The sequence below is a fragment of the Cannabis sativa genome, chromosome 4 (assembly GCF_029168945.1).
Source record: "Cannabis sativa cultivar Pink pepper isolate KNU-18-1 chromosome 4, ASM2916894v1, whole genome shotgun sequence".
NCBI classification, from domain to species: Eukaryota; Viridiplantae; Streptophyta; class Magnoliopsida; order Rosales; family Cannabaceae; genus Cannabis; species Cannabis sativa.
In genome coordinates this window covers 45,976,358-46,037,305 of record NC_083604.1, presented here as the reverse complement: position 1 = coordinate 46,037,305, position 60,948 = coordinate 45,976,358, and the positions used below count along the sequence as shown (strand labels likewise).

The following is a 60,948-nucleotide window of genomic DNA, read 5'->3' as shown; positions in this document are numbered from 1 at the left end:
AAATGTTTGATTCTATTATCACATTATTAGACACTTGCTTATAATTTTTTTTATGGAATGCCTATGATTGGTTAGAATAATATTGTCTTCTTTGGCCTAAGCCCTCACGGTTTTATTTTCAGCCACCTTTCCAAAAGAACGCATATGAATGAAGAAGGTGAAACACTTATATTTAAGAGAACTCTCGTATTCTTCCAATCCTCCCCTCAAACCAAGGACTACAATACTTGACCATCACCTTTGTGAGGACGACTTTTGACACAGGTTCTAATACCGATTTTCATCTTGTACCGCCGTAATCATCAACGGGACACGTCACCTGACTACCTCAATATCAGATAGACTTTCGATACAAGACACCATTTATATCTTCAATTGCGAAGTCATCACATTGATGGTTTTTTCTACACATCGCAAATGCAGCCCACTATCCCAGTGCTCCTAATTAATCTTTGGCTTTGATACCATTTGTTGGGCCCCTCTCTTCCACCATGTTGAGCGACTACCTCAGTATGATATTGGCCGCTTGGGCTAAGCCCTCACGGTTTTGTTTTCAGACACCTTTCCAAAATGTCTCATACTAATGAAGAAAGTGGAACACTTATATCCAAGACAACTCTTGTATATTATTCCAATTTGGGACTTGGATTGATACCCAACATATTGGTTATTATTATTAACTCAATCTGACTTCATTAAAGAAAATCCTATATTCCATATTATTAGACTATGAAAATACGAATACGAATATTTACATTCATGAGCAATATACAAAATGTCTGTATGCAAAGCAACATGTATATTTTGCGTTAATACGAGTTACAGTTTTAGTAGCCATATAGATATGGAAAACCAAGATTCATGAAATTAAAACCTCAAGAAGCAACATGTCTTTTATTCTTTCAAGTGCTTCTAGGCCAATAGGAGGAGGTGTCTGTCTAGTCCAAGTCCACTATGCATGAATTTTATTCTGTCTAACCTTAGTGGAATGGAGCCAATATGAACATGTTTCTGTGTACTAAAGTCACATGAATAACCATCCAGTTTATCCAGCAAAATTGCTCATAATTCTAGATGTTTCTCTTCCAAAAATTTCCCACCGTCATTTTTCTATCAGAATCTCATGCATACAATTTTAGTCAAAAGAAGCATCAATATAGTAGATTGTGTACTAACCCAATAGTTTGAACTTGCATACACTAATTAGTAAAACTCAGCATCAAATGGTAGATTGTATAAAAATATTTTGAAACAATAGAAATATATAATAGTGTTTGCCAATACGTTCATTTCATAATAGTACGATAGAAAGTGCTCCCTGAATGTATGGTCACTAGTTTGTTTCAGTTTTGCTCCCACTAACAATTAATTTTGGCTAATTACCTGTCTCTCTATCAATATCTTGTGCCTAAAAGTTTTATGAATTAAGATTGCCTCGATCTGAATGCAGCAGCATTGAATGGTGCCTCTAGATTTGGTTGGTATAACACTTTATCACCCACATCTTACTATAACATTGCTCAATAATTGCTGAGTGTACGAATAACCTCCCACATTAACAAAAACATAGGATACAAATCTCGAAGAACTTTAACAGAAAAAATAATTTTCTTCGCGCTTGTTATAAAAATTATTATAAATAATATAAAATAGAGAAAAAAAATGAAAAGAGAAAAAAAAAAGTAAATAAAAATTTCTATGGATATACAAAAATATAAAAAATAGGAAATTAAATTAATTAAATAAAAAGAAATACAATAATATTTAGGAGAATTATCTCATATACTATTTTTTTAATTTATTTTTTCAAATTACGGTTTGAGTTTTTAAAGTAGTCGCAGCGCTAGTTGCAATAGGAGTTTCTATACGATTTTTTGTTGGGGTTTAGGTTGAAGCGCTAGTTGCAACAGGGGTTTCTATATAGAATTTTGTAAAACTGCAAAAAAAAAAAATGTTTAAAAGTGTAAAAATGAAAAAGTTTGGGGAATTACCCCATATACTGTTTTTTTAACATTTTTTTTTTCAAATTTACGATTTGGGTTTTGAAAGTATTTGCAGCGCTAGTTGCAATAGGAGTTTCTATACGATTTTTTGTTGCCATTTAGGTTGCAGCGCTAGTTGAAATAAGAGTTTTTATGTAAAATTCTGTAAAAATGCAAAAAAAAAAAAAAAACTGTTTTGAAGTGTAAAAATGAAAAAGCCTGTGAATTACACCATATACTTTTTTTTAACTTTTTTTTTTCAAATTTACAGGTTGGATTTCTAAAGTGGTTGCAGCGCTAGTTGTAATAGGGGTTTCTATACGATTTTTTGTTACAATTTACGTTGCAGCGCTAATTGCAATAGGGGTTTCTATGTAGAATTCCGTAAAAATAAAAAAAATAACGGTTTTGAAGTGTAAAAATAAAAAAGCTCCTTGAATTACCCCATTTATTGTTTTTTTAATTTTTTTTTTAAATTTACGGTTTGGATTTTTAAAGTGCTTACAACGTTAGTTGCAATAGGGGTTTCTATACGATTTTTTGTTGCAATTTAGGTTGCAGAGCTAGTTGCAATAGGGGTTTCTATGTAGAAAATGCAAAAAAAAACTGTTTTGAAGTGTAAAAATAAAAAATGGACTTATTTATTTTTACACATAAAAACTGTTTTTTATTTATTTATTATTTTATTTTTTTTGCATTTTTACAAAATTCTACATAGAAACCTCTATTGCAACTAGCGCTGCGACCTAAATCGCAAAAAAAAAATTGTATAGCAACCAATATAGAAACTATCGGAGATACCACTTTAGAAACCCAAACCGTAAATTTGAAAAAAAAAAAGGTTAAAAAAAATAATATATGAGGTAATTCCCTTTGGACACATCTATAATATTTCACAAAAAAAACTCTTTTTAGAGAAAAAATAAAGCTTATACCATATAAAGTTAGCTACCTAAGTAATGTATACATCAATTACTTGATTATTCTCTACCCAAATTCATCATTTTACTACTCAAATTTATAATTGTAATTATTTTGTTTATTACTTAATTAGAAATAGTATTTATTACTATAGATATGGTTTTTTTTTTTATATAAATTCTTGTTTTTGTAAACATTAAATTTTCTTAATTCTTATAATTTTAAGCAGCTTTTTTTTTTCTTTTTTTTGAAAAAATGTTGCTTTATTATTGCAAATCAGCTACAATAATAGCTTGCAAATCCGTAGGGACAAGCCCCCCACTATAACTACGACCTGCATAAGAACCGGCATTCCTAGCCAAAAAGTTGGCCGCCTTGTTCGCAGATCGTCTCACAAAATTAAGAGTCACACTCCTTAAAACATTCAGCAAAGAAACACAATCAACAACTATTAAACCAAAAGGAGAATACATAGTTACTTTGTTTTGAATGGCATTGATGAGCACTTGACAATCCGACTCCACCACCACTTGTGGGTAATCGGTAGTTTTAAGCCAACTCAGAACCTCTTTGAGTCCTATGGCTTCAGCCATAACAGGTTCGACAGCAACCTGATGAGCCACAGCTGAAGCAAACAAGACTCGGCCCTCGTGATCTCTGGCCAGCCACCCAAACCCAAACCGGTTTTCAGAAGCAAAAATTGAAGCATCTATATTGACTTTGATCGTATTTAAAAGAGGAGGAACCCAGCGCGGAGAACTGACCACACCAGCAGGCATGTCACTCTCAAAAGATTGAGATTTCACACTTTTCCATTGATCAAAATAAGCAAAAGCAGACTGCACCACAGTACTTGCAACCGGTTGTTTGTTGTTCCAAACTAACTCGATCCTTGCTTTCCAAATTGCCCACCTGATGACAGCAACACTGCCCAAACCAGAAGCAAAAAAAGCATCGGCCAGACCCAAAAACCAGTCGGCAAAGCACACACCAGCAGAACCCTAGATGGCTAAATTAAACTGCTGCTAACATTGACGAGCAAACAAACAATCAACAATCACATGCTCCACAGTCTCATCATGAAGATGACAAAAAGGGCATACCGAAGGTACATCAACATGCCTCACTAGCAGATTGATACGTGTTGGGCGATTATTTCGACAAGCTCGCCAAAGAAAAACAGAAATTTTTGCGGGGATCTTCAAATTCCATAATTTCCTCCAAAGACCTGAGTTATCCCCTCCAATCCATCTACCATTCACCACTTGAAGTCTCTTATAAGCACTTTTAACTGAGTATTGACCAGATGCTTCGAAAAACCAGTAACGATTATCAAACTCACGAGAGGAGCTGATCACAACCCCCTTCACAAGCTCGCGGTCTACATCAGAAAAAAGATCATTAAGGATATCCTCATCCCACCTTCTCTCATTCGGAGCCATTAACTGAAAAACTTTTGCATGCAATAAAGCAGGATGAGAGGAAGTGATATACGGATTATCTTTATCCATTAACCAAGGTTGGTTCAATACATCTACCAAAGAGCCATTAGCTATACTCCAACGAGCACCAGACTTGATTAAAGATTGACTCTCAAATATGCTACGCCAGACATAACTGGGGTTATTCCCAATGCTAGCATCAAGAAAAGAGCCAAGAGGGTAATACCTTGCCTTAAAAATTCGCCCAACCAAAGAAGATTCATAAGTGAGAAGACGCCATCCTTGCTTCCCCAACATGGCAATATTGTGATCATGAAGGCTCCGAAAGCCCATTCCACCCGAGTGCTTATGAACCACCATTCTATCCCAAGATTCCCAAGATATACCTTTACCATGAATAGGAGAAGAACGCCACCAACACGAACATAAAATTCTTTCCAACTCACGACAAACTTTCAAAGGTAAAAGGAAAACACTCATTGCATAACTAGGCAAAGCTTGAGTCACAGTTTTAATTAAAATTTCCTTACCGGCTCGAGACAACATTTTAGCATCCCAACTCTCCACCCTTTTTCGAACTCTATCCTTCAGGAAACCTAGAACAGCGGACTTATTTCTTCCCATAGTACTCGGAAGACCAAGATAAGTACTATTCTCATCTGCCTGAACCATACCAGTAATTCTCATAATACGATCTCTCATGCCATCATCTATATTGGCGCTGAAAAAAATGGAGGATTTGGCAACATTCACTTTCTGCCCAGAAGCTAACTCAAATTTCCTCAACTGTTCAATAATGTACAATGCTTCCACCTCAGAGGCTTGACAATACAAGTAGCTATCATCCGCGAAAAACATATGTGAGATAGTTGGAGCACTACGCGCAATCTTACACCCATGAATCCATCTATTGGTTTCGTACCGCTGAAGAAGAGTCGAGAACCCTTCAGCACAAAGGATAAACAAATATGGAGACAAAGGATCTCCTTGGCGAATACCCCGCGTAGCCAAAACCGGGCCTAACCGCTGCCCATCATGGACAATATGATACTGAACCGATCGAACACAAGCCATAATAAGATTAATCCACCTTTGATGAAAGCCCATTTTCAACAGAATCGCTTCTAAAAAAGGCCACTCAACTCTATCGTAAGCCTTGCTCATGTCCAATTTGAGAGCCATATATCATTTCTTCCCTTGACTTTTCCTTTTGAGATAGTGCAAAACCTCAAAGGAAACAAGAATATTATCCGATATTAACCGACTGGGAATAAAAGTGCTTTGGAAAGGCGAAATGATTTGATCAAGGAGCCCCTTCAATCTATTGGCAAGAACCTTAGAAACAATTTTATACAAGACATAGCAAAGCGCAATCGGACGGAGGTGCCCCATCACAATCGGATTCTTCTTCTTAGGAATGAGGACAAGATTCGTATCATTGAAACCAGGTAACATCTCACCCGAAGCAAAAAAATTCTACACAGTAGCCACCACATCTGCCCCAACAATGGCCCAACTTTTTTGGTAGAAAGCTGGAGTCATTCCATCCGGACCTAGGGATTTATCAGGATTCATATCAAACAACGCTGCTTTAACTTCTTCAGTAGAAACCGGGTTGAGATGTAACATTATTAAAATCACCAACTAGACACCAAGGCAGAGAATAACGATCTTTAATGCTCCTCATAAGGTTCCAAGTATTAGCTCTAAGACTCCTTTTGGGTTCACCATAAATACAAGTCAACCGCCATTCAAGCATGCCCGGAACACGAACAATAACATCAATATGATGAACAGAAAAACCCACCACTTCGGCTTCATTACTATCCCTCCAAAAAAACGCAAGACCCCCTCCCCTTCCCTAACAGTCCACCGTGAACACACCATCAAAGTTAATAGTTGAGCGGATACGTTCTACTCTCTCCTTACTACACATCGTTTCACAAAGGAATAAAAACTTGGGCTTCTTTTGAGATATCATCTCTTTAAGGAATTGAAGAGTCAATGGGTTCCCAAGCCCATGACAATTCCAGCTTAAACAACTCATAATGACTGGCGGGTCCTCAAAGTAAGGCCCGCCTGTGACAAGTTTTTTGAAGCTCCAACAGCACTTTCATTATCCTCTATAATCATAGCATTTCCCGCCAGGGATACATCTCCATATGCTTCTGAGCCCATTTTTAATCCAAGCCCATTAGTCAAATATATGTTATGGACTACTATGTAGCCCACGTGTTTGATCCACCATCACCTCATCTTCACTACTAATTGTCCCATCTTCATTAACACCCACCCGCCTCCTTTTTGAATCAATAATAACACATTCCTCATTATTAGGTGTGATACTCTTTTGATCCAAATCAGCCACCTCATCAATTAACCCCTCGCCAGCTTTTTGTCCACTAGCTGCAACATTTGAATACGGCTCCAAATCATGAGCAATATTCTTTCCTTTTGTCATTATAGCTCAATCATTCTCATGCAATAAAGTACCTTGATTTCCTCCACCAATACCATTAAAGGATCTTCTAAATTAGGAAACTTCGGAGTCAGCCCCTGAGCTTTCCAACCAGCGCCTGAGTTCATCAGAGACGACGAAGAAACTACCTCTGGCTTTCTCAGCCACTGCGAGCCATAGGGAAGATTCATCTTTCTAGGCACCGCTTTCATCCATTCTCCATAAGGCTTATCAATCTAAGCCATCGGAGTAATAAACAATTTGGAACAAAACCGATCAGTATGGCCTATTATTCCACAAATGAAACAAAATGGAGGAACACGTTCATATTTGAAACAAACCCAAACCCAATCACTATCTTTCTTTCTTAGTCCCCATTTTCGTTTAAGAGGGACTTCGATGTCCACTGACACTCTAACCCGGAGGTAATCCCTCCAAACACCAACAAAATTCTTCGGGTTTGTCTCCACAAAAGTACCAATATAATTTCCAACAGCTCTAAGAACAGCATACGACATAAGACCAGGCACTATATCATGAACCTGAACCCACATATCCAGTTTATTTAGCTTGATGGCTCGTGGATTATCTCTTTCCTTCAGCCTTTGAAAAATGAGTTGTTGTCGATTACACGTCCACGGACTGCCGTCGATCACACTTTGTATGTCCACCTCGTGATAAAATTGAAATAAAAATAGATTGCTTTCCAATTGCTTAACATACATACCCATTCACGGCTTCCATAGAAATGCTAGTTGATGTTGAACAAAATCAAGATCCATAACTCTGCCAGATAAGAATTTTCCAACAAGGCACCATCGACCATCAAAGGTACATTCAGTCACAACCTCCTCCCCTATCTCAAAACCACCTTGCTCTTCTTCATCCAACGTCAGATTAGCACAAACATCTTCAATCGATGGACTTACTGAACTACTGGCCTCCATATTTACCGCAAAAACAGAAAACACTAGATAGCAAAGATTAACCCAAAAGATCAAACACACATCACCATGTCAAAAGACAAGACGTAACTTTAAGTATTCTTATAATTTTAAGCAGTTTAAGTGGTTTAATTTTTCATTAATTCTTTTTACCATATGTAAATATATTAAATTTTATTTTAAAAATACATAATAATTATTTTTATAATTAACAAGAACACTATAAAAATATTTTAGAAGAATTTTGTTTATATTTTGTAATTTTTAAAATTTTTTTTAATACCGTAATCTATACTGTAGTTGTTTTGTGTTTTTTTATAGAGTTTTTTTTTTTTGAAATACAAATATCAGTAACCAAAGATTGACAAGAGAAAACAGTTACAAGTGATCTTCACGGTGAGGAACTGAGATTGTTCCAAACCATCTCTTCGTCTGTTCCAAGAGCTGCTCTTGCAAGATTGTGGGCAATGGTATTCTCTATTCTTGGGATAAAACCAATTGAGGCACCTGGAAAAGATGACAAAGAGGAAGCAATAGTGGCAATAAAACCTGATAGACCCGATCGATCAATGGAATGCTTTTGAATCGACGAACCAGAGTCTGGCAATCAGAGACAATAGAACTTAGGGGAAACCGAACTACCTGACACCAAAGCAAGGCACAGTTGAGAGCTTCGGCTTCAGGAAATTTTGGTGGGAGGCCTGAAGTCAATGGAACAGAAAAACCAGCAACAATTTGACCCTGAATATAAGTGACAACAGCTCCATATCCATGTTTTGTAGAGGTGGGAGAAAGAGCTGCCTCCACACTAAGCTGAAACTAGGGGTGTTCATAAAATAGCCGATCCAATCCAATCCAATCCGCAAAGTGTGGATATCCGCACTTGTGCGGATTGGATTGGATTGGAAAATTCAAAATCTGCACTTGTGCGGATTGGATGTTGATTGACATGTAAAAGTAACCGATCCAATCCAATCCCCACATATTTATAAAAAATTAAAAAAATTATATATACAAATAACATTTTAATATAAAGAAAATAATAATTTAAAAGTCTAATACATATAAAGCAATTATATTTCAAAACTTAATAGACTAAATGTATATTATATTCTTATATATAATTTTTTTCTACATACAATTCAAAATAAAATTAAACATTTTTTTATACATACAATTTTTTTTCTTCATTTGAATTTATTATTTGTTATTTTATTTATTTTGATATGTTGTTGGAGACATAAAATAATTATACTTTGTTTTATTTTGTTGCTATTTATGTAAAGAAAAATATTTTTTTCATATAAATATTAAATAATTTAATATTAAAAAGTAACCAATCCAAAATAACCGATCCAATCCGCACTTTTGCGGATTGAATTGGATTGGATTTGAACTATTGTGCGGATTGGATTGGATCCAAAATATGAAATTCTCACTTAGTGCGGATCGGATGCACTATGAGCAAAATAGTGCGGATTGGATTGGATGAACACCCCTACCTGAAACATATTGTTTGGGACCTGCAAATTTGTGGTGATCGGTTGAATGGGGGGACGGAGAACTGATTAGTGATTGAGCATCCCTGTATTCCTGCAAATAACTGCTGACAGAAACTTCCAAACTGAAATCAAGATCATGGGCAGGGTTGAAAATGGCTTTATTCCTGCTATTCCATATTGCCCATAGCAAACCTAGAAAACAAGCAAACTTATCCTTGTCAAAATGTTCAAAACCACGAAGCATGAATTCCTTAATGTCACAATTTTTGTTGGTAAAATAAAACTGAGAAAAAGAATAGTTTTTCCAAAACTTACCTGCTCTGAAACACGTAACTAGGGAATGAGTGTTAGTGTCATGATGAGAAAGACAAATAGAACAAAAGGGAGAAGACATTGATTTGTGATGGAAAAGGTTAAGGTTTGAAGGGAGGATATAATTAAAAGGTAGTTGTGCCATTTAAGGTAGTTGTGTTGTGTCATGAATGGTGAATAGTTGGGCTCATGGGCTTGGAAATTGATAGGTTGCATAATTATGAATGATGGTGAATTTCTTTACTATTGTAGGGGTGAAAGTGAAGTAACAAATTGTGTGTAATTTACTGTATTTTTACTAGATTGAATACTACATGAAGATTTAAGATTTTAATATGCTAGTTTGGATAAAAATTAATTATATGAAATTTTTGTTGGGTTTTATGCCCTAAATAAAACTCAATTCAATATAATCATATTTACTTATTAATATAGATCAGAAATAACATTTAATGTTGCATGGTTCACATGATTTATTTCATGATTATATGTACATAATGTATGAATTTATCTGAAACCCTTTTCACATACTTGATCCTGTTTATCGTGCTGTCAACACATTGGAAAGTAAACATGACTATGTGAATAAAGTTTCCTAGATTTATCAGACATAGAGTTTTACTGATATGATAATCTACAACAGAGTTTACTTGCATTTGGAGTGGTGCTATGTTCTTTCCAGAGCATTGGTTAAAGTAAAGCTCAGGTTGGATGCATGGAGTATGCATCGGAAGGGACCGATATTGAACTTTGAGTTAGATTTATTAAACTTACCGTAATATCTATTCAAGTTAATATCGCCTAGTTGATCCTAGATCAAATGATCTTAATCCTGTTATGATTAGGCTCAATCTCAAGAGGCTATTCGTGTTCTTTGATTTGTTAGTTAAGCCTACTTTTAGGTCAGGGTGATACGTACATTTTGGGAACACGGTAGTGCAATTGAGTGGGAGCGCTAACATAAACATGGAATCTATAGCTTCTACCTGGCGAATAGTAAGTAAAGGATGATCTCCTTCAAGCTTGACCAAACGAAAAATAAATGGTGGAGATCTCATTTCACATAAGCTGAAATATCATTTATACGGGGTTAAGTGTTTTAAGGATTAAATACATTGTAGGGTGTAACGGTAATCTAATCCCTTTACAGTGTAGATCATTCATATAGAGGATCATTGATCAAATTAGGATTATAACAATGGATAACTAATGATGTGTGTATATGGTGGAACATATAGAGCATTCTATATACTGAGAGTGCAATTCTAAGTTCTATGCGTGGATTCAACGAAGAATTAATAAGTTAGTGAATTTTAGTAATAAATTCTTGATCTACTTATTGGAAGCTCGGTTATATAGACCCATGGTCCCCGCACTAGTTGAGATAATATTGCTTGTAAGACTCATATAATTGTTTTTGATTAATCAATTATAATTCTCATATTAGACTATGTCTATTTGTGAATTTTTCACTAAGTAAGGGCGAAAATTGTAAAGAAAGAGTTTTAGGGGCATATTTGTTAATTATGATACTTTGTATGGTTCAATTAATAAATATGATAAATGACAATATTATTTAATAATTATTTATAGTTATTAAACAGTTAGAATTGACATTTAAATGGTTGAATTAGAAAATTGGCGTTTTTGAGAAAATCAGATGCACAAAAGATAAAACTGTAAAATTGTAAAAAGTGAGGCCCAAATCCACTTTGTATGGCCGGCCACTTTTGTAGGGTTTTCCCTCTTATATTTTCATTATTTTAAATGCCAAATAATTCAAACCTAACGCTATTGGAATGCTATAAATAGATAGTGAAGGCTTCAGGAAATTTACACTTAAATTTTCTACTTTTTCCTTCAGAGAAAAACCTGAGCCTTTCTCTCTCCCTATCTTTAGCCGCCACTTCTTCTCTCTCTTCCCTCTTAAATTTCGAAATTCTTAGTGTAAGAGTAGTGCCCACACACAGCAAGTGATACCTCAATCATAGTGAGGAAGATCGTGAAGAAAGACTTTCAGCAAGAAGGAGCTTCAGCACTAAAGAATCAGAGAAAGAGATCCAGGTTCAGATATTGATAATGCTCTGCTACAGAAAGAAATCAAGGTCTAGATATTTGAACGGAAGGAGTCATATTATTTCGCTGCACTCAATGTAAGGTTTCCTAAACTTTATATGTGTTTATTTCATCGTTTTAGAAAGTTCATATTTAGGGTGTTAATCAACATACTTGTGAGTAGATCTAAGATCCTGGTAAAATAATTTCCAACAACTGGCCTCAGAGCCATGGTAATTGATTTGCTTGCAAGAAATTTGGACTTTAAAACGATTGTTTGATGTTTTGGATGGTATCATGTTGTATTGAGTGTTATTTGATGATTGATTGATGTTTGTGAATATTCGTGAAAAATAATTGAATATCTGTTTCTGAAATTATTTTTATTGGATAGTATGGAAAAAATTAAGCAAGTTACTTTTTTACAGAACTCAATTTCGATTTAATTTGAATTAGTTATGATTTTTTGAAGTTTCGAAAAAAAATCGTGGTTGAGCATCAAAACCTACGCGCGCAGAAATCATGCATTCCTTCCCTGCGCCGAGTTTGCACGCCCAAATCACCCATGCACGCGCGCGGACGGGTATGCACAGCATCCCGTCCGTACATCTTGCAATTTTTTCGTTTTTCTTCGTTTTTTCATGCTTTTTCATGCAATTAACTTCTAATTTTTTGTGTAGTTCTGTATTTATACATTTACTATTCCTAATTCAATTGTAATTATCATAATTACTTTAATTAATATTTTTTAAATTTAATTCATGATATTAGTGTAATTTGAATTTGAAAATAGTAAATATCTATCTTTTTTGCTTAATTATCTATCTTATTTTTAAATTTGATTCTATCTTATCTTATTTTTAAATTTAAGGTCAGATTTTAAATTTTTAAATTAAATTTTTTTTAAAATAATTTGACCTTATTTAAATTTAAAATAAGATAACTATGATCATGTAATTTTAAATAGATGTAAGATATTTTGCTAACTTTTAAATTTTGTTATTTTATTTATTTAAATTACATTTAAAATCTGAAAAAGATATTCATTTATCTTTTTTAATTTTTTATTTAATTTTTATTTATAAAATAACATTAAATTTTTTAAAAAAAAAATAGTTAGCAAATTTTGAAATGATATTTAGGTTGGTTGAAACCTAATTTTTCAAAATTGTAGGTTTAATTTTAAATTTCGAAATTTTTTTTAAAATTTTTTTAAAATTTTTGAAAATAAATTTTTTTATTTATTTAATTAATTATTTTTCAAAATTATTAATTTAAAATTAAATAAATCTTACATCCAACTATCCAGCTAACCTTGTTGCAGGAGTATGTGTTTTAGCTTGTTTGTAAGTTTTTAAAACCTATTATTGCTTGATTGCAAATAGCCATGGTTAACTTTTGCAAGATCTAATGATCTGATGGCTCCCTTGGTCAAGTAAATAATTTGTAACATGTATATTTACAATCTTCTTTCATCTGTGTATGACCTAGCAACACTATAGGATCCATCCAAATTGTGTGTCTGTGTGAGCCTATGTGTTTAATTTCATTATAGATGCATATAGGTTGTTGTTGCTAAATAAAATGTCAAGTTCTTGATAGATTTTATTTAGGCCCATTTAGTTTTTGGGCTTATTCAATTAATAACAGTTGTTCATTTTAAGGTTAAATTCCTCTCTTTTGGGCCTTGTGTGAGAGTTGGGAGCCATAGTAGTGGGTACGACATACTGAACCCAGCACCCCCTCACATGAACTACCCCAATTGTGAAGGTCCATTTGCCTGATTTGAATAACTGTACTAGGTTAATTAAACTAGTTTAACCTAATAAAAATGATTAGCAACATAATTAATTTCATTTATTTTGAAATTAATTTAAGAAAATTATAGTTTAAAGAATTTTTTATTCTAAGCTAAATTATATGTATTTTCTTGTATTTAATTAAATATAGAATTATAACCATCTAGATTCTTTCTAAAGCTTAATTTAAATTTTTCATTAAATATTCCTATTTAAGTTGACATTTAGTTATCTATAACTAACCAGCTTAAATCTGAATATCTTTTGGATTTAAAATTTCAAAATTAAGTTGAGGAATTTTAGGCATTGGTTATTAAGATTCTTTAGATATTTTTTAAGTTAATATCTTTTCGAATATTAACCTAAAATGGAATATTTTAGATATTTTTTAAGTTGATATCTTTTTCGAATATTAACTTAAAATGGAATATTTTCAAATTAAGTAGTTACAACTTAATTTTTGATATTTAATTAAATTTAAATTTGAAAATATTTAACTTCTAGATTTTTTCTAATACAACTTAAATTAGATATTTTTTCAAATTTTGTGGAAAAGATACTTAGTCAAATAAGATATTTTCTAGATAGTTATTTCTAGACTACTTATTATTTCTAATATTAAATAGGAAAATATTATACATTGTGAAATTAATTATTTAAATAATTAATTTTGGTACAATTTATTTTAAGTATATTTTTTCCTAGTATTAAACTAGAGATTAATAATTAAGCCTTCTCTACACTTAATTATTTATTTCTTGAATTTAATACATTTAATTAATTTGAAAATTAAATATCTAAGTTGATTTTCATCATGATACTTAAATATTTCTTTTTCATGACACTTAATTAAATAGAAAATTATTTTTAGTTGAAATTTATTTTTTCAACTAAATTTAAATAATTTTCAAAATATATTTTTTCTTTATTTTATTAATCAAATTTCGAAATTGCATTTCTTAAATGCTGGAATTTTGAATTATTTGAAAAATAGATTAAAGTTGTAAATTATTTATTTTAATTTTGGATCAACTTAAATCAATAATTTTTTTATTTATTGATTAATTTAAAATAAATTGAATTAAAGTATATTATTAGAAATTGAATTAATTAGTCAAATGAAAATCTAGATAGATATTATCTGTTTTTGCTTGAAATATTTTTCTAGTGTATTTAATTAAATAGAAAATTAATATTTAGGTTGATTTTTATCATCATACTTAAATGTTTGCAATTTTTCTTATATATTTAATTAAATAGGAAAATTATATTGTTTGTTTTTATTAATTTTATTAATTAATTTTGGGCTAACATTAAATTAGAATAATTTTTTCCAGGATTTATTTTTTATTTTTTATTTTAACATGCATTTTTCGAAAATTGTATTCTTAAATACTTTAATTTTTCGAAATGCAATATATATTTATAGAAAATTAAATTTGAGTTGTAAATTAATTTAAATTAATTTTGTAACAACTTAAATTGAATATTTTTCTAAATATTTGTTGGAAATTATTACTAAGATGGAAATAATTCATGTTATTTTCATATCCATCTAAGTAAAATTTATAAATATTAAATTAAAATTTATATTTAGAATTTTTCATTCTAAATTGGAAATTTTAATTAAATAAATATATATTTAAAATAAATAAATTAAATAAAGAGAATCAAAGAAAATACAACTCTCTTTAAATAATGAGCTTTATTATTAAGATATTCGATCTCCATTGTTGGTTTTACATCGCGTTTGTTTTAGTGAGTAATCCTCCCTAATGGAGGAACGTTCATTAGTAATTTCGCACCGTTTAGTCTCGAAAGATAAGTAGTTTGTAAGTGTTTTATATGGTATGTATCACCCTAATGGTGGCGACCATATTTGACTTGGAAATTGCGAAACAATGGTGGAAGCTCATAAGATAGAATTGCCTTGACTCTCGCCTAAACGGGACAACGCTGAATTCCAATCTTGATCGAATAAAAGGTTGCTAGAATGTTTAACATTTTAGATGAGCTGACAACTCTATTCAATGGATGGTAGCTTTGACTCTCGCCTAAACGGGACACTGATATCAGTTTGTTGAAAACCTTGGAAATTATTTAGGATTGTATGTTTTAGTATTTTCACTGGTCATTCCTACTTGCTGTATGTTTAATAATTTTTGAAATTGTGTATGAATTTATATTGAACCATGTTATTTTCTGTTATTAAGTTGTAGTTTAATTTCGAATCTTTATTGTTGGTCTAACTTGGTTTGTTTATCTAATGAGATAAATCCCTAATGGATTTTCACTATTAGACATACATAATAGTGTTAGATCTCGAAAGATAAATATTGTATATGCAACATCTAGCTGTTCATCAATTGATGACACTTTAGACTAGTATTTTTACGATATGAAACAAAAAGATTATATAAATAAGATTACTTTGACTTTCGCTAATCGAAGCATCGTTGGATTCTTATTTAAACAACGAAATTATCCTAATTCCTCTTAGCTTATTCATTTCGAATTAGCTCAATAACATATCATTGAATGAATGGTCTATTAATGGAGATTACCATTTGACCAATTTAGCTTTCTTATTAATGGAGATTGATGGTGGTATGTATATAGATGGAAGAATTTCACATCATTTTAGTTTTTTAGTGTTAAATTGCAAGTTTTATTTGTTTTTTTTTTTTTTTTTGAATAATTGCAAGTTTTATTTGTTAAATGAAATTATTATTCTTTAATATTTTAATATTTAATATCATATTAATGTTTTAATATCATATTAATGTTTTTGGTAGTGTTTTTAAACGGTAGATAAAGTTAGCAATTTATTAATTTAGGATATAATGATTTTAGGAAGACTAATTTGCGGCATAAGTACTTAAGTTTTACGCCGAGTAGCAGATAAATATCTAAGTCCTATTTTTGGCAGTAAAAGTACTTTCTGTTAGGATCTTGGAACTTCCGTAGGTACCTGGACGTTAAGTGTCAGGTCAACTTACATGGCATGTTGTGATTGGTCCAGGTGGATGTATTTTTATTTTTTATTTTAAATAATCATTTAATATTTTAAAAAATAATTTAAAATTATAAAAAATAAAAATAAAAAATTTCTTTTACTCTCTCTCTCTCTCTCTCTCTCTCTCTCTCTCTCTCTCTCTCTCTCTCTCTCTCTCTCTCTCTCTCTCTCTCTCTCTCTCTCTCTCTCTCTCTCTCTCTCTCTCTCTCTCTCTCTCTCTCTATATATATATATATATCTTTTCGTCTACTTCTTCGCACACCCGTTCATCTTGCTTCTTCAACCTATCGCCTCCTCCTCCTTCTTCTTCATCTTCCTCTTCTTGCTTTTAGCCCCAAAGCCTTAAAATCGAAACCACTTGCCTTCTCCCTCTCGCCTGGATTTTTGGACCCCGTTCTTCTTCTTCTTCGCACACCCGTGTTCTTCTTCTTCTGTATCGATACCCTGTTCTTCTTCTTCTTCTTCTTCGTCTGGATTTTTGGACCCCATCAAGTCGCACACCTAGATCTGCCCAGGAACCAACCATGGGGTCATTGTTCTTCTCCCTCATCGGCGTTGGCCTGCGAACACTCCTCATCGACGCCTTCTTCCTCCTCACCATCGGAGCAGCCCTATTTCACCACAGCCATATTTCACCATCGTCTTTGACTCAGTTGAGCATGAAAATACAAGGTAGTTTGTGCTTTTATTTTTGGATTTTGAGTTTTTATATATGTTTATAGATTTGTGGTTTTGGCTTGATCGTGGAGTTAATCTACCTCATTTAAGGGTTTCAAAATTAAAGTTTTGCTTAGATCTGATTGTTTAATTTGTATTTTGTTTGTAATATTTAGTTTTGATTTGGGATCCTAATATGAAATTTTGTTCTTGTCAAATTCTGGGTTTGCTTAAGTTTAGTGTATGTGTTAAACAAATTTTGTATAGTTATGAATATTTTGTTGAAGAATTTGGGTTTGTTAAAAATCTGAATTTATTTTGTTTAATTGCTTTCAATTTCTCAATTTGAGTTTATTTTTTAATTCAAAAAAAAAACAATGAAAAAAGAAATAAATGTTAAAAAATAAAAATTAATTATATTTAGTTTTTTATTATTTTTTTATAATGTTTAAACATTTAAATAATTATTTAAATAATAAATAAAAAATTAATGATATGGACCAATGAACGAGTGACAAGTGGATCGTGACCTGGCACTTAACGTCCAGATACCTACGGAAGTTCTAAGACCCTAACAGAAGGTATTTTTACCGCCAAAAATAGGACTTAGGTATTTGTCTGCTACTCGGTGTAAAACTTAGGTATTTATGCTGCAAATTACTCTTTTAGGAATTATTTTTCCCAATAATAGTATTGATAGTTTAATGGACATCGTTCTAATTATTTTTACACTTTTTTCTTTTTAATATCTTACTTATGATTATGTTTTTTTTGACGTGGTGAACAAAATCACACATGATTAACAATGCAGCAAATTACAATCAGCGGTAGAACCCATCGAACCAGGATAGCTCATCGTCTAACCAAAGAGCATGTTTTGCCAAACCATGAGCTACATAATTCTTATCACAAGCTACATGAGACAAAATTGCCCCCAAACAGTAGATAAAGCTATAATATTTTCAAACAGCACCACATCACATTAAAAAAATACCTTCCTATTATTAATAGTTATCGTAAACACCAAGTTTTTAGAAAGTTCCCAAATTTCTTAAATATGAACCTAACATCTCAAATAATCAATCAAAGGTGGCTCTGGTACCACTTGTTCTAATTATTTGTCTCTCATAAAATATGCAAGAACATGACTAAATTTTATAGATATACATATAGTGCAGCCTATACAGATGCTCTGAATCTAGCGGTGGTCCCCAGCCCACTTGAGCAATTTTCCATTCTCCCATTGATTCCTATGAATATAGGAAACTTGTATTTTTCATTCACAAATTCAGCTTTGTTTATGCTGCTAACTCTCAGTTTGGTCCTACTTCTGGTTTATTTTGTTACTAAAAACGGAAGAGGAAACTTAGTACCAAATGCAAGAGCGAGGTGCAAGTGCTGGCTGCTCAATAGAGGACTGCGACCCTGATTTCCTTGGGACTTTGACTCCCCCTGATGCACGGGAGGCGCAGGAAAAACCACAGGTGAAGAAGATCCAGAAGATGCTGATCCAATAGGCGCCTCCTCTGCAAAGCTATCAATGCATTATTCAAGATCTTTAGCAGTCGATCGTTCATTCTCCCTCCCCAGTGGCTTTCGAAAGCTCGACATGAAAGAAGAAAGGATATAGGAAAAGTATTCGTGGGTAAATTAAAAAGTTTGCCTATTTGACTAATAGTGCTTCTTTCTAACTAGCCTGTAACCACATGAAAGGAAACTAACTGGCTCATGAGACCCACCCACTATTACTACGAAAAAAGTACTGCCCTTTTCCTTCGCTACTATAAGCGCATAAACATAAATCTAAAAAATATCTTTGTTGATTCAAATAGCGGAAGCGTACCCTAATCCATAAATACTAATAATTTTAATCCATCTTGAGATAATCTTTGTTGTGATTTTGGATAATGATCTTTCAAGAATACAAGACTCAAGTTCTTTTCTCTCTTCACGTCGGGGGCGGGGGGGAGATGAGAATAGAGTGGCTCTTGTTTCTTGGAGACTACTACCAATAGGGGTGTTTATTAGACCACATTTAATATTTTTATGCCTATCTAGATCCGATCCAATTATATACTGGATGTTATATTTTACCATTCGATCTCATCTAATTAATTTCAATCATCCAATCGATCCAACATCTATTGGATGTTGGAGTTGATCGGTTTTATCCGTTGGATGTATTTCATATATATTTATTGGTTTATTTGGGTTTATCTAATATTTTAAACTTAGTATTTTTTTTGGATCGGATCAGATCCTTCCAATATTTTAGGTTCAGTATGTATTGGATTGGATTGGATCCATCCAATTCAAGAAAAAAAGAATAAAATTTTAATGTCAATTTTTATAGGAAAACTTACAAAAATAATAATTAGTTCGATTGGATGTTGGATGTATTGGTTTTTTAGACACCCCATCCAACATTTGATCTAATCCAATTAGATATATATATTCAAAAATAATATCCAATCTGATCCGATCACAATTAGATATCCAATGTTTGACGGTCGGTTATAATTGAATCGGTCGGTTGTTATTGGATTGTATCGATTTATGCACATCCCTAACTACCAATATATAACCTCATAGTTAGGTTATAATTTTAAGTATTTCTAATTTAGCCCCTCAATAAATTAGAAATATCACTTAAGATATCTACACATTTAACTCATCAGACTTTCATACCAATGACCTACAATTACTAAAATAATTTATTTTGGATCAAACTTTAATCCATCAAAACCCAACATTAGTTGTAGGTTGTCCAATGCATACAGTGAATATTGTTGCTGTCATTGATTAAAAAAGGAATAAGATTGATTTCGGAGTAGTAGTAAGAAACAGTGAAGGACAAGTGCTTGCTTGACTAGTGGTGCCCTGTTCATGGAATTTTGTTTCATCAACGCTGCTGAAGGCCAAACTTTGTTGCATTCCCTAGTGGTGTTTGTTAATCTCTTTACCAATTTTATATGCTGAAGTAGCTCTAAGGTGATTGTGGTTAAAATAATGCCTCCTAAGGATATTGTTAGCAAGATTAGAGCTTCTTTCCCTAGCCTAATTCTCGTTTATGTTTCAAGACAAGCTAATCCTTTAGCTGATAAATTAGCAAAGAAAAGGTACTATATGACTAGTTAATGAGTTGCTATGGAATAAAAATAGTATTCACATGTTTCAACTATTACGTAGTTTACGGTACATTAGTGTTTCAATGAGAAACATTATTATTTTGCTGGGAATTAATAATATGAATTTTAGTTACAAGTTGATAGGTTATTTTATTTTTATTTTTTTGAACATAGTTGATAGGTTATTAAATGATAAAAAAAGGTTGAGTTTTGCATTATTTTCTTAGTCAATGGCCCTTTTAAGTCAATGAGTAACATAAAATAAATATTTTAATATCTATTTGTTCATAGATTATTCTCCACCCAATTAACTACATAACCATAACCAACAACCAATTTTCTTTTCTCTCTAAAACTCTCTCCTCAAACTCCAAATTCTCTTCCCTTTTAGTTTCATGAACACTCCACCAGATTTCTCCGGCGGTGGCTACTGGCAGCAGCAGCAGCAGCAACCGCCTCCGTCGCCGCCAAAGAGATCCCCTCAGCTCCAAGGCCCACGCCCCACTCCATTAAAAGTCAACAAAGAATCCCACAAGATCCGGAAACCACCTCCGCACCCCCACCCACACCCACAGTTCCGGTATCCTCCGCCTCCGGCGGATGACTACCAACAACAACAACAACGACATGAGCCTGTTATAATCTACACAGTCTCCCCTAAAGTCATCCACGCCGAAGTATCCGATTTCATGTCCGTAGTCCAGCGTCTCACTGGGCCTTCCCCGCCGGCGCCATCCCCTTCCGGTGCCGGAGATCTCTCCCCGGCAGCAAGGCTGGCCTCAATTGAGAAGACTAGCCCGTCAGATAGGGATAGGGACAGGGAGAGGCCCGGGATCAGCGGCAGCGGCGGTGGAGATTTATGGGATATGATAGAGGGGGTTGAATTGGGTCAGTTTCCGGGTATATTATCACCGGCACCGGCGACTTTGCAGCCGATTTCATCTGGGTTTTTCTCGCCGTTGACGGATCTTTCGTTTTTAAATGATCTGAGTCCGTTTTGGCATAATAGTAACAGCTTTATGCCGAGCCCTTCAGGCTTGCTTTCGGCTCCATTGATTTCCCCAAGTCCTTCGTCATCTGACATCTTCAACAATTTGTTTGACTTTTAAACCTCAGCTGGTAAAGATTTTTGTATTCGACTGACTTTTCTTTATATTTTTTATTCCTCTCCTAGTGTAGTTATATTTTTAAATATAATATTTTTTTTAAGAAATAATTTTTGTTTTGCCGGTATATTTGACCGACTTCCTTAAATGAGTTTGTAGTTTTTAGAAGTAGGAAGAGAAAAAAAAAAAAACAAAAACAAAACAAAAAAACAAACATTGAGAAAGTTAAAAGTAGTTGCACTTGTAATTGTAGTTGTTATTTGTTACAATTGTTACAATGTAGTTGGAAGTTGCATACCTTTGGCCTTTTGTAATTTTTGTAGCTAATTTCTTTTGGAATCGTTATCAGCTTGTCCAGAAGTTGTATGAGTAATTTATATAAGGACTTCTTTTTCTTTTGGTGGATGGATGATTGAGGATATATACTTGTTTATCTTCAATCTAAAAAGTTGTTGAGGATCATTTATTAAATTTTAGTTTGATGTGAAATTTTAGTACAACAGTATCTCACAATTTTCTTTTCATTTTTCTATGATTACTAACTTTAGTAAACTTTTTATTTTTTTTTGGCTTTTAGGAGCTTTAGAAACTTCAACGTGTAATAGTAGATAGAACACTCAGAAAGAGGGAGCGTAACTTACGTTTCCTTATATTATGTGTTAAAGTTAGTTATTATTTGCTGTATTATCAACCATGGGCATCGAACGGAATTTTGAGTTAATAATAATAATAATTCCGTATTATTTGTTGTTTTTTATTTATTTATTTTTTTGAATGAAGGTAATAATTTCCGCAATAATATTTAATCTCGAGTATTTTCATAGTGTGAATTAAACAAATGGACATTAAGATCAGAATTAAACTCCAATAAATGCTAATGTTTGTGAGCACAAATATAAGGTGGTGTTTGCTTTGATATAATGTAATGAGAATAGTAATTGTAATATGAATAGTAATATAATAGAATAATAATTGTTATAGGAATGGTATTATGATGTTTGATTTAACTCTATAAAGAACATTGTAATCAAATAAAATAAGTTGTATATTGATAAAAATACTCTTAGTTTTATTATTTGTAATATTTAAAATTTAAAAAAAAATAAGTAATAAAAAAGAGTAAAAAAAATATTTTCTAACAATGTAATTATCATTACATTAGTTTTATGATGTAACCGGAATTACAATACAACCATTATAATGTAAAGCCATTATAAAAGTTTAAAAATGAAAACAAATAATATAATGGTAATAATAATTTCATTACAATTCCCATTACACTAAACCAAACATGCCATAAATGTCACTGCACTAAACAGTTTGTGATAAAGACGAAATTAGTCACCAATAATATGACAACAATAATATAAGCCCAACTTGTCCCTTTAATAGCCACTTATTGTGGCAATATTTTACTCTAGGGTCTATTCTGTTCGTCTAATATTTGGAGTAAGTCAAAGCGTGTGCATTTTTGGTGGAAATGATTACAAGCTCCAATAAATATATCAAACTTAAGTAGGATGAAAATAAATACATGAAAGCCAAAATTTGGAAGATAAAAAGACTATTCTCCTCCTAATGTTCCTCAAGGATTATTTACAAGGAAAACTAAACCTTCATACTATACCCAATCCAAGTTCATCTCTAACTAGATTCAGTAATAATCTACTCTCAATTCTTCTGCACTACAATTTTAGAACGGAAAAAGCGAATTCTCATGCACTTGCCATTTCGGAATTCTTTCTTCCTCCAATCAAAGTGCCAACCTTCTCTCCCTTGATGGCTTTTGAGATGTTTCCTGGTTTGTTTAGGTTGAAGACAACAACTGCATAAATTGAAAGAAGTTTAGCTTTTTATTTTTCAGGAGCAAGAATACTGATATACTATTCAAAGTTAAATAGTGGCAGCTGAAGATACCGGGAATATTATTTTCTTGGCACAGAGTAATTGCAGTCAAGTCCATAACTGATAGTTCTTTCGAAATCACTTCTTGATAAGTCAGATTTTCAAGAAGACGAGCGTTTGAGTTGCACCTTGGATCTTCTTCGTAGACCCCGTCAACATTTGTAGCTTTCAGCACAACTTCTGCATTAACTGGACCAACAATTGAATGCTACTAATCAGTTCAAAAATATCAAAACAAAAAAAGCATTTTCACAACACATTCAGAGGCCAAATCACTAGCTTTTGAAATAAATAGGACTACTATACACCTGAACAGACTAGTTTAAAGAGAACTTGGTGTCAAAATAAATAAATAGAAAAGAAAATTTTGGAATTTCTATAGAGACATATAATCAGTTGACATTATAATATGCATTGGAGGAACTCAATAAAATAGAGCATTCAATAAATGATTACTTAGTGGCTTTTGGCTTCAAAAATTAAAAACTGTTTTCAGTTTATAAAACCAGAAAAAAACTTTCAGAAACTAACAAGGTGCGTTTGGCCAAATATTTTAGAAACAAGGGTCCGAGGTTTAGGTTTGGGTCCTGGGTTCTGGTCCGGGACCCAAGTCAGGGTCCTGGGGCCGGTTTTGGATCTAGGACCAGGGTGGTGTTGGGTTCATGTCGTGGTATGGTGTAGAATATTGAATTTTTTTTTTTACTAAAAAGTTTCTAAAAATAGTTAGAAAATATTACCCAAACACTATTAAATTTTTAAAATGATAAAAAACTGTTTTCTATTCTCACTTTTGAAAACACAATTCTAAAAACTGAAAACACAACCCAACATACTTTCTGCACAACGAAGGGCTGCAGCAGTATCTGTGGTGAAAAATGGATTTCCAGTCCCAGCTGCAAAAATTACAACTCTCCCTTTCTCAAGATGCCTCACAGCCCTCCGGCGTATGTAAGGCTCTGCAACTTCTGACATTCTGAATGCAGTCTGCACTCGAGTTGGGATGCCAATGCTCTCCATTGTTGCTTGAAGAAATATAGCATTCATGACAGTAGCTAGCATCCTGTAAACACGCCCAATAAATAGCAAGTGAAGAAATAGATCAGACTTGTAGGGGATTTTTGACATGCGTAAACATTCAATTATTTTGGTATTAAAATTGAGTGTCTCTCGAGGACCAACTAATAGATCAGCAAAAGCAAAGCGGTAAAAGTAAAAAATCACAATCCACAATGCATTCTTTTCTGTAGGCATCAGTAAATTGTATGTAGCCTGTGTTTTCTATTCTTATCCAACAATGAAAGTTGCATTTTGTTTTTGTTTTTGTTTTTGTTTTTAAATAAGAAACTATGGAAAGCTGCATTCTTTTATAAATTATAAGATTAAATGTTCCAATTAACAAGCTATTATTAGACAAATTAATGTATGTTTGCATAGCAAAGGGATATGTTGCATAGCTTTGTTGTCCTTCTATCATAAATATTTTTTTTAAAAACAAATGAGGCTCCTTGTCTAACCATATAAGAACAGAGGAACCCAAGAGGCACTTTTAGACCTTGTGGCAGAAAACCACACATCTGGCCATTTGAGCTACCTGGTGCCCTTGAATCATAATAAACCATGATAATATGTATATGATATAATAAAACGTAGAGTTCCAGACCACTCTCAGCCAAAGTGGATAAGCAATGTATAGAACAGAACTAGATAGTGGTAAATAACTTGAAAGCATGTAAAATGTGTCTATCTACACAATGATTCCAAGAATTGAAGCTGCATTCATTCAATTCAATATTCCAAACACAGAAATTACCCAATGTAATCAGCTGAGGAACGGTCTAGACCACTGCAGCCAGCCCACGAAGATCCACGAAATATGTTTCCACCACCAACCACGATTGCAACCTAACACATTTTTAAGAGTTCTTTTTTATACAGGTGAAAGTAACCAGAATATTGAAATTTTCGTATTGTTAAAAAACAAGACCTAGATCAGTTAAGTCTAATTTGCATTTGAGATGGTGTGATAAATGGAATAGGTCAATTTTTATTTAAACAGTTCTTCTATTCAGCTTCACAGTTTCATAGTTTCAATAATAGCTTCTTTCCCGTAAAAATCTTTTTAAATGATTGAGCTCAAAGATGACTCTGGAATTGAGAAAAAAACTACTGCAGCTAGAAGTTGAAGTTCTATGACATGTAGAACAGCAGAAACAAGTAAAAGGCTAAAAGGTACTATAATTGTGACTGCTTTTGTGATTTTATGTTTGCACCTGTTCATGCATTCATTCTATTCAATGTATACACATGACCTCATATATATGACAGAAAGGATTATAAATTTACCTCAATGCCAAGTCGAGTCACAGCTGCAACCTCTCTTGCAATTGACATTGTAATCTATAATAAGAGATGGTGTAAAAGACCAACATCAGGAAATATATAAATAAATATATATATATTATATATAGATATATATACATAAATACGGGTGAATAAAAACACTGAAAACTCACCTTTGGATCAATGTTCTGTGCCTGATCCCCGGCAAGTGCTTCTCCACTTACTTTAAGTAAGACCCTTTGCCATTTATGCGATGATCTTGACACACCCCCTTCGTTCATTGTCACCCCAAATGGTGACATAGATGACATTTGGGGGTGCCTGTTACAAACCATGGAAGTTAACAAAATGAGTACGAAACAAAATGTGGAAGAAAGCACAAAAATTCAACGAAAATAAGCAATATAACAACAATAACCAAATATTGACCAAAGAACAAACATATCAAGTACGAGAGTCAACAACCTATAATGTCTACCTCTCTTTTGATAACCTCTCCTTTCCCTACCCGACAAATTTATATGCATTTCTCATGACTTCAGAAAAATTCCAACCAACTTATACACTGAGGTAGAAGAAGCTTCAAAGTATCATTCTTTAAGAAAGGTTCATTCATAACAATAATTATGTGCTATCCTTCGTATCATCAACTAATAAACAAACTAGCCTCGTGTATAGTTCAAAATCTTCTGTTTGCTCCATAAAAGAACCTGGGTTAATCTTAGACTAGCGTAAGCCGAAGCTAAAAGTAACAAGAGCATTACCAAAGTAAAAACAAAAAAAAACAGAGCAACTGTTTATGGCTGATATATTACTTCCGTGTCTATTTAAAGCGCAATTTTCATAAAGCCATAACTCTATTTCTCCAATTGTACTATAGCAATAAAGTTTCAGTCACTTCTCGAAAGAAAGTAAGGGAATTCCCATGCAAAAAATTCACAATGAATAACAACAGCGCCAAGGGAAAGGGGGAAAAAAAGTGCTGCCGGCCATTCCACTTGGGCATTTTTACAAACAGTTAAGACACCCAACAAAAAATTCACTCAAACATGACAAAGAACCATAATTGTTAATACAATTATTGACCTTTAATACCTTAGACTCATGGAGTCAGGGGCGGAACCCATATCGGAAGTGGAACAGCAAACAACCAGTGGCTTATTGGAGATCGGAGTAGCCAGAGTTAAACCATGGAAATGAGTCTTGATAGAGCAGAGATATGGTTTCGAAAATGAAACTGAAGAAGCAAATGACGAAGATATGGGGTTGAAGGAGACAACGGAAAATGCCATTCGAGAGAGACTTTAACAAGATAAGAAACGCCTCCCCTGCCGCCCGACTCTGTATTCAATTTTAGGGACTTGTTAAAGTTTTATGTCATACTCCTAAGATAATAATTATCTCAATGAGAGAAATATCTCAATTTTTGTTTTTTTTTGTTTTTTATATTTTTTTGAATTTGCTCCCCCAATTTTAGTTTACTCCTTCACATAGTATTATTTTGGGGAATTCACACAACTATCAGGGCGGCCCTGAAACAAAGTGGGCCATAGGAAAAAAAAAAATTTGGGTCCTTTTGTTAGAAAAAATGTGGTATTTTTCAAAATCGGTAAAAAAAATGTATAATTTTAAAAGAAGAAAAAAAAAATTTTGGGCCCCTAGACTGGGTGGGCCCTAGGCACAGGCCTAGCCCGCCTATGCCCAGGGCCGGGCCTGACAACTATACACCATTATGAACTTAATTATAAAAAAAAGTTTTATTGGGTACCAGTGATGCTCAGCACCTTTCATAAGTCTCACTTTATAATTAGTTAGCGATATTTTTTACAACTTATTTTCTTAAGTTATATGACACCCGCTATTTAATTCCACTAATAACGATATCTGATAATTTTTTTTGTTGATATACCGAATTTCAATGATTTGTAACTTACATAATATTAAATAAAAATTATTAAATTTAAAAGAGTCTATATATTATGAGGTATCTATCTTATGATTATCTTTGCATTGTATATAGTATAGAAATTTTTACATCAAAAAAACCCTTTAGTATATGTAGAATATATAAATTCTTTTATTATTGAACAAAAAGTCTAAAATATATACAGTATATAGTATATTATCCTAATATTGCAGATGTATAAATACACAATTCCTAATTAGAAAAAAAAAAAAAGTGATACTAAGAAGTATATAAATACTTTATTTATGCTAAAATTTATACTAATTAAGATTATATATATTAAGTAGTATATAAATAAATTTATACTACTTATTTTTTTAAAAAAAAATGATATTAATTAGTATATATATTTTATTAGAGTTAATATATATATAAATAAAATTTAATATATACTATTTAGTAATATTTATATATTTATATAAAATTAAAATATAAGACACTCTAAAAACTTTAAAATTATTTTTCTCTTCTCTTTTTAGTTCTCTTCATTTTATAAATTTTTAATTTTATTCATAAATCTATTTAAACCTACATCTAAAGTTAACAAGTATTTTCATAGATATTTATTGAAGAAAAAAATTATAAAGTAACAAATAAATACTTATTGAAAAAAATATACACATAACAAATAATTATTTTTTATTATAAATATCTTTTATAATAAAATCTATATATACCTAATTATATTTTTAAAATAGACAACTCTAAATCTAATTATATTTATAAGTCCCTCTCTCTTTCTCCTTTCCTCCAATCATTTTTTTTTTTTGAAAGAAAGTATGTTATTTATTCAAATCAAATCAGTTGTTACAGGAGCACTAATAAATCTAGGACAAGCATCTGTCCACAAATGACCCCCACTAAAACTAGTAACAGACTTAGATAGTGCGTGGGCCACACCATTCGCATCACGCGAAATGGCACAGCAAGAACCACCACCAACAGCGGCTAAAAGAGAAATAATCTCCTCAACAATTGGTTTAAACATAAGAATATGATCAGGACAATTAATCCAAGAACACACAACAGAGGAATCTGTCTCCACACGCGTCAAAGAAAACCCCAACCGAGCCGCCCGCATCAGACCCTCACGTAAAGCCAGGAGTTCCGCCACCGCCACTTGAAAATCCCCGAGTGTACCCCCCTCCCAAGCCGCCCACACAACCCCATCACCTCCCCGGATCACCCCCCCCCCCAAACCCCGCAAAGCCTCGCCCCGGCGTGACCGCCGCATCCACAGAGAGCACAAATTCGCCCACCCCGGGCGGGCACCACCGGCCTCTCCTCACACCACCACCCCCACCCCCCTCGGCCACCCACCCCCACCACCACCGCCCCCCAGCCGATCGGCCGCAACCACCGGGTCACCCAACACTCGACCGCCCGCACTCACCCCCACCCCATGAAACTCCTCCAAGGCATCCAAAGCTAAAACATCAATCACCTCTAAGCGAGATTGTTTCTTTCCAAACAAAACAGAATTCCTATCAAACCACAGCCACGACCAAATCATAGCCAACAAAGCAAAATTCTGGTGATCAATCACATCAAAGAGATAAACAAGCAATTCCGCTAACGACCCAGACCGCCCACGATGTAGCACATGCCAGATCCTAAGCTTAGTCCATAAAGGACGCAATGAAGAACAAAACACCAACGCATGCTCTGGAGTCTCCGTATCCTCACCACATCTTTGACATAGCGGCTGAATCGGGATCTTCCTCTTGATAAGCTGGGAATTGGTCGGGAGAGCCCGGTGATACATTCTCCATAAAAAAATTTTGACCTTTTGAGGGACCCTTAAATTCCACATACCATTCCACCAATGAGCTTGATCGACCGAAGAGCCATCAGTCCTATCCCTTACCAAATCAAGAGCAAGAGCATAACCACTCTTCACAGTATAATAACCATTCGGAGTATAGTGCCAACACCACCAATCCTCACACCGCCCACCCCGCAAAGGGATGCCAAGAATGACATCCATATCCATCCTCAAAAAATAATGGGATAACAAATTAATATCCCACGTCCCATCGTTACCAATCAAGTCATTAACCATCACATCAGCCCCAGGAGCAGGCGAAATAGGCCGAAACGATCTCGGCCTGGGAAGCCAAGGATCCAGAAACGCATGCACACTCTGACCATCCCCCACTACTTTCCTCATTCCCGATTGCAACAACTACAAACCCCACACTAAACTCGACCACAAATGAGACGATCCAGGACGGTCCTTAGCCTCCAATATGGACAAAGTGGGAAAGTATTTCTGCTTCAAGACCCGACCGGCCAAAGAATCCGGCGATTGGAGCAGGCGCCAAACTTGTTTAGCAACCATAGCTTGATTAAAAAGCCGAAGATCCTTAAAGCCTAATCCCCCCTTTGACTTAGGTTGGCAAACATTCTCCCACTTGACCCACGCAATTTTCCTCTTATTATTCTGAGTACCCCACCAAAATTGTAAAAGAATTGACCGAAGTTTATCACACGTGGCCACCGGCAACTGGAATATACTCATCAAATAGTTGGGCACCGCCTGCAGAATAGCCTTGATTAGAATCTCCCTACCACCCGCAGAAAAGAAACTCCGCTTCCACCCCCGAACCCGCTTCTGAACCTTGTCACAAATACTCGCAAAGGTCCGCTTTTTATTCCTCCCAATAACAGTTGGCAGCCCCAAGTACTTATCATGAGTAGCAACTGACCCCAAGCCTAAAATTCCCAATACACTCGTACGATCCGCTGGCAAAACATTCAGACTGAATGTAGTAGCAGATTTTTCAAAATTCACTTGCTGGCCAGAACCATTCTCATAACACTGAAGAATCCGACGAATAGACTCCGCCTCCCTCCCATTAGCTCTCCCAAAAATCAAACTATCATCAGCAAAGAAAAGATGAGACACCCGAGGCCCAGCCCGGGAACACCGAAAACCCATCAAATCACCATCCGCCTCAGCTTGTTGAAGCATGGTTGATAACGCCTCAGCACAAAAGAGAAATAAGTACGGGGAAAGTGGACACCCCTGCCTTAACCCCCTCGTTGGCATTACACAACCTCTAGGTCTGCCATTAACTAAAAAACTGTACTCCGGCGTAGTAACACAATCCATAATCAGATCCACCCAACGACAAAGAAACCCGAACTTACTCATAATTACCCGCAAGAAGCTCCACTCCACTCTATCATATGCCTTACTCATGTCCAGTTTCAAGGCCATAAATCCCCGGACTCCATTATTCTTCTTTAAAAGGGAATGCAGCAACTCAAAACCCACGATAACATTATCAGGAATAGCTAGACCCGGCACAAACGCACTCTGAAATGAAGAGATCAGCGGAGATAAAGTACCTTTCAATCGCAAAGCCACTGCCTTCGCCACAATCTTATACATGACACTACAGAGACTAATAGGCCAATATTCCTTAACAAAAGAAGGCTTTGTGATTTTAGGAATCATCACAACATTAGACTTGTTAAACTTTCTCACTGATTGGTGACCATTTAATATTGCAAGACACACAGCTGACACCCTTGGACCAATAATATCCCAATATTTCTGAAAGAAGATAGCATGAAACCCATCAGGCCCCGGAGCCTTCGTAGAACCAATAGCTTTAACCGCGGCCCACACATCATCACCCGTAAAAGGAGCACTAAGCATGTCGCACTCATCCGAAGAAATTCTTGTTTCAATATTGGAAATCCTAGCCGCCACTTGCTGTGTAGATGGAGAAGCCGAAGAAAAAATGGTGCCAAAATATCGTTCAATCTCACCAACAATATCCTCTTCCGTACTCAGTCTACGGCCATCCTCAGTCATAATCTCTACTATTGCATTTTTCTTCTTCCTACCCGTCGCTTTATTGTGAAAATATTTAGTATTCCTATCACCAAGAGCCAACCAATCCGCCCGCGACCGTAACTTCCAGTAACACTCCTCTCGAGACAAGAGATCATTAAGTTTAGTCTCAAGACGCTTAACCTCATCCATATGAACCAAAGGGGTCGAGACACTAAGGAGATCATGTTAGGTTTTATGCCCTAAATAAAACTCCATTTCAATGTAATCTATTTTATTCAACATCAATAAAGAAACAGAAATATTTTTCATTCATTTGTGTATGTTTTGGCTCACTTTATCAATTGCTTGTCTAATTGATTTATAAATTCATCTTAAACCCTTTTCACATACTTGATCATGTTTATTGTGCTGTCATCACATTGGAAAGTAAACATGACTATGTGAATAAAGTTTCCTAGATTTATCAGACACAGGATTTTACTGATATGATAATCTACAACAAGAGTTTACTTGTATTTGGAGAAATACTATGTTCTTTCCAGAACATTGGTTAAAGTAAAGCTCAGGTTGGATGCATGGAGTATGCATCGGAAGGGACCGATATTGAACTTTGATTTAGATTTAATTAAACTTACCGTAAAATCTATTCAAGTCAATATCGCCAAGTTGATCCTAGATCAAATGATCTTAATCCTATTATGATTAGGCTCAATCTTGAAAGGCTATTCGTGTTCTTTGATTTGTTAGTTAAGCCTACTTTTAGGTCAGGGTGATACGTACATTTTGGGAACACGGTAGTGCAATTGAGTGGGAGCGCTAGCATAAACATGGAATCTATAGCTTCTACCTGGCGAATAGTAAGCAAAGGATGATTTCCTTCGAGCTTGACCAAACGAAAATAAATGGTGGAGATCTCATTTCACATAAGCTGAAATATCATTTATACGGGGTCAAGTATTTTAAGGATAAAATACATAGTAGGGTGTTACGGTAATTTAATCCCTTTACTGTGTAGATCATTCATATAGAGGATCATTGATCTTATTAGGATTATAACAATGGCTAACTAATGATGTGTCTATATGGTGGAACATATAGAGCATTCTATATACTGAGAGTGCAATTCTAAGTTCTATGCGTGGATTCAACGAAGAATTAATAAGTTAGTGAATTTTAGTGCTAAATTCTTGATCTACTTATTGGAAGCTCGGTTATATAGACCCATGGTCCCCCCACTAGTTGAGATAATATTGTTTGTAAGACTCATGTAATTGGTTTTGATTAATCAATTATAATTCACGAATTAGACTATGTCTATTTGTGAAATTTTCACTAAGTAAGGGCGAAATTGTAAAGAAAGAGTTAATAGGGGCATATTTGTTAATTATGATACTTTGTATGGTTCAATTAATAAATATGATAAATGACAATATTATTTAATAATTATTTATAATTATTAAATAGTTAGAATTGGCATTTAAATGGTTGAATTAGGAAATTGACATTTTTGAGAAAATCAGATACAAAAGGTGTTAAAATTGCAAAATTGCAAAAAGCAAGGCCCAATCCACTAAGCCATGGCCGGCCACCTTTGTAGGATTTTTAAGTTGATTTTTTCATTATTTTAATGCCATATAATTCAAATCTAACCCTAGTGGAATGCTATAAATAGATAGTGAAGGCTTCAGGAAAATTACACTTTCTGAATCAGAAAAACCTGAGCCTTCACTCTCTCTTCTCTAGCCGCCACTCTCTCTCTTCCTTCTTCCTTTGAATTTCGAAATTACCTTAGTGATTAGAGTAGTGCCCACACACATCAAGCAATACCTCAATCATAGTGAGGAAGATCGTGAAGAAAGATCATCAGCAAAAGGAGATTCAGCATCAAGGATTCACTGAAAGAGATCCAGGTTCAGATCTTGATAATACTCTGCTACAGAAAGGAATCAAGGGTTAGAGATCTGAACGGAAGGAGTCATTTAATTCCGCTGCACCCAATGTAAGGTTTCTTAAACTTTATATGTGTTTAATTTATCGTTTTAGAAAGTTCTTATTTAGGATGTTAATAAACATACTTGTGAGTAGATCTAAGATCCTGGTAAAATAATTTCCAACAACTGGCCTCAGAGCCATGGTAATTGATTTACTTGCAAGAAATTTGGACTTTAAAACGATTGTTTGTATGTTCTTTGGATGGTATCATGTTGTATTGAGTGTTATTTGATGATTGATTGATGTTTGTGAAATTTTCGTGAAAAATAATTGCGATTTTATCCCTGGAATTATTTTTATTGGATAGTATGGAAAAAATTAAGCAAGTTAGCCTTTTATAGAACTTAATTTGGATTTTATTTGAATTAGTTATGATTTTTTGAAGATTTGAAAAAATCGGGGCTGTGCTGATATTTTCCTGCGATCGCAAATCTGCCCGTACAATTTCGAATTTTTTTGTTTTTCTTCAATTTTTCATGCTTTTTCATGGAATTAACTTCCAATTTTTTGTATAGTTTTGTATTTATACTATTACTATTCCTAATTCAATTCTAATTATCATTTTGAATTAATTTAATATTTTTTAAATTTAATTCAAGATATTAGTGTAATTTGAATTTGAATAGAATTAGTATCTATCTTCTTGCTTAAAAATTTATCTTATTTTTAAATTTGATTATATCTTATTTTTTTTAAATTTAAGGTCAGATTTTATAAGATATTTATAAAATCTTTTAAGATATTTTTAAGATATCTTATCTTTTAAGATATTTTTTAATTATATCTTATCTTTTAAGATTTTTTTTTAAATCTTTTTAGATATTTTGACCTTATATAAATTTAAAATAAGATATTTATAATCATGTAATTTTAAATAGATGTAAGATATTTTTCTAACTTTTAAATTTTGTTATTTTATTTATTTAAATTAAATTTAAAATCTGAAAAAGATATTTATTTATCTTTTCTAATTTTTTATTTAATTTTTATTTATAAAATAACATTTAAAATTTAAAAGTAGTTAGCAAATTTTTGAAATGATATTTAGGTTGGTTGAAACCTAATTTTTCAAAAATTGTAGGTTTAATTTTAAATTTTTATTTAAAATTTCGAATTTTTTCAATTTTTTTTTTAAAATTTTCGAAATTTTTTATTTTTATTTATTTAATTAATTATTTTCGAAATTAAATATTTAATTTAAAATTAAATAAATCCTACATCCAACTATCCAGCTAACCTTGTTGCAGGAGTATGTGGTTTTAGCTTGTATGTAAGTTTTTAAAACCTATTATTACTTGATTGCAAATAGCCATGGTTACCTTTTGCCAAATCTAATGATCTGATGGCTCCCTTGGTCAAGATAATAATTTGTAACAGGTATATTTACAATCTTCTTTCATCTGTGTATGACCTAGCAACATGATAGGACCCATCCAAAGTGTGCCTGTGTGAGCCTATGTGTTTAATTTTATTATAGATGCATGTATGTTAATGTTGCTAAAATAAATTATCATAGTTCTTGATAGAATTTATTTAGGCCCATTTAGTTTTTGGGCCTATTCAATTAATAACAGTTGTTCTTATTAAGGTTAAATTCCTCTCTTTTGGGCCTTGTGTGAGAGTTGGGAGCCATAGAAGTGGGTACGGCATACTGAACCCAGCACCCCCTCACACAAACCACCCCAATTGTGAAGGCTCATTTGCCTGATTTGAATGACTGTACTAGGTTAATTACACTAGTTTAACCTAATTAAAATTGAATTAGCAACATAATTAATTTCATTTATTTTGAAATTAATTTAGAAAATCATAGTTTAAAGAATTTTATATTCTAAGCTAAACTATATGTATTCTCTTGTATTTAATTAAATATAGAATTATAACCATCTAGATTCTTTCTGGAACTTAATTTAAATTTTTCATCAAATATTCCTATTTAAGTTGATATTTAGTTATCTACAACTAACCAACTTAAATCTGAATATCTTTTTGAATTCAAAATTTTAAAATTAAGTTGAGGAATTTTAGGCATTGGTTATTAAGATTCTTTAGATATTTTTTAAGTTAATATCTTTTCGAATATTAACTTAAAATGGAATATTTTAGATATTTTTTAGGTTAATATCTTTTCGAATATTAACTTAAAATGGAATATCTTCAAATTAAGTGGTTACAACTTAATTTTATATTTAATTAAATCTGATTTGAAAGATATTTAAGTTGATTTTTTTTAGATTCTTCTAAAACAACTTAAGTGAGATATTTTCAAATTTGTTCCATTTAAATATTCGAATTTATTTTTCAAATTTAATTAATAATTGAAAATTAATTAAAGTTGATTTTTTCTTTAAACCAACTTTGATTTGTAATTTTTCATTATTATATTATGGAACTTGTTCGATATTTATTTGAATTTATTTTTCAAATTAAATAATAATTGAAAATTAATAAAAGTTGATTTTTTAATTAAACCAACTTTAATTTGTAATTTTTCATTATTATAATATCGAATATTATGATTATACAAAATACATATATATATTTTTTTAAATAATGAGCTTTTAATCAAAAAATATTCGATCTCCATTGTTGGTCTTACAATAGTTAAACTTATTCAATATAACCTCGAGACGCTAGACTTCGTCCCCCTATGGATGGTTATTCGTTGAACACTTTTAACACCGTAAGATTTCATTTGATAAGTGTTTTGTGAGTTTTCGTCTCTATTTAGACTCTCCCCTACGGTGACTACTTAGAGATAAACTCATAGAACATGAAACAATGGTGGAAGCTCATAAAATGAGAATAACCTTGACTCTCGCCTACCGGGACAACGTTGGATTCTCATTTTGATCGAATAAAAGGTTGCTAAAATGTTTAATTTTAGATGAGCTGACAACTCTATTCAACTAATGTTATCTTTGACTCTCGCCTACCGGGACACTGTATTTCATTATGTTGGAAACCTTGGAAAATAAACTATGTTAGATTTAGTATTTCTATAACATATGTCATTACTTGTTATTTTCTGAACTTGTGTATGAATTTTGAACCAAAACCTTACTTCTGTTTTATTGATGTGTTGTAGTGTCTATAATCTCCTTCTCATTCCACTCCTAGTTAATATCTTAGCAATTGAACTTGAAGTTATAAACTCCTTGTCAGAGTAATACTTCACATATGCTCATGATGGACTTTAAATTCCGTAAAGCGAGTAAGTGGGAATTGTTCACTCTGAAGAGCAAATAGTTCATAACTCCATAAATCCTACTACTTCAAGCTTAGTTGAGAAGATAAGAGAAAGTGATTCTACTTCCTCAAGTTATACTTCACAACAAAATAAACTAGCAAGAACAACAATTAACAAACGAATAAGCAGTAATGCTTTAGTCTTCGAATCATGTGTGTTAGAGAATGATAAATCCATTTGGATTCTTGATTCTGGGTCTACAAACCATGTAAGTTGTTCATTGCAATTGCTTGAGAATTGGAATTATTTGAAATCCGGAGAGTTGAAACTTAAAGTTGGTAATGGCGAAATGGTTTCGGTTAGAGCTAGAGGAAAAGCCAAACTCAAGTTTCAAAACAGAATTTTGGAATTAGACAATGTCTTATACATTCCAAATTTCAGTAGAAACTTGGTTACTGTTTCATGCTTACAATTGCAACAATACAAATTAGATTTTTCGGATTCTGGTTCTACCATTTCTCGAAATGACATTCAGATTTGTGTTGCATCCATGGAACAGGGGCTTTATGTTCTTAGACCAGAAACACCATTTGCCCTACATAACGAACTTTTTAAAGTAGCTAAACCTAGAAACCACAAAAAGCAAAAGATCGATGATGATAATGAAACATATCTATGGCATTTACGTTTAGGTCATATAGGCTTTGATAAACTCAATAGGCTAACCAAAGACGGTCCATTAAAAAAATGTCGTCTTAGGTGAATTGCCAGTATGCGAGTCCTGCCTGGAAGGAAAAATGACTAAACGTTCTTTCTCTGCAAAGGGAGAGCGTGCCAAAATCCCTCTAGGGTTAGTGCATTCCGATGTCTGCGGACCTTTGACTGTCAAAGCCCGAGGTGGTTATGAGTACTTTGTCACTTTCATTGACGATTTCTCTAGATATAGTTTTCTTTACCTAATGCAAAAGAAGTCTGAAACGTTTGAAAAGTTTCAGGAGTTTCATGCTTTGGCCCAAAACCAATTAGGTAAATCATTAAAGATCTTGCGAACTGATAGGGGTGGAGAATATATGGATATGCAGTTCAAAGATTATTTAATTGAACTTGGAATTGAATCCCAATACACTGCCCCAGCCACTCCACAACAAAATGGAGTTGCAGAAAGACGGAATCGCATGCTTTTGGAAATGGTTAGGTCTATGCTTTGTTTTTCAACTCTACCTACGTCCTTCTGGGGATATGCAATTCAGATGGCAACTGACATTTTAAATGTTGTTCCATCTAAATCAATCCCTAAGACACCTTTAGAACTTTGGAATGGTCGTACACCTAGTTTACGCCATTACGTAACTGGGGTGCCCTGCTCATGTCTTAAGAAAGAAAGACGGCAAACTTGAGTCACGAACTGAAGTTTGCATGTTTGTCGGTAATTCTAAAGAGACTAGGGGTGGACTATTTTATAGTCGCAAGGATGATAAAGTGTTTGTTTCTACAAATGCCACTTTCCTTGAAGATGACTATATTAAGAATTTCAAATCACAAAGTAAAGTAGTGTTGGAGGAAATGCTTTCAGATATAAGTCCTTCCAATGTTCCGTTCTCTTCCACACGTGAAGAGAACAATCCCACTTTCTCAGTTGAACAAACTGAGAAATATACTATTAAAGTTTCTGTTCAGAAGACAACCGTACCTCGTCGTAGTGGGAGGGTTTCAACAAAACCTGCTTGTTATGGCTTGGATGGTGAAATCAATATGGTCGTAGGTGACGGTATTGATGACGATCCATTAACCTATAAACAGGCAATGGCTAGTCCGCAACGGAAACGATGGTCAGCCGGCATGGATTCAGAAATGGATTCCATGAAAAAGAACAAAGTCTGGGAATATGTAGACGCACCTGACGACTATCATCCGATAGGATGGAAGTGGGTTTACAAGAAGAAAAGAGGAGCTGGAGGCGAAGTCGAAACTTTTAAAGCTAGACTTGTAGCCAAGGGTTATACCCAAAGAGAAGGCGTGGACTATGAGGAAACTTTTAGTCCTGTTGCCATGCTCAAATCCATCCGAATTCTTCTCTCCATAGCTGCTGCTTTCGATTATGAAATTTGGCAAATGGATGTCAAGACTGCCTTCCTTAATGGGGTACTTTAAGAAACCATCTATATGGAGCAACCAGAAGGATATGTTCTTCCTGGGCAGGAAAAGAAAGTTTGCAAGTTAAACAGGTCTATCTATGGACTTAAGCAAGCTTCTCGCTCATGGAACAAAAGGTTTGATGAAATCATCAAGACCTACGGCTTTCTTCAGAATGAAGATGAACCTTGTGTTTACCAACTCAAGGAAGACCAAATAGTAGTATTCCTGGTCCTTTATGTTGATGACATTTTGATCATTGGAAACAATGTCAAGAAAATGACTCACATCAAGGAATGGCTCAACACTCAATTCGATATGAAAGATTTGGGTGAAGCAGCCTATGTTCTTGGTATTCAGATTATCAGAAACCGGAAGAACAGATCTCTTGCTCTCTCTCAAACAACCTACATAGACAAAGTCTTAGAGAAATTCTCCATGAACAACACCAATGGGGCAAACATGCCTTCTAGATATGGTATTCGTCTATCTAAGGCACAGTCACCGACTGATCCTCAAGAGATAGAGGACATGGCTAGAATTCCCTATGCCTCTGCAGTTGGAAGTCTAATGTATGCAATGTTATGCACTAGACCTGACATCTGTTATGCTGTTGGAATCGTGAACAGGTCTTAGTCTAATCCAGGACAAGAACATTGGAATGCAGTTAAGTATATTCTGAAATACTTAAAGAGTACAAGGAATCTTGTGTTAGTCTACAAGGGTGGTGCTTTAAATCCCATAGGCTACACTGATTCAGATTTCCAGGAAAGTCTTGAAGACAATAATCAACATCTGGGATGGTGTTTACTCTTGGGGGTGGAGCAGTGGTTTGGAGAAGTGCTAAACAAACCGCGATATCGGACTCAACTATGGAAGCTGAATACATAGCAGCAGCCGAAGCTGCTAAAGAACTTGTCTGGCTAAGAAAGTTCTTCACCAAAGATAGGAGTTGTTCCCGGAATGGAAAAGCCTCCGGTACTACTCGTGATAACAATGGAGCAATAGCAAACAAGAAAGAACCTCGAAGCCACAAGAGAAGCAAACACATTGAAAGGAAGTATCACATTATCGGTAGAATACGTGGCAAGAGGGGATGTACTAGTTGAGAAAGTTGACACAGAGGACAACTCCGTCGATCCATTTACCAAAGTCTTGGCCGTGACAGCCTTTGAAAAGCACCGTCAGAATTTAGGATTAATTGATATGTACTAATTAGTTTTATATTAGTGCAAGTGGGAGTTTGTTAGGTTTTATGCCCTAAATAAAACTTCATTTCAATGTAATCTATTTTATTCAACATCAATAAAGAAACAGAAATATTTTTCATTCATTTGTGTATGTTTTGGCTCACTTTATCAATTGCTTGTCTAATTGATTTATAAATTCATCTTAAACCCTTTTCACATACTTGATCATGTTTATTGTGCTGTCATCACATTGGAAAGTAAACATGACTATGTGAATAAAGTTTCCTAGATTTATCAGACACAGGATTTTACTGATATGATAATCTACAACAAGAGTTTACTTGTATTTGGAGAAATACTATGTTCTTTCCAGAACATTGGTTAAAGTAAAGCTCAGGTTGGATGCATGGAGTATGCATCGGAAGGGACCGATATTGAACTTTGATTCAGATTTAATTAAACTTACCGTAAAATCTATTCAAGTCAATATCGCCAAGTTGATCCTAGATCAAATGATCTTAATCCTGTTATGATTAGGCTCAATCTTGAAAGGCTATTCGTGTTCTTTGATTTTTTAGGTAAGCCTACTTTTAGGTCAGGGTGATACGTACATTTTGGGAACACGGTAGTGCAATTGAGTGGGAGCGCTAGCATAAACATGGAATCTATAGCTTCTACCTGGCGAATAGTAAGCAAAGGATGATTTCCTTCGAGCTTGACCAAACGAAAATAAATGGTGGAGATCTCATTTCACATAAACTAAAATATCATTTATACGGGGTCAAGTGTTTTAAGGATAAAATACATAGTAGGGTGTTACGGTAATTTAATCCCTTTACTGTGTAGATCATTCATATAGAGGATCATTGATCACATTAGGATTATAGCAATGGATAACTAATGATGTGTCTATATGGTGGAACATATAGAGCATTCTATATACTGAGAGTGCAATTCTAAGTTCTATGCGTGGTTCAACGAAGAATTAATAAGTTAGTGAATTTTAGTGCTAAATTCTTGATCTACTTATTGGAAGCTCGGTTATATAGACCCATGGTCCCCCCACTAGTTGAGATAATATTGTTTGTAAGACTCATGTAATTGGTTTTGATTAATCAATTATAATTCACGAATTAGACTATGTCTATTTGTGAAATTTTCACTAAGTAAGGGCGAAATTGTAAAGAAAGAGTTAATAGGGGCATATTTGTTAATTATGATACTTTGTATGGTTCAATTAATAAATATGATAAATGACAATATTATTTAATAATTATTTATAATTATTAAATAGTTAGAATTGGCATTTAAATGGTTGAATTAGGAAATTGGCATTTTTGAGAAAATCAGATACAAAAGGTGTTAAAATTGCAAAATTGCAAAAAGCAAGGCCCAATCCACTAAGCCATGGCCGGCCACCTTTGTAGGATTTTTAAGTTGATTTTTTCATTATTTTAATGCCATATAATTCAAATCTAACCCTAGTGGAATGCTATAAATAGATAGTGAAGGCTTCAGGAAAATTACACTTTCTGAATCAGAAAAACCTGAGCCTTCACTCTCTCTTCTCTAGCCGCCACTCTCTCTCTTCCTTCTTCCTTTGAATTTCGAAATTACCTTAGTGATTAGAGTAGTGCCCACACACATCAAGCAATACCTCAATCATAGTGAGGAAGATCGTGAAGAAAGATCATCAGCAAAAGGAGATTCAGCATCAAGGATTCAGTGAAAGAGATCCAGGTTCAGATCTTTATAATACTCTGCTACAGAAAGGAATCAAGGGTTAGAGATCTGAACAGAAGGAGTCATTTAATTCTGCTGCACCCAATGTAAGGTTTCTTAAAATTTATATGTGTTTAATTTATCGTTTTAGAAAGTTCTTATTTAGGATGTTAATAAACATACTTGTGAGTAGATCTAAGATCCTGGTAAAATAATTTCCAACAGATCATCCAACTGTTTCTGTGTATCTCTCACAAGTCGGGGAATCGACCCAAACTTACCCTTATTCCACGCCCCAACTGATCCGCACACCTACCAAAAATATCAAGAATACCATCTTGACTATCTAACGGTGATGAAACATTTGGAGCCAACCAAGTCTGATGAACAATGTCGTGACAATCATCATCTTTCAACCAATGAGTTTCAAACCGAAAGCATCTCTTCCTATCATTCTGCGGATTCCTAATAACATTCTCAAGGGAAGCCACCACAGGTCGATGATCCGAATGAATCAAGTCACCATTGATAACCCGAACCAATGGATACAAATTATGCCAGTCCTGGTTGCAAAAATAACGGTCAAGTCGCTCTTGTACATGCACCACACCTTGCCTCTTATTGAGTCAAGTAAAGCATTGTCCTTCAAACCCCATATCAACCAAGGAACACTTATCCAGAGCTTGTTGAAAATCAGACATAGTAGATAAACTTCTATCAGCGCCTCCTTTCTTCTCATTAATAGAAAGAATTTCATTAAAATCACCAGCACAAACCCAAGGGAGAGTAAAAAGATCCTTAAGCCGACACAACAATCTCCAAGATTCAGATCGACAACTAGCCTTAGGATTTCCATAAAAGCCAGTGAATCGCCACAAGCTCCGCCCCAGGCATTGCACCAAAGCATCAATATGTCCAACCGAATATGATTTAACAGACACCTCCCAATCGTCACTCCACATCAACAACAAACCTCCACTCTTACCCACACAATCAACATGAAAACTATTTGGAAAATTAACATGTTGTCGAACACCTTCTGCCCACCCACCATAAAGTTTAGTTTCAGATAAGAAAACTAAACTTGGAGAAAACTTACGAACAATCGTTCGTAAGGCAGTCAACGCACCAGGGTTCCCCAATCCCCGGGCGTTCCAACAAAAAAGACTCATTGCTCTTGGCGAGCCTGCTCCGCAGGTCTCGCCAATAAAATATTCTCATGCTCAGGAACCATGTCAGATTGCTCATCCAAACATCCCTTTTTCACACTTGCAGAATTAACACCCAATTCCATCTTCCGTTTCCCACCTCCACCAACCTTAGGACTCACCTTAAATTTGGCATTTGCAACAATGACATGAGACAACTTAGGGCTAATGGGAAAAGCACCCGCCTTAGACACCCCAGTAGGGCCACGGCCCTTTGCAGAATTGAGACGCTTCCAAGTCTTCGATTTTTGTGCTTGAATAATCGGTTCAAAAGTTTGTTGGAGTGCTTGGCAGAACGAGAGCTCATCTTGATCCGAATGAACAAGAACACCCTTTCCCTTACGATCTTCAGTGACCCTTAACTTTCGGTTGTCACTCAACTCTCCCTCACCATGCATGTCCACCTTTCCACTAGTTGAACCAACATTCCCTTCTGAAGAAGACACCTTACCTAACCGCCCCTTCCCAAAATCACTATCGGGCACCACACTACCCACCACCGGCATACACACCTAAGGCACAGAAGAAGGCAAGGACACCTCTTCGGACACCATAAGATCAACATTCTGCCCACCCATCTCAGACCCGATCACCTCCGATTGAACCCCAACAGTCACGAGAGCATTTTCTTCCAAATCGGCTTTGAAAGCCAGTTCTTCATCACGTTCTCGGGCCTCTAAAACAGAGGTAGGGGCCAACTCCTTTGGCATAGGGCCAGAGTAACGAACTCAGTTTCTCTCAACAGCCGAAACAATCTTTGAAGCTTCCCCCATAGTCATAATCGGCCTGTTAGAGGGAGAAGTCTCTCGCTTTTTCTAGTACCGAAACCGATCACGCGGCGGGGAACTCGGAGCACACATCCACGAACCGTACCTCCCACGGTCAAAGTTAGGATTAACCCCAGCAAAATCCCTCAAAGGACAATCCAATGCCCTATGCCCGATGATTCCACAATCAAAACAAAAGTCAGGTAAATGTTCATATTGAAAAAGAAGTGAAACCTCATTACCTTGATCATCAATCGCCACACGTAAGCCACGCTTAAGAGGCTCCGTAATGTTAATGCACACCCTCACTTTCATGGTACCATTAAAAATCTTGATGTCTTCTAGCTTTCCAATCCTCTCCCCCCATTCTCTTGCAAAAAGTTCAGTCATACAAGCTAATGGGACGTTATTAATCGATATCCAAAATGATGTAAAATCAAAGTTCATCTTTGAAATTTCACCCAGCCCCATTGGTTTCACAAAGCAAATCAATTGCTTGTCAATTGTCCAAGGACCACCACCATATACCCTCTGCGGATCCTCCCTACAACCAAAGAAAAACCGAAATACATTCTTGGAGCTCAATTCTTCCACCTGAAACCGGTGGTGGATCTTCCAAACCCCATTCATAGCCTTCTCGATTCCTTCCTTGTTGGCTGGCCTGGGACCGATTACCTTCCCCACCAAACATAACTCCATCTTCTTCTTACCTTCCTCAATACCATCCTTGTTCAAGGAAAGAACAGGGCCATCACCCTCATCAAGAACCAAGACCTCAGAAAGTCTATTCACCAACTCCAAATCCATGGAGAATCGCAGACAACCAGCCCTGTGCACAACGAGAATCGCAGAAAACCCCAGAAAGAACTGCGAATAAAACCCAGAAAAAACTGCAACTCTAATCGTACCGTAACCCAGTAAATCGCAGCAAATCGTAATACAACCCTAGAAAACCGCAATACCACCCAGAAAATCACAGAAAACCGAAGCAGAAGCAAGAATAACGGCGTCGGAGATCGTCGACTGGACCCTTCCCATGAAAGGACTGAGCTTCCCAGTTAGTTTCGTAGCTCCAAAACTAGTGGAAGACTGATACGTTCCCGCATGCTCCCAATCATTTTTTCTTCCTCAAGTCATTTTGATTAGTATATGTGATTAAATATTATTTTTAGCAGCAACAATTGAATTTTATATGCATATTAATTTATACTTATATTATTTTATAATTTATTATTAATAGTAGCATCAAATTACTTATGGCTTCAAAAAAAAAAATCTCTATTTTCTTGGCATGATAAAAATTTCAAATATAATACATATATAACTTCTACATAAAAGTGTGTGAATCATTATTATTATTAGTTAAACGGAGACTATAATTTTATAGATATTTATTTTATTATTTTGTTTATGAGTTTTTGTATTTTTAAAGTTTGGGTAGTTTGAATTTATGAATAATACCTAACATCAACTCTCATATTGTAGTGTATAAAGTGATTAATTTATTTTATAAATATGATGTTATCAATTGGCAAAGAGTATCGATTTGGCTTAGAATTGATTTATTTTTCCTTTGATACAGATTTTAGATACACTTTTGTTAAAATACTCGGCAATTCTATATAATTAAAATATTAGGAAAAGATAATTCAAGGAAAATATGGCTCTGTAAGGATGCTCACTTGTTCCTTCGAATTCAAAATTTTATCGATAATGAGGTAATTAGTTTGATTAATCATTGTGAATTGGTTAAGAACTAATAAATTATTTGGAGTTTTTGTATTTTGGCAAAGACAACATATCTCGCATATATGATATTTGTAAAGCATTTTATCGTGCAGAGAAACAAGATAAGTCTCTTATGAGTTACTTTATGGCATTTAAAAAAAACATCTAAAAGATCTTAATGTGTTATTGCCATTTAGTCTTGATGTTAAAGTTCAACAGCGCCAACGAGAGCATATGGCTATTATGAGTTTTCTTGCAGGACTCTCATCTGAATTTGACTCTGGAAAGTCACAAGTTCTCTCTGGTACTGATGTCTCATCTTTATAAGATGTGTTTACTCGTGTTCTTTGCATAGAAACTATCTCTTTAACTCCTCTTAATAGCGCCTTGGTAGGTCGTAACAATTCTGCACCGAAAAAATACTCTACTCCAAGTGGATACAAATGAGGTAATTCACAAGGACATGATAATTGAAGACTAGATTCTGGGAGCATCATCTGCAACTATTGTAAGAAACCAGATCACACCAAGTTTGAGTGTAAGAAGTTACAGTTCAAAAATCGACAACACTCTGCTAATATTGCAAGCACTAGTGATGCATCTGACAAATCGATCCTTATTTCTGCTGATGAATTTTCCAAGTTCTCAAGGTATCATGAAACACTTAGGTCTTCATCTCCTTCTGTCACTGCGATTGTCAATTCAGGTAACTCTAATGCATGCCTTCTTTCCAAATCCTCAAAATGGGTCATTGATTCTGGTGTCACAGATCATATGACAGGTAATTTCAGCCTATTTTCAACTTTTCAGTCTCATAGTCCCACTTCTATTGTTACCTTAGTTGATGGATCACCATCTTCTGTTCTTGGATCTGGCACTGTTGTTCCTACGCCTCTGCTCACTTTGTCATCAGTCTTACATTTACTTAATTTTTCCTTTAATTTGCTTTATGTTAGTCAACTCACTCGTAATCTAAATTGTTGCATCTCATTCTTTCCTGGTCATTGTTTGTTTCAGGATCTTATGACGAAGAAAATTATTGGTAAAGGACATGAATCTGGTGGCTTGTATGCTCTTGACCCACTTCCACCAACCTCTATTGCTTGTTCAAGTGTTGCTTCCGCTTTTGAGGCTCATTGTCGTTTGGGTCATCCATCCCTTCCTTTGCTCAAGAAACTTTGTCTCTAATATAGTAAGTTGTCTTCATTAGACTATGAGTCATGTTGGTTAGCCAAACATCATTGTGTTAGTTTGAGTCCTCGAGTCGAGTCAATAAATGTGCTAGTATTCCTTTTGAGTTAGTTCATTTTGATGTTTGGGGTCTTTCTCCTATTTTGTCTCAACCTGCATTCAGGTATTTTGTTACTTTTGTGGATGATTATTCTCGTGTAACTTGGTTATATTTAATGAAAAATCGTTTTGAGTTATTTCTATATTCTGTGCTTCTTGTGTTGAGATTCGAAATCAATTTAATGTATCTGTTCGTACTTTGAGAAGTGATAATGCCAAAGAGTACACGTATGCTCAATTTCAATCTTATATGGCCTCTAATGGCATGCTTCATGAAACTTCTTGTGTTGATATTACACCTCAAAATGGAGTCACATAACGTAAAAATAGACATCTTCTTGAAATTGTACGTGTCCTCTTATTTCAAATGAAAGTTCCTATTCCCTTTTGGGCCAATGTAGTTTCCACGACATGCTTTCTTATTAATTGCATGCCATCCTCTGTACTTAATGGTGAGATCCCATTTAAAATTCTTTTTCCTAGTAAGTCATTGTTTCTAGTTGCTCCTCATGTATTTGGCAGTGTTTTTTTTGCTCGCGATGTCCGTCCACATGTCACCAAATTAGACCCTAAGGCATTAAAATGTGTCTTTCTTGGTTATTCTCGTCTTCAGAAAGGGTATAGGTGTTATTGTCCTGATCTCAACAAATATCTTGTCTCTATTGATGTTACCTTTGTGGAAAATACACCTTATTTTTCATCTTCAACTACTCCTACTTGTCAGGGTGAGGATGATGATTTGTTGGTATATTCTATCACATCCTCTGCGCCTGATACATGTTTTGACAAGTGTCTTATTCCTTCACCTGTCTCGGTCATAACTCCCACAATGCCACCACCTCCACCACTCCCTCGGCCTCATATAGTGTACACTAGGCATCCCCCTCCTCCACCTCCTATTTCTTGTCCTGCACTTGCATCTTCGTCATCAGATCCAGAACTCAAAGATGATCTTCCCATTGCACTACGTAAAAGTAAATGCCAATGTACTTTTTCTATTTCTTCTTTTGTTTCTTATAATCATCTCTCCTCTTCTTCTTACTCTTCTATTGCTTCTCTTGATTCTATCACTATTCCTAAAACTGTCCGTGAAGTAATGTCTCATCCTTGTTGGCTTGCTGCAATTATGGAAGAGATGAATGCTTTAGCTATAAATGATACTTGGGTTTCGGTTAATTTACCTTCAGGAAAATGGGCCATAGGGTACAAATAGGTGTTTACGGTTAAATTCAATCAAGATGGAACAATTGCTCGCTTAAAGGTCCGTCTTGTTGCCAAGAGTTATGCTCAAACCTATGGAGTGGACTATTGTGATACTTTTTCTCCTGTTGCTAAACTCGCATCTATTCGAGTGTTCCTTTCCATGGTAGCTACTCATCATTGGCCTTTGCATTAGCTTGATATTAAAAATTCTTTTCTTCATGGAGATCTTGAGGAAGAAGTATATATGGAGCAACCTCCTGGGTTGTTGCTCAGTGGGAGTTAGGGAAAGTTTGTCGTCTTCGTCAATCTTTATATGGATTGAAATAAAGCCATCATGTTTGGTTTGGTAAATTTAGTCAGACTGTTGAAAAATTTGGTTTGTTGAAAAGTAAGTCTGATCATTCTATGTTTTATAAAAGATCAACTACTGGCATCATTGTGTTAGTAGTGTATGTTGATGATATTGTTATTACTAGAAATGATACTGAAGGCATCTCATCGGTTAAGTCTTTCATTCATACCCAGTTTCACACGAAGGATTTTGGAGAGCTCAAGTATTTCTTAGGTATTGAAGTTACTCGGAGTAAACAAGGTTTTTTTGTCTCAAAGGAAGTATGTACTTAATTTTTTAACTGAGACAGGAAAATTGGGAGCAAAACCTTGTAATGCTCCAATGAATCTAGTTGTGCATCTTACACGTGATGGGGAACCATTTGAAGATCTTGAGAAATATCGTAGATTGGTTGGAAAGTTAAATTACTAATTGTGACTCATCCAGATATTGTATTCCCAGTTAGTGTCATTAGTCAGTTTATGTCTTCTCCAACAATTCATCATTGGGCAGCACTAGAGAAAATTTATGTTACTTGAAAGGAGCACCAAGACGAGGTATAGTTTACAAGGATCATGGACATACCTAGATTGAGTGTTTCTCTGATGCAGATTGGGCAGGCTCCAAGGTAGACAGACGATCCACTTCAAGATGTTGTGTATTTTTTGGGGGCAATTTGATATCTTGAAAGAGTAAGAAACAAAATGTTGTGTCTAGATCCAGTGCTGAATCAGAATATAGAGCTATGGCACAATCTGTGTGTGAGGTAATATGGACTTATCAGTTTTTGACTGAATTCGGGTTTAAGACTTCTATTCCAGTAAAATTGTAGTGTGATAATCAAGTTGCTCTTCATATTGTCTCAAATTCTGTGTTCCACGAGCGAACTAAGTACACTGAGATTGATTTTCATTTTGTTCATGAGAAAATTTAACAAGGTCTGATATCCACAAGATATATGAAGACCGAAGAACAGATAGGAGATAATTTTACAAAGGCTTTGAATGGGGTGGAGGTTGGTTATCTTTGTAGCAAGCTGGGCATGATTAATATCTATGCTCCAGCTTGAGGGGGAGTGTTAGAATATTAGTTGTAGAAAATTGGGGTTACTTGTATTTAGTAGTTTCCCATTTAGTCTCCTAGCTTTGTATATAAATGTATACTATTTTATGGAATACAACATACAATTCAATTCACCATTCTCTACAAGGAAATATTGAAGTATTATTGGTGAGCAAGTTTGTATTATGGTTAAGGACTTCTTCTCCTCTGGGGCCCTAAACAATCAGCTTAATTATACTTTTATCTATTTAATCCCCAACATCCTTAATGATGCTCATTTTAAGTAATTCTGTCCTATAAGCCTGTGTAATTTTGGGTACAAGATCATCTCTCGTATTTTGACGAATCGTTTAAAAGGGGTGATAGATCGTCTAGTTTCTCCTTTCCAATCAGCCTTTATTCTGAGGTGTTGGATAGGTGAATGTTCTCTTTTGGCTCAAGAGGTGCTTCATTCTATAAAAAATAATAGAGGAAAAGTCAGGGCTATGGCAATCAAGATGGACATGAATAAGGCGTATGACCGATTAGAATGGGGTTTTCTTTTGTGAGTTCTCCAAGCAAATGGCTTCAGCTTCCAAGTTTGTAAGCTCATCATGCAATGTGTTTCTACGGTTAGCTTCTGATTTTACTTAATGGTGCTCCCTTGGCTCCCTTTAATCCTAAACAAGGACATCACCAAAGAGATCCGCTCTCGCCGTTCCTCTTCATCCTTTGCAGCGAGGTACTTTCTAAACTTATTTTGAGAGTTAAAAGGGAAGGTGATATTATTGGTGTGCATGTTTCGAGGAATGCCAATTCAATTACCCATCTTTTATATGTTGATGACTCTATTTTCTTTTGCCAAGCCTCGTCAAGGAATGTAGAAACTCTTATGAACTGTCTTTAGAAGTACGAACTTTGGTCGGGTCAAAGGGTTAGTAAGTAGAATAGTGGAGCGGTGTTCTCCCCTAATATTACTCGGAGGTGTCGTGAAGAGATCAAGGGGCTGCTTGGTATCAATTGTATTAATCCTAAGGAAAAGTACATTGGTAACCTCTTCTTCTTTACTGCTAAGAAAAGGGAAGATTATTATTTTTTGAAGGAAAAAATTCTAGGCAGGTTGGAGGGTTGGAAGGCCAAACATTTGTCTCAAGCAGGTTGAACTATCTTGGTAAGTTCTATCCTTCAAAGCATTCCAAACAATTTTATGTCTATTGTTCAAGTTCCTGGCACTTTATGTGATGAGTTAGATCGTTTATTAGCAAGTTTTTGGTGGATTGGAAATTTGGAGAAAAGAAATTATTGTGCTTTGAAAAGTTGGAATGAGATTTGTCAACCTAAAAGGTGTGGTGGATTAGGCATTAGAAGGTTCAAAGACATGAACTTGGCTCTTCTTGCCAAGCTTTTTTGGATGGTGATGAAGGAAGAAGATAAAGTCTCGGTAAGGGTCTTTATGGCTAAATATTGTCAAACCAATTATGTATGGATAGTAGAAAAGCATGGGAATGACTCAAGATGTTGGAAGAGTTTGTTGGAATAGAATGTGTTTGGAGGGAGTGGGTATCCTGATAGCTGATGGCAATTGTGATCTTTGGGATAGATCTTGGATCCCATTAGAGGCCTTTAAATGATATCAAAACTAGGTTTCATTTTAAACGAAATCACGCCTTTTGGAAGGTCAAGGATTTGTTCTTGGGTGAATCTCGAGTTTGGAACGAAAGGTTGATTCGAAAGTGTTTTGATGAGGAGATAGTAGATGATATGTTGAAGATCAAACCTTTACATGGGGGTCTAGATGTTTTATTTTGGAAGGCCGCTAAATTGGGTATTTTCTCAGTTAAGAGCGCTTATTGGATAAGCCAACAACATCGTTTTAAAGATCCAAGCGAGATGTGGGTAAGATTTTGGAAGCAAAGCCTTCACTCTCGTTTGAAATTACTTTGTTGGAAAATCTTTTCTGATATCCTTCCTACCAAGACTCGATTTGGTTTTAATCATAGTGAATACCAATTGTGTTGTTTCTGCAACATGGAAAAAGAATCAACATTTCATCTTTTCTGCCAATGTTTTCTCATTCGTGGGATATGGTTTAGAAGTCATTGGGGGATCTGTATTGACTGCTTCAATTGAACTAATCTTATCGACTTTGGCAAGTGGTGGATCAACTTGGAGGATGACGAGCTAAAAATTTTTACTGTCTGTGTTTGTGACACTATTTGGAAATGGCAAAATGAGTTGATCTTCAAGGATAAACGCTATGAGATGGAACTGATTTTTAGGGATTCTCTCTCGAGATATAATGAATTCTCTTGCAACTGTTTTTGGTATGAACAAGTGGAGGTGACAGACAAGAACTTGCAAAGGCATCTTTACCAATCCAAGGAGGATTTCTGGTGCTGCAAAGTGGATGCTTCTGTAATTGCCGAGGAAGTAGGTTTTGCTATTTTTCACATGAATGCCCAAGTGTTTGAGTCTTGGGTTGCTGTGGGATTCTCTTCAATATATGGCGTGATGGAAAGAGAACTGAGTGGTATTGCTCTGGCTTTGCAGATGGCAAGGGATAAAGAAGTCTCAAAAATAATGATAAAAATCGACTCGAAGACAGCTGCTACAACCTTTGGGGTTGGCTTGTTCCGTTTGGTTGGAGCACCTATCCTCTGTTCTCTTTTTGTTTGAACCTTTGTAAGTCTTTTAAAGAAGTTATTGTGTCCTTTATTCCTCAGTTGGAGAACCTTATTGCTAACTCTTTAGCCAGTTGGGTTAGAGTGGCAAAGATCAAAAACTCTGGTTTGTTAAGAGAAGCGGCTCCCTTTGTGGCTTCTAATCTAGTTTAGCTTTCTTTCAATAAAAGTCTCTAATTATCAAAAAAAAAAAAATAATAATAATAATAATACTCTTCTTGGTATAGTAGGAGCATCATAACAAATGTGGTTTGTTAATATGACACATGCCTAATAATTTGATACATAGTTTGTGAACATTTATGATTTATCATTGCTTAATGTTCTAATTTTTTTTGGTTCCCTCGTTTTATTTTTTGGAGTTTTTTTTTTTATTTATTTTTACATTTTAAAACAGTTTTTTTTTTTTTTTTTTTTTTTGCATTTTTACGAAATTTCACACAGAAACTCCTATAGCAACTAACGGAACGCAACTAAAATCCGCATAACAACTTATATAGAAATCACCAGAGCAACCTAAATCATAAATTAAAAATAAAAGTTAAAAAATAATATATATAGGTAATTTCCTTTATTTTTTTCACTTCTAACTTCTTTCCAAGGGTGTTCCCTCATTGGTACATCATTGAGAGCCATTTGTCTTCTTTTCTAGCAGAGAACCTTTTTCTGAAATAACAAATAAATGATGTTATTCTAAAGAATAGAAAGAAATGATTTGAACAATGAATACCAATGTCAGCTTGTTGACTCGAGTTGCATTGGGATAAATTAAAGCTCACATTGAAAGAAGCAGAACAAAACACAGAAATATATAATAATTCCCTTTCAAAATAAAATAAAATAATAAATTGTATTTTACTTTTTCTGTATTCTCATATACATTAAACTATTCTTCACAAAAGAGGAGAAAATAAGAAACAAAATTGTAGTCCTATCTCCTTGGCAGGATACCAAGAGAACTGCCTAGTTTATATGAACAAGTATGAAAATGTACATACATACACAACACATTCTGTTCAGCAGAAATGTTGATATTAAATCCGATAACACAGAACGATGAGCTTAGAGTCTGACAGGCAATCCATAGTTATGGAATGTCCTTATTGTTCCATCTAATCCGGCTGTTACTATAACAAGCCCCCATGTTTCTGATATAGCTGTGGGGTTATGGTGGTGTTGCTGCAAACTATCATGGTCTTCTGTGAATGAGATATCCCACAAAGGAAGTTTCTCCTCAGGCCAAGTTGCAGATCCCTTACATGTCCCGTCTATGGAAAACCAACTACCAAGAGAAAAACGCTCTGAATCTCTGGTCCATGATGTCGTTTCTAGGTGGTCCTGTGCATTGCTCAAGTTGTTCTGTTCTGTTCCCATTCCTGACCATGGAATGGCAACAGACACACCGTCGTGAAAGAAATGCTCACAAGATCGAACGGATTTTGTTTGTTTCGACGAAGGAGCAGACAAGGCATCATGGTTCCAGATATATACATGAGAATCTTCTCCGACGGATATTATGTGCCTCTCACTCGAAGTAAAAGAAGCTGAGACTTGACTTCCTGACTTGGGAAGACCTGTTACAAAAATGACAAGATCAGTAAACCAAGACTAGATCAAATGTTGCATTAATTATTTTAGTACCACTGTGTAGATTCAGTGAATGTGTGAAAAGTGAAAAGTTGAAATATTTTGCTATCAAAATTTGTGAGTAATTTGAGTGTGCACATAATTACTCACTAAATAATGACACTCTTAAGTAAAAAAAAAAACAAGTGGCCTTGGACTAGTTAGCAAAGAAAACACTCATTGTAACAAGTGGAAATCCCAGCTGTAAAGGACTATTAGAAATCAAAATCATTTTACCCAAGAAAAACAAAATCACTTGGGGAATTTAGATGCACCGATGCAGTGTATAATCTAGATTAGATATTACAGAAAAGGGTAGGCTGTACAAAAAAAAAAAACAGAGAAAAGTGTAGGTTGCCAATCTTTTAAAATGAAATAAGATTACATAACAAGAAAATAATGCAATCAATCACAAATTGGCAAATTAAATTAAACAACCACTTTATTAAGATATCTATTATTTGAGAATTGCAATCATGTTCTACTAAGTTCTAATATAAAAGAAGAAAAAACTCAATGTACAGGTAACTATATTGAAAATGATTCCAGATTTGACGCTCTTACCTTTATATTTATGAGTAAGATCAACCCCATCAAATATGCGAAGTTTGGAGTCCTCTGAAGATATCATAACACTTTGACTTTTATCCTGGGAGAACTGGAAAGAGCAAAAACATTTTTCTATAAGAATTACATGAACTTTGAGTCTCAGAATAGAAGCTAAGCATTAGGTGTAAAAAAATATTAAATAGAAATAAACTAGAAAGAGATTCAGTGCAAACCTTGATGCCAGTTATTTTATTGCCTGAAGCTTTCTTTTTACCGGGAATGTGTATCTGTGAATCCAACATAAGACATTCGCCTGCATAGAAATAACAATATATTAGGCACTTCCAATGGATGGTAATTTTCATTTCATGTACAGCATACAAGAAATGGAATTGTTCTTTTGTAGAATGAGAGAATGGAAATTACCTGATGTTCGATAGGTACGGCAAGTGCCAGTGATGGAGCCAACTATAAACCCCTGCATGTGTAAAATAGACTAAAATGGTTAGTATTTTGGAGGGAAATTTTACAATTCAGAAATTATGCAGTAAAAAGGTATCATGAATCATACTTTTCCATCAGGTTGGTAACTTATAGCAGTGATCACATCTCGGACATCAGTCCAATCAACAACTCGCTTCTCCGATAATCCCCAGATTCGAACTTTTCCATCAATGGAGCCACTGATGAAGTAATTGTCATCTAGAGGATTGAACTGGATGCAGGTAACTGGTTATAATAGAAAGGCAAAATCATTAGATTTATGAATGGCAAAATCTATTTAATTAAAAGAATGCTTCGAACTATATTTACCATAATTATTGTGCTCGAACTTGTTGAGACAATCTTTGCGACCCAATTGCCAAAGTCGAACAGTTTTATCCTTGGAGGATGAAATAATACACTGCAGCAAAGCAAAAGAAAAACTAATAAGAAAAAGATCATTTCCAGCTCAATAAGACAGCATATATAACTAATTAGTCTAATTTTAACAAAAGAACAACTCAATTTTGAAAAGGCAGACTCACATTTGAATTGGACCAAGCCAGGTCTAACACATCACTAGAGTGACCATAAAACTCATGTACTGGGGTCTCATCAATCCGAAAAATGTTCTCAGGAAAGATAACAGAGGCACGGATTGGATGTTTCCTTTGAAAACTGGATTTCCCTTCCTTCAGTTTACTACAAAAGCTTCCTTTAGCTGATAAATAATCAGAAGATGCCATTGTCATTACACGCCAAACCCGTACAACTCCATCTTCACCGCCACTTGCAAGAAACTGACCATCTGGACTAAACTTCATCGAACAAATGAAGCCCTCATGAGCACGGATTTCTTGTCCAATGACAGGGGCCGTGAACTCTAAGCACATCTTCTTGTTATGAATCACCTTCAGCTTTGATGCTTTAGTAGTTTGCATTACTGATTTTGAGGCATCACACGCCACTCTACTGACTCTTCCCTTGCTCTTATTTACAAAACGCTTCCACCAACTCTTCACTTTTTTGGTATCATCATTAAGAGTATGACATTCTACATGAACTTCAGCTTCTTTAGGTGGAGACTCTACAGCTAAAACTATACTATGATCTTCTTTTTGGTGTAGCACATTAGACAAAGAATTTGCTTCACCACTCTCTTCCCCTCTACAACAATCCAAAGTTTCCTCAATGTGACTAACAGAAAACATAGAACCACGAGAAACAGTTCCACCACACTCAACTAGTCTGTCCCTCGCCATTATCTTAGATGAGCTATCGACCTCAATTTCCACCTCTCGAGAACTATTACTTTTAGAAGTAAATTCAGCTAAACCCATCTGTGTTAGAAAGATTTTCCTTCTTTCCTCAACACTACTCGGCTCACTAAACCAAATTTCATACTCCAAGTTACTACTACTCAACTCTTCCTGAGCCACGCTTGACTCTTCAGATGACAAAAACTCCTGCGAGTCGAAGAACATATCATTTTCTCCTTCATAAGAGCTCAGCATGTCTTGATCTTAAGCTAAGTATTACACATCAAAAACCAATTCTGCTAACACTCTTTCCAGTCAATCTCAAAGAATAATAGTTGAAAGTTGAAACCCTTTGTAGTCACCAAAGCCACAACTCACGGACCGAGTTTTGCTCCCTGATTATGCAAAAATAAAGGGGACCAAAGCCAAGTAAGCCAACTAAATTTCAAAATAAAATATAAGAGAACGGGTAAGTACTAGGAACCAACTACCAAACTAAAGAGACAACCAATGACAACGTATTATTACACGTTCAAAAGGCTCTATTATAGATCCCAATACTTAAATATCAAAGAAAGGGAAAAATAAAAATCAAGTCACACCCAAAAGAACCGGATATGCTAGAATAATCAAATGTAGGAAACAGAGACCAAAGCTACAAGGTTCGAAGAGTGTACCTCGAGCTAAATGCCAAAGCAAGAGCTAATATACAATAATATCACCGACCCACCAAAATTTGTGGCAAATGTTAATGCAATACGTAGAAAGACCAGTTTCACACTTTGCTTGCTCAAATAGTCAAATATTAAAATATGGCCAAGCTCTGTTCAAGTACTTTGTACTGAACCCAATACAGGTAATGAGAGAGGGTGACCAGTTTATAAGAGAAAATGGCGGAAGAAGGAAAGGAGAGAGTTTTTGATAGAGGCCAAACAAAGGTGTGGAGGAGTATGGACTTAGACTCTGCAACAGGTGTCGGCTGCGGGATAAGACGAGAGCCTCGAGATCTGGGTTTTGGTGTTTGAGTTGAGAATTGGTTTTTAATTTAAAGTGCACGAGCGACAAATACGATTACAAACGGCGGGGCTCGAGAAACAAGAAGCTAGTACTGTGCTCCATCAACCAACCAAACCACTCCAATAAGAAGTCTTTTTCTTTCTCACTGCCTTTTCTCGTTTTGTTGTTTCATCAAACACTTGGCAATTTCTGTATAAACAAAATAATTGAACCAATAATTTTAGAGGCAATTGATGATGCTACTGGTTCTTTACTGAAAATCCAGTATCTTAAATGAATATCAAATAAAAGGAGTTTTCAGAAAATTTTTAATAAACATCTCAGTGAGGTTTGAGTTCATAATCTCATATTATGCAAAAATAAAAATGTCAAATTTCTAACCTAAAAAAAAGCCTATTTCAAATTTCTGTTAAGAGCAACTATTGGTATTAATCAATATAACGTAACAGGTCTAAGAATTTAATACAGGACATTAATCAGTGCAGTTGGTTTCCTTCCTCTGTAACTTAAAAGCAAAGCTCAACTAGTGAAACTTTCCAAAAGCATTAATGGCGAATCACAAAACATAAAAAAGAAAATGAACCATACAGGTACACTACACAGGCTGCTGCATGAAGAACTGTGATGCTCCTACGAGTAGCTACAGCCATGCCCCTAGTCTTCCCTACTATTATAAACACAGCTAGAGAGAGAGAGAGCTGATCCTAATACCCACTAGAGAAAGTGATTTCTCATAACGCTAGCTAAGACTTAAAACCGACAGGTATCTACGACTCACTACACGGTACACCAGCTTGCATTGCATTGGGTTTTCCTGTCCAAACAACAAACAAACCCTCTTTCTCTCTCTCTCAACAAAGATCAACTTCTCATGTGTCAGTTTCTTGGGCTTTGTGTAGCTTGCTTTCTATGTTTTGTGCCATCAAATTAGATGGGCTATAATGGTAATAGGTAGTTGGTACTTGGCTGATGAGTTTGTTCTTTTATTTTATTAAATAGTTAAATTAAATAATTAAATAGCGTTTGGCTTGAACTTTCTTTTTTAATTCTGAATTTTGTTCTAAACGACAAAATTTGAATTTAGAAAAGAAAAGTCCGAAAACTCTTTTCTCTACTCTCAATTTGAATTTGCTTCTGGTTCAGTTAATTAGGATGAGTCCGAAAAAAGGGCATTATTTCTCATTTTGGTAAATGGGCTTCAGCTATTATATGGTGAAGTTTTTGTTTAAAATTAAGTTTATGAATCAGGAAGCAAAAAAAGAAACCTCACGTGAACACTTACATTTATTATTATTTCTTATGCTTTGAAGGCTCTCTAATCCAAGAGTTTGTGTTTTCATTTTCATCTCATATTAAACTAAGCATCTATTTATACTTTACTTAATAAAAGTAAAAAAACAAAATGGACTACTCGTTATGAAATATGATCATCATTTCATCAGTAGATTAAGATACCACCCTGATCATCTTGATGAGCACATTTTTTTTTTAAAATTTACAAACAGAGAAAAAAACATACAAAAATGCAAAATAGAGATAAATATATGTAAATCTTTATCTCAGTCACTGTGTTCTACTCTAAAAGATTCTAAAAGGCTTATCTTTGGTGGGATCAAAGACCCTTTTCTGAAGACAGAGCAGAAGATGAGTTGTACAGGACCATAACAGGATCACACAGAAGCGTGTGCTTCTGTGTTTGATGGACACTGTCGGATAAACCAAGCTCTTTTCTTACAATAAGGTAATTAAAAAAACAAGTGAAAATGAGTGATGGGATTACATGGTCCAACAGGTATTTTCTATCAACTGGGCACCCTCTCAGTTGGATCCTTACTGAGACATTTTTCTATTCGTTTTGGAAGGTTCCAAAACGCAGTGTCGCTTTCAAGCGCATGGAGAGGGGACTACGATATATAATGGGTTGTTCGGCCAATAGCCAATGGCCATGGGCCATAGCCACTACTACTACTACAAAAATGACCCCTAATTGTAAACCATTTTGATTTGATTTAACATTATTTGGGCCGGGAAACATCTGTCTTTGTCTCCAGATTGTGACACCAAAATCCCATTGTTGCTTTTTCTTATCCTTCCTAATATTGTTTTGAGCTTTTTCTTATCCTTCCTAATATTGTTTTGAGCGAGTGGTGTCTTGCCTAGCACCATCTCGACATATCGCATTGCGATTTGCTAGCGATACTCCCTAAAAGCTATTATATTAAATTATATGAAACTCGGTACTTAATTGAACCAATAGCGATATTAATACGTAAGAGGGTGTTTGGCACTACTGATACCCCTTTAACATTTTTCTATTGTTTTCGTTCTTCCCTTTAACATTTCTCTATTGTTTTCGTTCTTCTTTTATTAGTTTGTATTATTTTGGTTGAACCCAATCAAACTTTTTAAATATATTAATTTCTTATGAGATTGTAATCATTAATCATCAATAAACTTCTTTTGATTAAGTGACAGAGTTTTAAGTGGAGTAGCTTATTTGTCAGGTTATAGTTTTTTTTTTTTTTTAGATAAGTTTTGTTTGGATCATTTCGGGGTGGTTCAAGTTTTGGTTCCTTAATTATTATTTTAATGTTTAATTTTCTGTTATATTCAAACTAATCATCGATGATCTTTCTTTCTATTGTGACGACTAACTTATTGTATATAAATATATATAAAAAGTACAATTGTTTTCCCGAAAAAATATAGATATGTATTTCTAAGTTGACCAAAACACTTTATATTAATTCTTTCTATAACAGTATTTTTGTCTAAAAAAATGTCTCTTTCCTATAAGAACATACACGCAAATTATGAATTGTTAATTTCTCTTACGCTACGTTAATTTAATTTTCTGGTTAATGATGATAGTAATAAAGAAAAGGAAATTATGTAAATACTAAATAATACGGGTAGCAATTTATGATGTTGTGTCAAATTCGTGTTTGTCTTATATAGATTGACATGTTTAATTGATCAATACTAACCTCACTCATCATGTTCTCGTGTTGATTTATTGTGTTTCTATGTCGACTATTAGTATATTATACAATCGATATTAATCAAGAGATAATTGGTAATACATATTTAATTTTTATATATTTTGAATTATATTAATATTTTTTACTCAATAATATACTAATAAAATAAAAATATCAAGTTGCAAATAAATAATATTAATTAATTAAAATAAATTATTACAATTTATCAATACAATAAATTAAATTCTTAATATCTAGTATAAATTATCTACCTTATATTATTGTAAGCAATTTTTTTCTAATGTATATAAATTTTTAAGAAAATAAATAATAATTTAACTATAAATTAATAATTTTAATAATATATTAAATATAAATGGCTCAATTCGTATCAATTTCGTGTCACATGCGTTAACTACTCTAACCCAACTCAAATAATAATCGTGTCATTCGGATTCAACCCAATTTCGATCAACGTCTAATTTTTATAACCCTAACCTGCAATAATTTGTATCAAGCTCGTGTCGTGTTGTATTGTCATGACTTGAATTGTCACCCCTACTAAATAGTACAAACCGATTGAGTAGGTCGTATGTGCTAGATCAAACGAGATAATAAACATAACAATAAATGATAGTGAATGTGAATTTGTTATTGATCATTAAAGCAATTTCTTTAAATACTATACAAGTATTGTTGATAAATACAGTTAGCTAAAACAAAGGATACAGTTGTATAATAACAAAATTAAGCTAACTAATAACTAACCAAATACCTAACCGTCTTAATTTCTAACAACCCCTCAAACTGAGTTGGGATAATGAGACCAAGCTCAGTTTGTCTTGAAGAAGAGTGAATCAAGCATTAGAGAGGGGTTTGGTAAGGATGTTTGCTATTTGATCTTGTGCAAGAATATGCTTGACATGTAATTGCTTATTAAGGATCCATTCACGCACAAAATAAAGGTCCCAGTTCGTTGTGTTTGGTCCTAGAATGTAGAAGTGGGTTGTTGTGTAAGGCCAAGTTCTCCAAGAAAAGACTAAATCCATACTAGCTCAACCTGTAGCATTAGCCAAGCTCCTATACTTAGCCTCTGTACTAGATTGGTAAACAATCTTTTTTTTTTCCTTTAAGCCATAGGAGATGATGTTTAAACCAAGATAAATACAAAACCCTGATGTTGAGCGGCTATCATCAGAATTGCATGCCCAATTAG

The 60,948-nt window shown here is 34.5% G+C and overlaps 3 protein-coding genes across 4 annotated transcripts in view; 1 reads left to right on the top strand and 2 right to left on the bottom strand.

Moving 5' to 3' along the window:
• Positions 1–20,471: 20,471 nt before the first annotated feature.
• On the top strand, positions 20,472–22,079 carry LOC115712090 (protein MKS1). The gene is made up of 2 exons (XM_061114143.1): positions 20,472–21,335; positions 21,900–22,079. Exon 1 carries the CDS (start codon positions 20,612–20,614, stop codon positions 21,323–21,325), a length of 714 nt encoding a protein of 237 aa, XP_060970126.1. The 5' UTR covers positions 20,472–20,611; the 3' UTR covers positions 21,326–21,335; positions 21,900–22,079.
• Positions 22,080–22,765: 686 nt separating this feature from the next.
• LOC115714977 (uridylate kinase PUMPKIN, chloroplastic) lies at positions 22,766–27,034 on the bottom strand. The gene is made up of 7 exons (XM_030643751.2): positions 26,663–27,034; positions 25,741–25,888; positions 25,571–25,624; positions 25,038–25,129; positions 24,061–24,287; positions 23,240–23,416; positions 22,766–23,147 (listed from the first exon to the last, which is right to left on the bottom strand). Exons 1-7 carry the CDS (start codon positions 26,857–26,859, stop codon positions 23,038–23,040), a joined length of 1,005 nt encoding a protein of 334 aa, XP_030499611.1. The 5' UTR covers positions 26,860–27,034; the 3' UTR covers positions 22,766–23,037.
• Positions 27,035–52,627: 25,593 nt separating this feature from the next.
• LOC115714531 (uncharacterized) overlaps positions 52,628–60,948 on the bottom strand; it is a 17,327-nt gene continuing 9,006 nt past the window's right edge. The window contains exons 1-9 of one of the 2 annotated variants that reach the window (XM_030643262.2): positions 57,340–58,554; positions 56,412–56,940; positions 55,021–56,129; positions 54,806–54,896; positions 54,564–54,721; positions 54,419–54,470; positions 54,226–54,305; positions 54,008–54,101; positions 52,628–53,391 (exon numbers count right to left, since the gene is read on the bottom strand). In XM_030643262.2, the coding sequence (XP_030499122.2) occupies positions 52,880–53,391; positions 54,008–54,101; positions 54,226–54,305; positions 54,419–54,470; positions 54,564–54,721; positions 54,806–54,896; positions 55,021–55,989 (1,956 nt within the window). In that variant the 5' untranslated portion in view covers positions 55,990–56,129; positions 56,412–56,940; positions 57,340–58,554 and the 3' untranslated portion in view covers positions 52,628–52,879. Of the gene's footprint in view, positions 53,392–54,007; positions 54,102–54,225; positions 54,306–54,418; positions 54,471–54,563; positions 54,722–54,805; positions 54,897–55,020; positions 56,130–56,411; positions 56,941–57,339; positions 58,555–60,948 lie in introns of those variants that run through there. The other variant, XM_030643264.2, reaches the window with a different exon arrangement.

What these genes read in the sequence shown, in the direction of transcription:
- LOC115712090 (XM_061114143.1), top strand. Translation starts at nt 20,612, where the DNA reads ATGAACACTCCACCAGATTTCTCCGGCGGTGGCTACTGGCAGCAGCAG.
- LOC115714977 (XM_030643751.2), bottom strand. Translation starts at nt 26,859, where the DNA reads ATGGCATTTTCCGTTGTCTCCTTCAACCCCATATCTTCGTCATTTGCT. An exon ending in CACAGAACATTGATCCAAAG is followed by an intron (nt 25,625 to 25,740) that starts GTGAGTTTTCAG and finishes CTCTTATTATAG; the next exon opens with ATTACAATGTCAATTGCAAG. An exon ending in AGCCCTTCGTTGTGCAGAAA is followed by an intron (nt 23,417 to 24,060) that starts GTATGTTGGGTT and finishes TTGTTGGTCCAG; the next exon opens with TTAATGCAGAAGTTGTGCTG.